Source organism: Vulpes lagopus, chromosome 18 (assembly GCF_018345385.1).
Source record: "Vulpes lagopus strain Blue_001 chromosome 18, ASM1834538v1, whole genome shotgun sequence".
Classification (NCBI taxonomy): domain Eukaryota; kingdom Metazoa; phylum Chordata; class Mammalia; order Carnivora; family Canidae; genus Vulpes; species Vulpes lagopus.
Window position 1 is genome coordinate 42,792,780 of NC_054841.1, and position 71,931 is coordinate 42,864,710.

Genomic DNA, 71,931 nt, shown 5'->3' on the forward strand with positions numbered 1-71,931 from the left:
TGGGGTGGCTCAGCGGTTTAGCACTGCCTTCAGCCCAGGTTGTGATCCTGGAGACCCAGGATCGAGTCCCGTGTCAGGCTCCCTGAATGGAGCCTGCTTTTACCTCTGCCTGTGTCCCTGCCTCTCTCTCTCGTGCTCTGTGTCTCTCATGAATAAATAAATAAAATCTTAAAAAAAAAACTGTTATAAGAGACAAAGAAGGACATAATATATTGATAAAAGGGCCAATTCACCAAAAGAATATAACAATTATAAACATATGTACATCAAACATTAGAACATCAAAATAGAAGGAAACATTGGCAGAATTGCAGGGAGAAATAGACATTTCTATAATAATAGTAGAAGACTTCCACATACTACTTTCAATAGTAATAGACACTCAATAAGGAAATAGAGGACTTTAACAACGCCATTAAACAAACATATATAGAACACTCTTCCCAACAATAGCATATACATTTTTCTCAACTGACTTCCTGAACACTTTCCAGAAAGACCATATGTTAGGCTGAAAAACAAGTCTTAATGAATCTTAAAGGATTAAAATTGAAGTATCTTTTCTGATCATGATGTAATGACTCAAGAAATCAATGACAGAAGGAAAACTGGAAAAGTCAGAAATAATTGCAAATTAATCATCATGCTTTTACATTAAATTCCACACCTGAAACTAACATTACACTGTATGTTAATTAACTGGAATTTAAAGAAAAACTTGAAAAAAGAAAAAATAAACAGCGTGATTTTATATAAACAATGGATCAAAGGAATAATCACAAGGAAAATCAGAAAATACCTTGAGACAAATGAAAACAAAGACACAACATACCAAAATGTATGGGATTCAGTGAAAGCAGTGCTAAGAGGGAAATTTATAGTGGTAAATGCATACATTGAAAAAGAACACATATCTCAGATCAATAACCTAACCTACACTAAAAAGGAGAGCAAACTAAACTCAAATCTAGCAGAAAGAAGAAAATAATAAAGATTAAAGCAGAGATAGAAATGAAATAGAGAATAGAAAAACAATAGAAAGAAACAGGAAAAAAAACCACTAAAACTAAAATTTCTTCAAAAAAATCAATGAAGTAAACAAACTTTAAAAAATATCTAGGGGATCCCTGGGTGGCTCAGCGGTTTGGCGCCTGCCTTTGGCCCAGGGCATGATCCTGGAGCCCCGGGATTGAGTCCCACGTTGGGCTCCCGGCATGGAGCCTGCTTCGCCCTCCTCCTGTGTCTCTGCCTCTCTCTCTATGTCTATCATAAATAAATAAATCTTTTTAAAAAATAAATAAAAAATATCTTTTTTTTTCATTTTTATTTTTATTTTATTTATATATGATAGGCACACAGTGAGAGAGAGAGAGAGAGAGAGAGGCAGAGACATAGGCAGAGGGAGAAGCAGGCTCCATGCACTGGGAGCCCGACGTGGGATTCGATCCTGGGTCTCCAGGATCGCGCCCTGGGCCAAAGGCAGGCGCCAAACCGCTGTGCCACCCAGGGATCCCAAAAAAATATCTATTTTATTTTAAGTAATCTCTACCCTCAATGTGGGGCTTAAACTTACAACCCTGAGTTGAGAGTTGCATGCTCCACCACCTGAGCTGGACAGGAGCCCCTAAACAAACATTTAGTTCAATTGGGAAGAAAGGATATAAAAGACTCAAATCATCAGAATCATAAATGGAAGTGTGGACATTATTACAAATTTTGTGGATATAAAAATGATTGTAAGAGAATATTATGAATGTTTAATGCCAGTAGACAGGATAACCTAGAGGAAATGGACAAATTTCTGGAAACAATCTAACAAAACTAAATCATGAAGAAATAGAAAATCTGAATATATCTATATTATTGAGATTGAACCACTAATCAAAAACTCCCAACAAAGTAATGTCCTGGGTCAGATGACTTCACTGGTGAATTTTACCAGATATTTAAAGAATGAACACCAATCCTTCCCTGACTCTTTTAAAAATTGAAGAAGAGGGAATACTATCTCACTCATTCTATGAGACCAGTGTTACCCTGATACCAAAAGCAAAGACACTATAAGAAAAGAAATTTACAGGCATTAAAAGAAAAAAAAGGAAAGAAAAGAAATTTACAGACCAATATCCCTGATGAAAATTGATGTAAAAATCCCCAATAAAATACTAGCAAACTGAGTACAAATGATACTTAGCCATGCAAATAAAAAGTTGGATATGTTAAAGAAAACATACTAGCAAACCAAATTCAGCAATATATTAAAAAAAGATTATCCATCTTGGCCAAGTAGGATTTATTTCTGGAATGCAAGCCTGGTTCAATACACAAAAATCAATCAGTATAACACATCACATTAATAGAATGGAGGAGGAACCCACATGATTATGTCAGTTGATACAGAAAAAATTTGACAAAATTTAACACACTTTTTTTTTAAAATTTTTTATTATTTATGATAGTCACAGAGAGAGAGAGAGAGAGGCAGAGACACAGGCAGAGGGAGAAGCAGGCTCCATGCACCGGGAGCCCGATGTGGGATTCGATTCCGGGTCTCCAGGATCGCGCCCTGGGCCAAAGGCAGGCGCCAAACCGCTGCGCCACCCAGGGATCCCTAACACACTTTTTAATAAAAAAAGAAAACCACACTTAATAAACTAGGAACGGAAGGAAGCTTCCTCAACAAGATAAAGGCCATGTATGAAAAACCAATAGCTAACATCACCCCCAATGGTAAAAGATGAAAGTTTTCCCCTAAGATCCAGGACAAGACAAGGATGCCTTTTTGCCACTTCTACTCAACATAATACTGAAGTCCTAGCCAGGGCAACGAGGCAAGAACAAGAAAAGTCACCTACATTGGAAAGGAAGAAGTGAAATGATTTCTATTCACATATAACATACTTTTATATGCAGACCCCTACAGAAGTTATACACAATAAAACAGAGCTAATAAATTCTGCAAAGTCACAGATACAAGATCAATGTAAAAAATCATGTGCATTTTTAATAAAGATTTATTTATTTGAGAGAGAGAGAAAGTATGAGTGTGGGGGAGGGGCAGAGGGAGAGGAAGGGAGAGAATCTCAAGCAGACTCCCCACTGAGCACAGAGCCCCATGCAGGGCTTGATCTCAAGATCCCAAGCTCATGACCTGAGCCAAAAGCAGGAGTCGAACGCTTAACTGAATGGGTCACCCGGGCACTGCTCGCTGCAATTCTATACATAAAAAATGAACAATCCAAGAAAGGAATTAAGAAAACAATTCTGTTTAAAACAGCATCAAAAGTAATAAAATACTTAGGAATGAATTTAACAAAGGAGAAGAAAGACTTGTACATTGGAAATGCAAAATATTACCCCCCCCCCCTCAAATTAAAGAGATAAACCAATGGAAAAACATTTCCTGATGAATTGAAAGACTTAGCACTGATAAGGTGATAATATTCCCCTACGTGATTTACAGATCCTATGCAATCCCTACCAAAATCCAACTGGTACTCCTTGCAGAAATAGAAAAGCCAATTCTAATATCCCTATGCAATCTCAAGGGACCACAAATTGCCAAAGCAATCTTGAAAAATATCAAAGTTGGAGGATTCAGATTTGATTTCAAAACTTATAAACCTACAGTAATCAAAACAGTATTGTTCCGTCTGGCATTAAGACAGACATACAGATCAATGGGATGGAATAGAGACCCCAGGAGTAACCCCTCACATGTATGGTCAATTTTTAATAAGGGTGTGAATTTTAATAATAATTCACAACAAATGATGCTGGGTGAAATTGGGGGAAAGGAGAGTCTTTTCAACAAATGATTCTGGAGCATCTTTTTTTTTAAATATTTTATTTATTTATTCATGAGAGACACAGAGAGAGAGAGAGAGAGAGAGAGAGAGACAGAGAGACAGAGACACAGGCAGAGGGAGAAGCAGGCTCCATGCAGGGAGCCCGACGTGGGATTCCATCCCGGGTCTCCAGGATCCCGCCCTGGGCTGAAGGCAGCGCTAAACCCCTGAGCCACCCGGGCTGCCCAATGCTGGAGCATCTTGTGCCAGAAAGTAAGCAAGTGTAAAAAAAAGGAAACCCCACACTGGTAGGGACGTGTCACGAGTACAGGAGCCAGCTGAAGGAGCTCTCAGTGGTCAAAACTGGAACAATTTGAGCCACAAGATAAGGTGATGCTGCGTTATGGCTCAAAGTGTAAAATAAATATGTGTGTGAATCCATACTGATGTAAATAAATGATTGAATATGTTACTAAATGGGAGAGAAGAGACAAATCTCCTACACAGAATTCCTAATAAATTAAACAGCTCCTTTACTGAATTCACAGCAATCAGTTTCAGTGCTAGAGGAAACACTGGGTTGGGCTTATTGAAATGAAGTCTATTGTCTCCAACATACTCCCTCCTAAGGGATTTTCAAGGGCAATTTCAATGGTGATTTTTGCTTTCCATGCTTTCCATGTTGAGGGCTGACTTTAGAAGTTAAATCTGAAGAAGATCGGGCCCTATTATAAACACTGCCTGTTAAAGCCCACTACAGGGCCATACTCGAGGCAGGACTCCACGTTTGCTTTTTAAATAGTCCTAAGGGTGCTTTATGGGGTATCATGTGATGTGATGTTTCCATAGTCATTTGGTGCTGAGACTGGAACATTGACCCCAAGATCAGATGCTGGTACCAGTTCAGCTGACAGCCTCCACCTTCTTCCTAAACAAATCAGCCCCTGGCTGCCTCCTCTCTCTATCAGAGCCCTGCCCCATACAACCTTCTCATTCATTGCCGTAGGTGTCCAGCCTCGCCTGTTACATTTGTGCCCACCCATCTATCCCACTTTATACCTATGTCTTCCTGTGAACACTTCCCACTAGAGGACTGATGATTAATAGTCCCTAAAACAGAAGTGACTTGGAAACCTGGCTTTCCCATAATAGCTGCAAAGACCTGGCCCCGATTCAAGCCCACAAAACACGAGCCAAATTACACACTGAGTGGTGAAGGCATTTTTTTTTTTTTTCAAATCTCGCCCTTGTATGAATTAAGGTGGAACAAGCATTATGTGACCACATTGTTCAAATGTAGGGAGATGATTGTACTCCCCTCCCCAACTTTGTTTGCATTTCTTGGTTCTTCTCCAACCTCCTGATTTGCAACTATACTTCTTTTTGATGCCCTCCCCTTTCTTAGAAGAGGCCAGAGGGGAGGGTAGAAGGCAGTGTGGGGCTTCATCCCCTAGGAATGCAGAGCCAGTGAGAGGTCTTTAAGGAGGTCAGATTTATATTTTTGTGTTAGAAATCAAGCTCACTCTGATGGCAGTTGTTGTGTCTTCCAGTGATCTTACATAGGAAGAATTATCATGCAAGCAATCAATCTCAAAGGGACGTCAAGGGTTGAAAACTCAGCGAGGGTAGAGTATCCTGAAACCCACAGGCTCCAGTACACCTGAGTTTGAGCAGATATACTTCTGAGGCTTCCTGTTTTAATATCATCACTAGCCCCCTTTTTTCAATCAAAACTAACATTGAAGGGACAGGAATTGTGAATGGAGCACCGCTGTCCTTCTATGGTGAGAGGAATAGAGAGCAGTGGTCACTCTGGTCATATCTGGGTCAGTCCAAAGTTGTGAGAGGTGGGAGCTCATGTGAGCTCAGGATACCAGGACACTAGAAGAAAGGCAGAGACATGAGGTTCAGACATTCTGGTCCACGAAACAAACTGTACTAAACTAGCCATGTTTCCAAATCTTTGTCCAATCCTGATATACATAAAAAAGGGATATTTGCATAGCGCACTGGGATCAACTTGAGGGAGCTTGGATAATTCTAAACAGAGCTTCATGGAAGGGAGCCTGGCTAGCTCAGTTTGTAGAGCATGGGACTCTTTTTTTTTTTTTTTTTTTTTGAGCATGGGACTCTTAAATGCAACGTCACAGATAATAATTATTTACATAGTCTTTATATATATTCTTATAAAAATAAAAACAAAAAAAATCTATGGTATTCTATGAGAAGAAACATGAAAACAAAATTTTGGGGCAGATTTAAATATTGAATCCACGTAAAATTTCCTGATAACAACTCTGTGTTGTTGTTGTTGTTTTTATTTTTATTTGTTGTTTTTGTTTTTAAATGAAAAACTATAGCTTGTTTCTCTGTGTCGTTTTTATACCAATTTTTATGTTTAAACCTGCACAGAGGGGTGGCTGGCTGGCTCAGTCAGAAGAGGGTGTGTGACTCTTGATCTCAGGGTCATGAACTCAAGCCCCATGTTGGGTGTAGAGATTACTAAAAAATAAATAAGCCTTAAAAAAATAAAAATAAGGAAATGAAAAAACGTCTGCACATAAATCCTGATCAAGACATTTTAAATGATAATCTTTTCTGTTCTTGATAGTTACAAGAAAAAAAATTTTCTTGGCACAAGAAGCAACGATGATAAGACATAAAGCCATTTTTTTCTATCATTTCGTACTTTTATGTAAGACTTGTATAGAAGTAGGTCATATAGTAAAATCTATGTGCCACTTGATTAATTTTCATGAACTCCCAGTACCACAAGCAGATGAAGAAACAGAATGATACTGGGGCACCTGAGTGGCTCAGTGGTTTGGCGTCTGCCTTCTGCTCAGGTCATGATCCTGGGATTATGGGATTGAGTCCTGCATTGGGCTCCCCGCAGGGAGCCTGCTTCTCCCTCTGCCTGTGTCTATGCCTCTTTCCCTCTGTGTCTCTCATGAATAAATAAATAAAATCTTTTTTTTTTTTTTTTTAAAAAAAGAATGATATCAGCATCCCAGAAGCCCCACACATGCTTCTCACAGCAGATACTCCCTCTGCCCTCCCAGGAGGGTAACCACCATGCAGACTTCTGGAAGTGTAATTTATACAGATATGCTTGCCCCTGTTTTTTGGTGCACATGTGTACGTGGTTCCGTTGAGCCTATATCTGGGGATGAAGATGCTGGGTCATGGCATTCACATCTGTTCAGCTCCAGCAGAGATAGTTGAAGTGCTTCCAACCCACAGGAGTACAGAGCGTTCCAGCCGTTCCAGGTCTTTGCCAACATGTGGTAATGTCAGTTAAAGTCATTTTTTTTAACAACGATTTACAAATTTACAGCAGTCGAAATTATATTTAAAGGCTCTAAAAATAAATAAATAAAGGCTCTAATAGCTCTTTTCTTCCATTAACAACGGTAATGCTGACATTTTTTTTTTCTGATAATGGGACTGGATTTTGAATCCAAAGGAACTCAGTCACACCAAGTATTTGGAAATGATGAAACTAATGCATAGTTTGGGCAAGCTGGGTGGGAGCCCTCCCTGCCACCCCAGCTAAGATGTCACTGAAAGGCCCACTCAGCTACAAACAAAGAGATATTGCCCAAATATATGAGGCAAGGATTCGGGCCACTCTCGGCAGTAGTAGTGACAGGAGCCCGTCCCCTCCCCCCAGGGCCGAGGGGTTCCCATCTTCAGGCTCCCTGGCAGGAATGCCCCAACTTGCATTATGGCCACATGCCTGGCTTTGGTGCAGCCATGATACTAATTCACTCTCTCAGTCAGAAAGCCATGGAGGTAGCAGACATATCATTGTCACCACAGTACAGAGGAGAAAACTGAGGCCCCAAAGGTAAAGGATTGTCCCCGGAGTGAAGCCAGAATCCCTGCTTCCCCCCCCCCGCCCCCACCGTTTATTCCTGCAGAGCCGTGCTCACAGTGTCCATCTTCTGAGAACAATATTCTGTTGGATGCTGCAAGGCTCTCTTATCAAAGGGAGGAGTAGAAGACCCAAAAACAGAACTCCAAGGGGCTACATGAATGGGGCACATTTCTCAGAAGTCCATTTTCCAGTGAACATCCCAGGGAGGCGAATGCTATTGTCCCAGAACCACGGAGAGTTCCTGTCAGTTTCCCTGTTCTCTTCCGTTCTCTCTCTCTCTGCCTCCTCTCCCATCAGGTGCCTAGTCCTGTCTTCCTCTCTCTTTCCTCTCCCCCCTCTCCAGCCTAGCTCTCTCCTCCTATTTTTTAAGTAGCTAAAATACAGGATTGGAAGATTCTAGACACACATGTTCTCCTTGTACCTATTGATAGAAGATATATGTTCTCTGTTTTAAACTTTAAACCAGGCACATTTAATCTTTTTGTCTTCGAAATTAAAATTAAAAACCAATTAGGTTGCTCTGTAACTTTCTGGCTGTGGATTCTGGGTGCTTTATGTACCGCTCTGTGCCTCAGTTTCCTCATCTGTAAAAGAGGAACGCAAACAGCACCTATTTTGTAGAGATGTTGTGAAGATGAAATGAGTTGATACTTATAAACAGCTTTTTTCACTTACTTGAACAGCTTCAGTGAAATAATTAATGTGCCATAAAATTTACTCTTTTAAGGTGCCCAATTCAGGGGTTTTAGTAGAGTCAGAGTTGTGCACCCATCATCACGATCTAATTCTAGAACATAATTATTATCCCCAATAGGAAACTCATTTGCAGTCACTCTCTATCTCCCAAATCCCCCAGCCTTTGGCAAACAGTAATCTGCTTTATGTCTACAGATTTGGACACTTTCCTATAAATGGAATCATACAATACCTGGTCTTTTATGTTTCTTTTACTTAGCATTCTGTTTTCAACGCTTCAAAGTTCATCTATGTTGCAGCATGTACCAATACTTCTTTTCTTTTCATGTATACACAATATATTTTTTCACCTTGGTGCTTAAAAATTTTTAATTCTAAAATTTTCCTACAATTTATTTTCTTCCTAACTTTATTGAGGCATAATTCACAAATAAAAATAGTTTATATTTACAGTGTACAATGTGGTGATTTGATATACCTATACATTATGAAACAATTACTGCAATCAAGCTCTTTAATACACCCATGACTTCACATGGTTATCTTTTTGGTGTGTGGTGAGAACACTTAAGAACTACTCTCTAAGGAAATTTCAAGTATACAACACAGTGTTATTCACTATAGTCAACATGCTGTACTTTAAGGTCCCTAGAACTCATTTGTCTTATAACTGAAACGGCCAATAGGTAGACGAAAAGGTTCTCGACATCACTAATTGTCAGGAAAACACAAATTATAACCACAAAGGGGTATCGCCTCACACCTGTTAGAGTGGCTGTCATCAGAAAGACAAGAAGTAACAAGTATTGGCAATGGTGAGGATGTGGAGTAAAGGGAACCCTTGCACACTGTTGGTAGGAATATAAAGTGGTACAGCCATTATGAAAAACAGTATGCAGATTCCTCGAGAAATTAAAAATAGAACTACCATTTGATTCAGCAGTTGCACTTCTGGGGTATACATCCATAGGAAATAAAATCAGAATTTTGAGGAGCTATCTGTACTCCCATGTTAGTTGCAACATTCCTCAAAATAGCCAAGATATGTTAACACTGTGACCACTGACAGATGAATGGATAAGGAGTATGCCGTTCTCTCTCTCTCACACACACACAGGAATATTATTCTGCCATGAAAAAGAGGGAAATCCATTTTCTTTTTTTCTTTTCTTTTTTTGGGGGGCGGAATCCATTTTCAACAACATGGATGAACCTGGAGGGTCTTATGCTAAGTGAAATAAGCCAGACACAGAAAGACAAATACCATATGATCTCACTTCTATGTGGAACCTACAAAAGTTAAAGTCACAGAAGAGAGAGTAGAATGGGGGGAATGGAGATGCTGAGAAAGGGATAAACAGCTTTGAAATGCACACAGCACATTGATGTCCTAAGTGTCCTTCAACATTACGAAGTGATTTTCTTTAACCCTCCCGGTGGGTCCGTGGGTCTCAATTTTACGCCCTCTCACTTGTCGTAGGAGCTCTGCCCCTCCTTACCTCTGTGATTATTTCAGGAGCACCTCTTGCTGAGATTCTCTGATGGTTAAGCAGGACTCTTCCATCTAGTTTACCACCGAGAAAAAGAAAGCGAGGAATTCAAGACCACTAAGTACCTGGCTCCTGGAGGAGAGTTGCTAGAAGGTTCTGACAGAAAACTGGGTCTTGAATCTTGTGTGTTAGATGATACCGACTCTGGAGCAGGATTCCACACCGATACTTGACTTTGGGGAACAGTTCGTTGCTGTTTTAGCTTGGGTTGCTGTAACAAAAATACCGAAGACTGCATAGCTTAAACAACAGAAAATTGTCATTATGGAGGCTGGGAAGTCTGAGATCAGGGTGCCAGCCTGGGTGGGCTCCAGGGAGGGCCCGTCCTGGTTCACAGATGGCCATCTTCTCGCTATGTCTTCATACGGTGGAGAGCAAGCTCTAGTCTCTTGCTCTTCTTATAAGGACGTTAATCCATTCTGCGGGCTCTACCTTTATGACCTTATCTAAACCTAACTACCTCCCAAAAGCCCCATCTCCTATACCACCCCACTAGGGGGTTAGGATTTCAACCTAAGAGTTTCAGCAGGGGGCACAAACATGTAGTCCATAACTACTGCTACTTGCCTACTTTTCCTGTCTTTTTTTGTTGTTGTGATTTTTGGATATAGGACTCTGCAGTCATTTTCTCACATCCCAGTCATTTGTGTGACAATGATCACACACAATATCCTGCTGAGGTTCATAAATAATTAAACAGATAACCCACGTGTTGACACTGTTAACATTATAAATGATTTTTAAAAGTAGAATAAAACCACACTTCAAGAAGACAAATCGAAAAATTAGTCACACAGAAGGGAAGGCCGTCTAACTCTGACAAATTCTAAGGCCATGCAGGTCTGCTGAAGGCTCACTGGCTTACAGAGAAAAATACCTGGAGTCCATCACAAGTAAAAAGCAGTCCAACGTAGTTTGTTTTGTTTTTCTTCTATTTGGAAGTACACAAATATACTTGGATTAAAGTGCCTCCAAGTCCATGGTCTATTAAGGCAGGAGCCCAGGTTTCCCACTCAATGGCACACCTTTCTCTGGCTGAGAAAAATGACATGGACAAAATGTGATTTGAAAAGAGTATTCACATTTCTTTGTTTCATTACCGCTCTTAAAAGTGATCATCCCCTCGTGCCATTTACGTCGAAGTAACAGAACCTGGAATAGCAAAGCCCCACAGAAATGAAGGACGGAGAAGCCCTCGGGGGAGCCAAGCCAGCCGCGGCCCTCACGGCCCTCACACCGCCGCGGTCGCGCCCAGGGGAGCAGCCTGCCGCGCGTGGATTCCAGAGGGAAGATCCCACTCATCCCAACACTTCATTGGCTGCTCTGCCGGACACTTCAGTTTCTGGAAGGCCACACTTCTTTCTACCACAAGGAAAAGTGAAAATGACGCATCCTATCATTCATTCATTCATTCATTCATTCATTTTCCGGAGAAACGTGGGAACCCGGAACCCCGTCGGGCTGGCGCAGGGGCCGAGGCACCGGAGCTGCTCCGGGGACCCCGAAGACGACACGCGCTCCCGGCGAGAGGCAGAGGCGTCGTGGCCGGTTGTGGCCGGTTCGTATGCTCTCTAGCCGGAAGGCTTTTAAGGAAGGTTTCAAGGAAAATCAGAGACTGATCGGCCAGCCCACAGCACCACGAGGAAATCGGGTGGCCGTTCCTACAGCCTTTTATTATGAATCTTCAAGCAAAAACTACACCCTCCGGTGGCGCCAGCCCCGCCAAAGCGGCGACGAGGCTGCCGTGGAGCTAAGGCCCCGGCGGGTCAGCGTCGCGCCCAGAGGGGGCGGGTCCGCGCGCGCCGGGGGCGGAGGCAGGGGGGAGGGGAAGCGGCTCCCCGTGCCGTCCCAGGGCCGCACCCGCAGGCAGGCTGTCCGCGGAGCAGACGCCGCTCGGCTCTCGATTGCTCGCGCCTGGCACGTCGGCGGCGCCCCGGGCGGCCGGGGCTCTGCGCTCGAGCGGTCGAGCCTGACCCGCACCCGCGGAGACTAGCTCGGCCACGGCCGCGGGCCCCCGGCGGGGAGGAGGACGCCGCAGCGGCGGGCGCGGGGATGTCGAGGAGCTCGAAGGCGGTGCTGGGCCTCTCGGTGGTGCTGACGGCGGCCACCGTGGCCGGCGTGCATCTGAAGCAGCGGCTGGACCGGCAGGTCGGTGTCACGTGACCGCCTCTTCCGGGGCCCGCGCGGTGCGGCGGCGACGGCGGTCTCGGGCCCTCGGGTCTGTCTCCGCGTGCTTCTCCGCCGCTCTTCGTCTCTCCCTCCCGCGCCCGCGACTGCGGCCGGGCCGCCGCGTCCTGGCCCGCGCCCGGAGCCCCGGCGCCCCCCGCCGCCGCCTCCTGGCTCCCGCTGAGGCGCGCGCGCGAGGTGGTCGGCGGCCGCGTCCCCGCCAGCCTGCAGCGGCGCGGATCTCCGGCGTCTCCTCCGGGCCGCTGCGGAGTCGGGGCGGGGAAGGGGTTTGCGTGGGTTCCCTCAGCCGGCGGTCGGCTTCGCCCCAGCCGCAGCCCCGAGGTTGAGGCGCCATCCTAATGTGTTTCCGTGCCAGTGAGATTTTATCCCAGGATTAACGAGGCCTCCCGCATGCACTTTCCGTGCCTTTGCCCAAGGTAATTTGGTGGATTCCCGCCCCCCTCCCCCCCCGCCCTCGGTGTTTTAAGGAGCAGTTTGCTATGGAAATCCTGTTCTGGGAACTAGAGGTGCCAGCCTCCGTATTTTCTTTTTTCCGTACCCTTCCTTCTGGAAATAGCCGTGGCTTCCTGATGGGTAGACTGACCGTCCATCCTGTGTCTCAGTTCATATTTTCTTTACTCTGGCTGGCAGGTGTTTAATGACCGATCTCTGTGTGTCGGGCACCACACTAGGCACGTTGGGAAGCAAAGATAAGGACCGGCCTTCCTGAGTCCGTAAGTGATTCACAGCAGAGCTGAGCGCTGACTGAGCACAGGCACCTAGGCCGGCGCCTAGTCTGTTAGGGTCGAGCCTAGTTTGCCAAGGGTGAAAGTAATGAACCGGGTGAATCACTAGTAAACGGTCTTTTCTTGCACCGAGCTGGGCACTGTGCTTAGTGTACAGAGAGGAAGCAGATGAGGTCTTTGTCCTCCTTCGAAGTCTGGAAATCCGAGAAAGGTGTGATGGTGTAAGAATTTTGGGGAGGGGATATTGAGGTGAATGATGACAGCATGAAAGAGGTTAGAGATTTGGGAATAAAGTATGACTTCTGGGGGGTAGCTTTTGGAGTAGAGGCAGGAGAGTCCTCTTCTAAGAAGTGAAAGGAAATGAGGGTTATCAAAAGAAATTTGAGATGGAGCAGAGAATGGTGTGTCCAATGTAGCGCTGAGGTCAGAGAAGGCAGGAATTTTCAGAGTATGGGTAGCGTGGGTAAGAGCTTGGTTCTGAACTAGCTGTGCCTCTCATGTTCCTGGGAAGTTTTTACGACATAACCTTCTCCAGATCTTTTAAATCAGAATCTCTTGGAGATGGAATGGGGGGAGGCTTAGGTATGTTTTAAAAGCTACCTAGAGAATTCTGACATGCAGCCAGAGCTGAGTATCACTATGCTAGAGAGTGGAAGAACAGAAAGATTAAGATATTTGGAAGTTAGATGAAGAAACGATTGACCAGAATAACCTGTGTTTATTTTACGTCTGGTCATTCGTTCACTGTGGACTTTCTCTCTAGCCTGGGAAGGAGTAAAACAAATGATTGACATGGTGGGTGTGTTGGAAGGTTCAAGGAAACAAGAAATAAAATAATGACCATAGTTTTCTCTCATTTTTTTTTTAAATTTTTATTTATTTATGATAGTCACACACAGAGAGAAGGAGAGAGAGAGGCAGAGACACAGGCAGAGGGAGAAGCAGGCTCCATGCACCGGGAGCCTGACGTGGGATTCAATCCCGGATCTCCAGGATCGCGCCCTGGGCCAAAGGCAGGCGCCAAACCGCTGCGCCACTCAGGGATCCCTCTCTCATTTTTTTTGACTGCCTACTACGTACCAGGCACCGACATTGATCCTTACAGGAACCCTGTGAAACGAGTAGTACATGAGTAATGGTGAAGAGGTCTTCTTGGTGGTTAGTAAGGCGGTTAAGGGGAAGTCACAGGCAATCAGCGTATATTAAAACTTGGAGGAAGATAGCAAATGGTGGCAGGAAAGCAGGTTCCTAAACTATATGCTGGAGTCTGAGAAAGGAAGGGTAGGATCTCAGAGGCAGGTATGGAAAGAATGATTACAGCGGATGGCCTGCGCTTTTGGGGGGCAGGACCCAAGAACTGGAGAGGGAGGAGGCAAATGTCTTTGCACATGTAGCCAAGGAGCGGTGTTCCAAAAAGTTGATTTTTGGTTGTGTTGTCTGTTCCAGCACGCTTAAATTCCCCAACTCCTCCATAATAATGAACGAAACTCTAGGTCTGAAGGACGTCTGGCAAGTAGGTATTCTGTGAGTTTTTTTAAATAGGCCTAATAATTTAAAACAAAAAAACGAAAACCCAGGCCCTGGACCCCACTCTCATTAATTCTACCTCACAAGACCACTGTTAAAGACATTAGTTTGTGACCTAAAAGACTATAAAATGGTAGTTATTAGTAATGACTGGGTTTTTGCTTTGAAAAGTCTCACCTTAGGCGCTAGGTCCATGTTCTGGAATTTTTTTTACCAGTCTTTAGTGCTTATCAAAGTATCACTGATAGGTCTTTATTTTTTCCTCTGCCAGTCGCATTGTATTTTTTTCCATCTCTCTCCGTTATATAATTGGTTAGTAATTCTGTATAATTTTTTACTACTTCTCTTTACACACTAGAAGAAGCCAAGATCTTTCCTTTCTTGTATCCTAAGTTTCTGTAATCTTTTCTTTTTCTTTCTTTGATGTTTTATTATTCAGCTACAATAATTGATGACAGGAAAGTAGTTCATAGAGTTACTATAGTAAATCTCACCAGGTCTTTTAAAACCTAGAATACCAATTAAACTTTTAAAGTTCAACACAGGAGCAGTTTTTTTCTTTTTAAATTAATGTTATTTCCCATTAAATTCTATACTGAATGTCTAGTTCAGGAATTTCTTAAAATGTAAGAAATCATTTCTACTGGTGGAACACACTACCAAATTAATCTGGTGGTTTATTACATTTTATGTTTATACAGAAAGTTGAAATAGTAATTGGGCATTTGGAGTCTGAAAGTTTTCATGGTTTTTGGTAGCACTGTTATTCCGATTGAATGGCACAAGGATGGGAACCACCTGTTTAGGGTGTTACTAAAATCTGTTTCTTATGTTTTTAGAGGCTTCACGATGGAGTGATCAGAGACATTGAGAGACAAAATCGGAAAAAAGAAAACATTCGTCTTTTGGGAGAACAGATTATTTTGACTGAGCAACTTGAAGCAGAAAGAGAGAAGATGTTATTGGCAAAAGGATCTCAAAAAACATGACTTGAAATGAATGTCACATATTAATGGGACAGTGTTGAGTGTGGTTGTGCCGCTGCGGATGGAGAATAGCTTAGTGAGGCCTTCCAAGTTTGCTTTGGTCACAGTCCTTTCAAGCTTGGCCAAAGAAAAGGACAGTGGATCATATATTCTAAATTATTGCTTTAAAAGTCCCTTCTCAGTAAATCAGGCAGACACTCTTCTGAAGAATTTCTGTCAGTTTGTGTGATCCTGATAGAAGCCCCTTTGTAAGCTTGGTGTCTAGAGTTTAGGATTATTAGTGAAAAGTACCTTGGAACCTGTGAGAGGAAGGGATGGATAGTAACATCCACCTGAGTAGTTTGATAAGCCGGCATGATGATGAAGCCACCAGAACATCTACCTCAGAAGGGCTGGAGGAGGGGGAGGTGGAGGGGGAGACTCTCCTGATCGTGGAATCGGAGGACCAGGCTTCAGTGGACTTGTCTCATGATCAGAGTGGGGATTCCCTCAACAGTGATGAAGGAGATGTGTCGTGGATGGAGGAGCAGCTGTCCTACTTCTGTGACAAGTGCCAGAAATGGATACCGGCCAGTAAGGAGCTTCTTAATTCCTATGATTTGTCAATTACTACGTGAAGGTTTGTTTTTTTAACCTGTGAACAAAACATGAATGTAAAATGGACCTAAATAAAAAGATAATTATTATATTTATCATCAGTTTAGTTGGCTAATGACAGATTTATATAAAACGTAGATAACATTTGTATTAATAAAAATTACTATCAACCTCTCATGTTAAATTAACATTTTTGATGGCAATCCAATAAAAATCAGAAAATTGGAAATTCTGCGTTATTTAAAGAATTAGCCACATTGTTCTAACAAGATCATGTTATGGATTTGGGACCAAATAATAGGCCCAGTATAGAATTAAAGTTCAAGTTACTCTGGTAATATTTAACTCCCATGGAAAACTATTGTTATATGCTGAAGTCAGAGTTAGCAGATTAAAAGTATTTTGTGCTCTTTTTTCTGGGACCATTCTTGTTTTCCACTTGCCGGCCTCCTCGATCTGCTGGCAAGAGATACATACACACACATTCCCCTGATAACACTCTTTCAGCTTAATCTTTGCATCTGCCAGCTTCTTGGCTCTCAAGGAGCATGCTTTGCCAGCCATCATGAGTCTTACCAAAACAGGATTTTCCCATTAGGCAGAGACTAGTAAAGACATATGTACCAGAAGAATTCTTTGTGTAATAGAGTTTGTAACTGGTCAGAGAAATTTCTGTGTATGTATGTATATGTATGTACATATACATACACACATATACATATACATATGTATGCACATGCTGATATGAAGGGGGTAATTTTCTGGTACGTGGAAATGTGTCTAACATGAATTTAACTATTCAGATTAAGTTACTAATAATAAATTAACATTGTCATAGGAAACCTTCTAGAACTTGCTATGCATTAGCTAGTGTTTGTTTCTGAGCAGTTTCTGATTATTGATTCATCCACCTGCCTGAAGATCTCAGTGACATTCCCCTTGTCCTCTAAGGATGTATTTTAAACTGTCCTTCACAGTTGTCTCCCTGCTAACTTCTTTAGCTTCTCTCTGTGGTGTCCTATCCCCACACAACCAGAACTTTGTATTAGAGTAAGCTTTTAATTCTCCACAAACAACTCTTTTCTTATCCTAAGATCTTAGCATCTCTTAATGTCTTCTCTGGAATATGTGTCTCTCCAGCCCCTGTGGCCTCCCTGCCATACACACAGGCACCCCTCTTCACCTGGCCAATTCTAGTCATCCTTCAGGTTTCCTGTAGACCCCACTTTTTCTAGCTCTCCCATCTTCCCAGCATGGTTTGGGTCTTCCTTCTGTGTGCCCTCTCGTTTCCCTAAGCCCACACCACATTCTGTTCCAGAGGTTGTCCTGTCTCCCAGAGCATCAACATCACCTGGGGAACAAAAAATGCAGAGACTCAGACTCCGCTTTCAGAGATTGATTCATTCTGTGTGGGATAGGCCCAGGCATTTAAAAACAAAACAAAACAAAAAAACACTCCCTGGGTGATTCTGATGCACAGTGAGGATGGAGAACCATTGTGCTATTCTGATGACCTATTTTCTCATCTGTGGCCCTTAGAATTTATAAAATGCCAAGAGCAGGCTTTCGTATTCCAGTTCCTGCACCAGTGCCTGCCATGCAGTGGGCACATAGATACTGCTTGAAAGAATGTATAAAGACATCCATAGGAGTCAGGAATGTTAACAGTTGGAAAATCCAATGACAGGAATAAAAACTTGCTTTTCCAGTATCTTTCTCCTTAAAATTAGGGAACCACGATCTCAACAGGCATACACTATGTTAGAAAAATAGAAACCTTTTCTTCTGCCTTCCCTGTTCTTATCCTGCTATCATGGGTTGGCTGAAAAAGAAGAAAAACATGGAAAGTGTGGAAAATCTGGTTGATAAACTGATAAATACTGCTGTAGATAAACCTATGATGTGCCTTTTTGTTTTTCTCGTAGGTCAGCTGAGGGAACAGCTCAGTTACCTTAAGGGTGATAATTTTTTTAGGTTCACTTGTTCAGATTGCTCGGAAGATGGCAAGGAGCAGTATGAAAGGCTGAAGCTCACGTGGCAGCAAGTGAGTAAAAAGCTTTTCCCCTCAAATTCATGCATTCGATCCCCCAAAGAATTTAGTGCAATGAATATTCAGAGAATGAGGAGCTTACTTCTAGGCTCTTGAGCTGTTTTGGGGTCGTTGAGCTGTTTATTTCACAATGACAGTGTAATGAAGTTAGACACTTCAGGTACATGGAGAAAGGACTTCTTTGTAAAAATACTCAATGCTAACTTAGTGAATTAGGTTTGAGATTCTTGAAAACCTCAGACACAGAATTTCATTTATATATAATACCAAATGATTTTATTGGAATTGAAAAGGAGGTCCACATGTTTCTGGCAGCCATGTTTAGAACAATAAAACCATTTAAAAAATATAAAATTGCCACATTAGAAATAGTTTTGGGAGGTATAATGTGGCTCAATTGCAGAAACTGACATAAATCCAGATTTTCTGTATTTAAACCCAGACATGTGTGATTTTTTTTTTTTTTTTTTAAGATTTTACTTATTCATGAGAGACAGAGGCAGAGACACAGGCAGAGGGAGAAGCAGGCTTCATGCAGGGAGCCCAACGTGGGACTCGATTCCGGGTTTCCAGGATCAGCCCTTGACCGAAAGCAGTGCTAAACCGCTGAGCCACCCAGGCTGCCCTTGAATATATATATGTATATATTTTTTAATTTATTTTTTATTGGTGTTCAATTTGCCTACATATAGAATAACACCCAGTGCTCATCCCATCAAGTGCCCCCCTCAGTGCCCGTCACCCAGTCACCCCCACCCCCTGCCCACCTCCCCTTCCACCACCCCTAGTTCGTTTCTCAGAGTTAGGAGTCTCTCATGTTCTGTCTCCCTTTCTGATATCCTTGAATATTTTTTGTTTGAGGTATACCTTTGTCCACCTTTTAACCATCTCTAGTACCAGCACCCTAATCCAACCCAACTATAGCCTGAACGATAGCTTTTTTGTGATCCCCAGATTGCCTTAATTTTTTTTTTCCTTAATTACTATGTCTATAACAGGGTACCAATGTCAACAGTAAGTTCTAAAAATGAACGAATTATACGTTACTTTCTCAGTATTTATGTTTATTCACTTTAACAAATAGTGCCTACAACAAACCCGGTGCTGCTTAGGCCTGGAAACTGCTGTGCTGAGTGAAGCAGCTAGGTAGCTGGCCTTCTAAGCATTTATTTTAGACAATAAGCAGACAAATAAACACGTTAATTACCCATAGCACTTTTTTTTGCCATGAAGGAAATAAACAGGGTAATGAGGAAGAGAGATTAGATGAAATGATCTTAGCCACTTAAGATATTCCTTATAAACTGCAGTTGCTGTAGCAGCTTTGACTGTTATCTCAATTATCAGTGCTTCACTGGGAGATGTGCTAATGAAATCTGTCAGGGGTGAATTTAGGGAGGATTTTTTGACTTAGTTGAAAATATGCAAGTAGAAAATGAAGGGAAGTTTGTACTGAGGATATAGTCTCAAATTTTATAAATGTGATGTTTTTACCATCATGTATGTGGGATATTATTTCTAGGCAAGGTCAGATTGATATTAACAGATTATTCTGAGGCATATACCCATGGCACATTTGCTTTTGATCTGCAAGGAGCTTCTCAAAAAGCTGTAAAATGGAAAAATAGCAAATATGTATCGTTCACTTGCAAGAATATGAGTTTTCTGTCTGTGGAAGTTCTTTTGAAAACTGGCTTTTGGTTATATTGCTCAGAAGATGTAATGTTGGTTTAGTTTGTATATTTAATTAGGCCAACATCGCTTGAAAATTATGTTTTCATTACCAGAAGACAGATTGATGGGAGATAATACCCTGGTATGATGAAGTGGTAGATCAGACACATCTGGTTCTTGGTAAACTACTGACCATATTTCTAGTTGCACCTAAAAAAGCCAGCCTCAAGAAAGAGCTGAAAGAAAAATCAGATGCTTTTGGTTAGTCTATTGATGTCAGCAAACGGTGTACTGGGATGTGGGTTTTCTGTCTTTTTAAATCTTAAATTTTGTATTTGTTGATTTATCAAAGTAATAAATGGAAATGCATATTTGATCACAAAATACCATTTGTAAATAGGTCTGGTCTCCTGAACTTTCTTCCATGCCCTTTCTTTGTGTCCTTTCCACCTTAGTGACATGTGAACAACAGTTGGAAATTCAGGAGGAACTCTATCCTGTGTTTGGGAAAGATAGGGTACTTGTTACATTCTCATCTTGGACACTTATTCTTACATGGCAGGTGAAGAATGTACCATGATCTGTACTCCTTTTTCTAGGTGTTTTCCAGTAGGGACTTGTGAAGTAGCTACTGAGGCTGTGTCAGCCCTGGGCTCAGCAGCCCTGGGGATACACTGTTACTGATGGGATTGGGCTGGTAAAAAAACAAAGTATGAGAGCAGAAGACTGAAGTAGAATTCATTTCTTTAAGATTATAGATTCCAGGAGAGGAGGAAAACCAGGTCTTTCATATATTGAGTTTGCAGTTTGCTCATAAATATTAAGTCATTACAGAAAAAGTTATTTTCAAGTAAATATGTGAATTTCCACTTTTTAAAGTCATGAGATATTTCAAACATACAAAATAAAGTAGCAGACAATGTTTCTACCCCTGAGATTAGCTGTGAATACATGTGTCTTCCCGTACTCTAGGGGTCTGGGAGTAGGCAGAAGCAGCTCATTTCAGTCTGTCCTTAAAGTATTTCTTGAATAGTAACTGTTTTAAGTTGTGGTAAAATATAAATAACATGAGTTTACCATTTTATCTATTTTTTTTTTAAGATTTTTTTTATTTATATGACCCAGCACAAGTAGGGGGAGCAGTAGGCAGAGGCAGAGGGAGAAGTAGGCTCCCCATGGAGCAAGGAACCCAACATGGGACTCTATTCCAGGACCCTGCAATCATGACCTGAGCCGAAGGCAGATGCTTAGCTGATTGAGCCACCCAGGCACTCCCATTTTATCTATTTTTAAGCATTTAATTCAGTGGCATTATGTACATTCATGTTGTTTTGCAACCATCACCGCTATCCATTTCCAGAACATTTTTATCTTCCCAAGCTGAAATTCAGTATCTGTTAAGTAGTAAGTCCCTATGGACAATACCTGTTTTAAGGAAGATGTTTGTTGGCTGATACGAACCTGTTACTAAAGTGCATGGAAGAACTTGAAAACTCCGTTGATGGGATTGTTTGGTGGGCCATCTGCAGGATTCCTGAGTCTAAGGAGTGAAATTACTGGAAGTGTTAGCATTACCAGGCCCTCGGAGTCAGAGGTCCATCAGGGTTCTTAAGCTGTGTGTATAGGTACTGGGGAGCCTGAGTTGCAGCTTACTAGCCCCCTTACACTTTCAGAATCCTCCTTCTGGAAAGAGGAATCAAGTTAGATTCTTTTTCATGGATTCTCTGTCCCCTTTGTGATTTCAGGGGCCCCAAATCAATCATTGTTTTTATTCGGTTGAAACGTAGTTTTGAATAGGTGATATAGTTTTGTCCATCTACATGACATAATGTAATTCAAAATTGTGGGCAGCCCCGGTGGCTCAGTGGTTTAGCGCTGCCTTCAGCCTGGGTTGTAATCCTGGGGGCCCGGGATAGAGTCCCGCATCGGGCTCCCTGTGTGGGGCCTGCTACTCCCTCTGCCTGTGTCTCTGCCTCTCTCTCTCTCTCTCTCTCTCTCTCTCTCTGTCTCTCATGAATAAATAAATAAAATCTTAAAAAAAGAATTGCATATAGATGTAAGAAGAAATTCCTGAAAAGATAGTAATTAAATATGTCAGAAGTGATTCATTCTTTCTTTTTTTTTTTTTTTTTTAAGATTTTATTTATTTATTCATGAGAGATACAGAGGCAGAGACACAGGCAGAGGGAGAAGCAGGCTCCATGTGGGGAGCCTGATGGGGTACTCGATCCCGGGTCTCCAGGATCAGGCCCTGGACTGAAGGCGGCACTAAACCGCTGAGCCACCCAGGCTACCCGAAGTGATTGTTTCTTGAAGGTATATCTAAAGTGATTTTTACCTTCTTCTTGGTTCTTCTCTCATTATTGAAGTCTTTTACAGTGAACATGTGTTAACTTATGTTTCTAGAAAACGCTTCCCAATTCGGGGCCATGAATTCATTACCTGTAAACAAGCAAGGCTAAACCAGATGAGAAGTTTTCACATGGAGCTCTTGGAGCCTTTCAGAGTGGGCTGAGCAGCTAGGCCTCTTGCCTCTGGGCCCCTCTCTAATGCTATTACCGTCTGAAGAAAAGTTTCCACATATGAAAATGACTAACCACTGCATAGATGGTGACTACATTATTTTCAGCTTTGAAATTCGAGAGTCTTTTGTTTCTGCTCTCTAAAGAGCTTAGAAAAATACATAGGCTGGGGTGACTTTCAGAATATTTAATAAAGGTCAGCACCATCAGTCAGAAAATGTGGGTCTAGAGGCCTGCAGGCTGGAGGTTATCTAGAGCCACATCGTGTAAGATGGAGAGATTCAGGGACAGAGCTGGGGGGTGGGGGGTGTTGGCCAGGTTGCTTATGATGGTGGTTGTTTATCATCGGTTCAGCCACACCTCAGCTCTGCGTGTGCAGCATGCCAGCAACAACTGCACGTACTTAAGTGGATTAGTGCTATTCATCTAATGAAAGCAAAACAGGAAATAAAATTCTTTACTGAGTCCATTCCAAAATATTCCTTTTCCCCCTGTGTTCCCTGCCATTTCTACTCAGAATAAAAAACAAGGAACTGATTCCCCTGCAGGTGAACATCTCCAATCACGCTTTTCTCTCAGCCCGTTGTGTTTGTGTTCCAGGTTGTCATGTTGGCAATGTACAACTTGTCCCTGGAAGGAAGTGGACGGCAAGGTTACTTCCGATGGAAAGAAGATATCTGTGCTTTTATTGAGAAACATTGGACCTTTTTACTAGGGAATAGGTAATGTGATTTTTTAAAATATTAGACTTGCGTGAACAGGTAAAGAACAAGGTACATGAGATTTGAGACAGCCTGATGAAGCCCTTTAGGAATGAGTACTTGTGGCAATTACAAAGAATGTTTTAATTCCAGAAAATGTTGTTATTTTTTAAATTAAATAACTTGTTTACTATGGAAAACCGAAGTGGAAGTATATACTATAAAAGTATAGGTTTCCAGGGGGACCTGGGTGGCTCAGTCGGTTAAGCGCCTGCCTTCGCTCAGGTCATGATCTTGAGGTCCTGGGAGTGAGCCCCGAATTGGGCTTCCTGCTCAGCTGGGAGTCTGCCTCTCCCTCTCCCTCTCTTCTGCTTGTGCTCTCTCATTCTCAAATAAATAAGATCTTTAAAAAAAAAAAAAGATAGCTTTCTAGACTTTTCTCATCCTACTTTATTATTTTTTTTATTATTTATTCATGAGAGACACACGGGGCGGGGGGGGGGGGGGGCAGAGACACAGGCAGAGGGAGAAGCAGGCTCCATGCAGGGAGCCTGACATGGGACTTGATCCCAGGTCTCCAGAATCACACCCTGGGCCAAAGGCTGCGCTAAACTGCTGAGCCACCCAGGCTGCCCTTCTCATCCTACTTTAGAGGAAACTCTTGGTTTCTACTGAGCATGAAGAGATTTGAAGAGTTTCTTAGAAAGTTAAAAAACAGAAAGTTGGATTGCCCAAGGCTGTTTAATAGTTGGATGAGTAACCATGTAATGTAAGGATATAGGATCATTATGTCCTTTTGAAATCAGTGTCTTACAGAAGGTCAGAGGAAGAAACGCAATGGCAGTGACAGGCTGTATCTATTTAAATTGCTCTTTATTAATAGACTCTTATCAGTATTTGTGTTTATTAACCAGAAGGTAGAACCTGTAGATACGTTTCAGTATCACAGCACTTAGCTAAGTCTAGGCGCATTAATACATATACACCTTGTTCATTCATTCCACTACATGATAGTGCATTGACTTACTGCTGAGCACATCTCCTTGGTGGTGGCTTTGGCTCATCAGACCTATGTATTCCAGTGCACAGATATTGAGACCACATGTTTTAATTAAAGGTCCATGCAGCTCAGCAAGATTTTTATTGCTATTAGGGATCAGTGAGTTTGCAAGTGCATTGGCGAATTGTATGAGATGCTGATTATTAGTTTGCCGTCTGAAGTCCCATGTGAGTTTCATAAACCTTGCCTAATTGGGTCAGTGTAGATGTGCTACAGACTCTGATCACAATCAGAAGAGGGAGTTTGTACCTACTCTGAAGGCATTGTAGCCTGTTTCCTTGGGCCCTGAGAGGTCACAGCTCTGCCAGCATCGTTTGGAGCTCAGGGAGGGCAGACGAGAAGAGAGGCAGCTTTCTGAAGGCTCGCTGTGAGGAGAAAATAGAAGAGATTCAGTACATTTTTACAAAAGGGGTTATTTTTGTTCTTGAGTTATTTAGTGCTACTAAGAAAAGAATTGACAGTATAACTGGTTCTTTTCTTAAAGAAAGGAAATCTGTTGTCTTAGTTTAATGATTTAGCACTATTTATGGAACTTAATATACCCCATTTATAAGGCACAAGAAAGGGAAAAAAAACGATAAAATTAGATCTTGGAATGTTTTCATGATCTCTCAGTGCCATTCTGCTTAGTAGATTGTCTTCTGGAAGAAATTGGATTTAAATTGCCTGTTTTTAAGGATTTTGTCATATTTTAATATAAGTTCAGTTGTTTCATTTGTTCATTTGTAGAGCATGTCTAAGAAGAATCAGCCAAGGCTTTTTTCTTTTTTTTTAATACTTTACTGAAAGGCATTAATTACTTTCCAGTTCCTATGTAGTTTAACCATTAAACTAGTGGATTTTGGCTGTGTTAGTGTATCACTTGAATTACCATTTACTTATTTAAATCAAGTCACTTTTTTTTTCTAATAAATACATTCATTTTAAAAAGGAACTTTATACTACCATAAGTGGAAAACTCATATCATTTGCCATACATAGAATGACACTATAAAAATAGATGTGCTAAAAATAAAACAGTGCTATTAAATTTATAGCTGGATCCCAAGGCCTGTAAAGGCAATCAAGGCCCTCTGTCTTGACCTAAAAGGGCAGCAGTGTGTGTTAGGGAGAATTTAAAGCAACAAACTTACTCCTTGATCTAACGGAGGAAAAGAAGATCATTAAAAATTACTCTGTGAGGGGCACCTAGATGGCTCAGTTGGTTATGCTTCTAACTCTTGGTTTCAGCTCAGATCATGATCTCAGGGTTGTAAGAACTGGCCCTGCCTGCTCCATCCTGGGAGTGGATTCTCTCTTTGCTCCTCCCCTGCCTGCTTGCGCCCGTGTGCTTGTGCCTGCACGCTCACACGTGCACACTTTCTCAAAAAAAATTCCCTGTAATTCCTTGTCAGTTTCCTGCCTCAGTACTGTCCTTCACTTTGGGAACTGCTGTGAACATCAGTGACTGGAAAAGTCACCTGCAACCCCTCACCAGAGGCAGTCACCATGTGCTCATGGTTCTCTGTGAGCATACACAGAATCACTATGCTCCAGGGAAGCAGCCCACAGAGGACATGCACAGTTAGACTTTTTTCATAGCTACTGAAGATTTTAATTCTGCTATCCACAGAACATTCTTTAAATTCTTAAGGATAAGCATTTCTCATTTGCCATAGGATCTAAGAGTATAGGATATACTGAGTAAAGAAGTACAAGATTTGAATACATTTTCTTTCAGATGTTTAGGCTCTTTCAGGCTTTTCTTTTATGCCTTTAAGAAGTTTAAATATGTAAAGATTTATTTTACTATGTACCTATTGTGGAAACAAATTTAAACATATACAAGAGCTTTAATTAATTGGTGCAGTTTAATTGCCTTTGTATGTGTGATCATTTAAGCTGCTTTTATAATCCTGGCCTTGAATTTTTCCAGCAGGTATAACTTTTTTTTTTTTTTTAATTCCAGTGTAGTTAACATACATTGTTCTATTAATTTCTGGTATATAGCATATAGGAGGTATATCTTTGATTAGTGACGAATACTTTGAATATTTTTCTCTATTATCATATTTCATTGATTCTTAAGATGCACACATTTTAAATTTTTGCATCTTTGGCAGCTGGATACAATTTTACAAGAGGTAGTGTGTCATAATTGATGGCTAGTTTTTTGTTGGACATAAAATGATGTATCTTAAAGTCAGTGGGTCTTACAGTTGATGAAATATGATAAAACACATTCATAGTATTTAGAAAATTTTAAATGATACGACAAGGATTTCAGGAGGATGGCAGAGTCAGAAGCACCAGAAGTCTTTCCCCACCTAATTAAGCACATGGTAGAATCTGTCTCATGTAACTATCTTGGATCTCCAGAGCTATATTGGAGGTTTGCAACTGCCAGGGTGATGCTTGGAAGGTAAATTGCAGTTGATTTTGGTGGATTTCATCTCTTAGCACAGTGACATTTCCCCATTCCGCACCTCTCAGCCAGCAGCGGTGCACTTGTTCCCCAGATAACTCATACATAGCTTGTGGGATCAGGGTAGACAGAGGGACCCTGTCCTTCAAATATTAGGAATCTGCTCTGATCACTGATTGCTGCTTCTGATCACAAAATGTAGATAAAGAGGTGGGTTGCACCTCCCCTGAATTGTTGCAAACCTTTTTCCCTCTGGCTGAAATGACCTTGAGGGGACATGAAGGGCTGACACTCTCCTCCCAGCCTTCATTTTTCTCTTTGTCCCGTTTTTGGAGTCAGACATTGAAAACTGAGACGATCAAAAGTAACCACACACACAGAGGGAATTAGAAAGTCACCATGCACGCCCATGGGAAGGCACAGGCTTAGAGATGACCTGAGAAGAACTTAAATTTTTACCTCAGGCTGATCTTTGGTACAGAGACACCCTACAACAATCAGAAACAAAAACCTTTAAACCACAGAGAAGGAAAAGAATCTGATCTCCCAGAGTTACTACACTATTAAATTCAAATATCCAGTTTTCAACAAAAAATTATAAGGAATACAAAAACAGGAAAGTATGGCCCAATCAAAGGAAAAAATAGTAAACAGAAACCATCCCTGAAAGCCACCTGCTGGTGGATCTGTCAGACAAAGACTTTTAAACAACTGTTAAAGATACCCAGAGAAGTTGTGTGGAAAAAGTCAAGAAAATGATGTATAAACAAAATGGAAATAACAACAGAGAGATTGAAAACCTAAAAAGAAACCAGAAAGAAATTCTGAAGCTGAAAAGTACAGTAGCTGAAATGAAAATCTCCCGGGAGGGATTCAGAAGCAGGTTTGAATGGGCAGAAGAAAGAGTAAGAGAATCTGAGGGAAGGACACCGGGAGTTACTAGTGGTCTGAGCCACAGAAAGAAAGTTGGAAGAAAAGCTAGCAGAGCCTGAGGGACCAGGACAGGGACAGGAGGAGGGGGCACAAGCAGCTGGACTACCATACCCACTGTTTGAGGAAGCAAGTGGAACATGCCTCCCCTCCTGGCCCTGCCCCCCCCCCCCAAACCCTTTGGGGAAGAGGGGGCTTGGAAAGGTTAGAAAAAGGTACAAGGACTCCTGGGTGATTCAGTCGTTGAACATTGCCTTTGGCTCAGGGTGTGATCCTGAGATCAAGTTCCACATCGGGCTCCCCACAGGGAGCCCACTTCTCCCTCTGCCTATGTCTCTGCCTCTCTCTGTGTGTCTCAGATGAATAAATAAATTCAATCCTAAAAAAAATAATAATAATAAAGGTACGAATGTGAGACAGGTGCTCTGGGACCAAAACACTGGGGCAGAAGCTAAGGTGTCAAAGAGTGGTCCTGCCTATTAATGTTTATATTTGTGGTTTTTCTTTGTTTTCTAGCACTTCTTTGTCTCTAAGAATGCTTTTTTCTTTTTGCCTCCCTAGCAATATTTTCCAACAGTTAAGTCTGGTCATCTTAGGAAAGACTGGTTCAGGATTTCTGGTAATTATGTTTTCAAGATGGAAATAGAAAAGTTGCCTTTAAAAGAATTTTCAACAGGAATCTGGATAGTTGACATTTTATGTATCATTTAAAATTTTTGTTATATATTTCTTCTTTTTTTTTTTTGTTATATATTCTTTTTTGCCCTCCCCCCCAAAGCTGGTTATTCCCTCAAAGTTCAACTCTATTTGTGGAATATAACATAGTTTTATTCCACTCTCCTACGTACGGGCATATAGGAGCAGACAGAGGTACATCCAACTTCTGAGGTAAACGAACTGTTTACCAGGGCTAAGGATTCTCTTGCTTGCTTTCTTGAGAGCTTAAAAGCAACTCAAGTTCATTTCAGTTAGCCTGTGGAACTCCGTAATCATGATGATTGTGATAAGTGTTTTATGAGCTTTGTTTGAATTATTTCATTTTAATCCCCATGGCAACCTTATGAAGTAAGTTCTGTTATCCTGATTTGAAAGAAGAAACTGAGGCATCCAGAAGGTGGTAGAGCAAGGACTTGAAGCTGGACAAGCTCCAGACCCTCTCTCTCTTTTTTTTTAAGATTTTATTTATGTATTTTGAAAGTGTATGAGTGCATGCATGAGTGAAGGGACCGAGTGGGGGACAGAGGGAGAGGGAGAGAATCTCAGTCAGACTTCCTGCTCAGTGCAGAGTCCCACACAGGGCTGATCTCATGACTCCAAGATCATGACCCAAACTGAAACCAAGAATCAGAGGCTGAATGGACTGAGCCACGCAGGCACCCCCAGAACCTCTCTCTTGACTCTTAGGCCTTGTTTCTTCAAAAAATTTGAGGTTCTGTAGCATATCATAGGCTTTGATTCCTAGAGTATAGGGAGAATGTTATATTCTCCATATATGTTATACATAACGATAGAATGGAAAGGCCAATAATTTTTAAATTCTTGGACTTTTCCAGGAAAAAGACTTCGACCTGGTGGAGCACAGTAGCAGGTTGCCTCAGTGTGGGAAGTCCGATGTTCTTCCGTTCAGGTGCTCAGGAATTTGGAGAACCAGGGTGGTGGAAGCTTGTTCACAACAAGCCTCCAACAATGAAGCCTGAAGGAGAGAAGCTGTCTGCCTCGACTCTGAAAGTAAAAGGTACTCTTGTGAGAGTGGTACAGGATGTGCTGGCTAGGCTGAAGTCAAGCAAGTGTGAGCTTCTGAGACATCCTGCTTGTACTAGGCAAGCCCATCTGCCTCTCTGGAGCTACTCTATTTGGCCATTTCATTATGGCGTGTTTTGTGTATGCTATAAATAAATATTCTAAAAAAAATTTTATCATTTCCTAATCAAGTGGCTAGTTGTATATGTGCTCCTGAGGTGAGCATTCAAGTTACAAGTTCTGTAAATTTCGTTTGGTATCAAAAAGGTTCTCTATTTCCAACCTTATTTTGTTTTACAATTTTTAATATGGAAATGTTTGGTTTTTAATTTTTTTTAAGATTTTATTTTTTTATTCATGAGAGATGCAGAGAGAGGGGCAGAGACATAGGCAGAGGGAGAAGCAGGCTCCCTGCAGGGAACCTGATGCAGAACTTGATCCCAGGACCCTGGGATCACGACCTGAGCCTGAGGCAGATGCTTAACCACTGAGCCACACAGGTACTCTATGGAAATGTTAAACATATACCAATATGAATAGAATAATGTAATGAATCCCTATGTACCTTTTACCTCACTTTGGCAGTTAACTGCTACCAGTCTCATTTCATTTAGACTCTTGGGTACCTTCCCTCAACCCTCCACCCATCCCACCCATTGGATTATTTAGAAGCAGATCCCAGGCATCAACATTTAATTCTTAAACATCTCAATCTGTTATCTTTAGAAGATAAGGAGTCTTGTAGCCTAACCATGATGCCACTCTCACACTTAAAAAAAAAAAAATTAACTCCTTACAATCACACATTGATCTGATTTTTTTTTTTTTAAATCTAAAGAGCAGGATGCCTAGGTGGCTCAGTCTGTTGATCATCTGCTTTGGGCTCAAGTCATGATCCCAGAATCCAGGGATGGAGCCTGGAGCTGTGGGTCTGGCTCCCTCTTGCTCTGCCCCTCCCCCTGCTTGTGTGTACACATGCTCCATTTCTCCTTCTCTCTCAAATAAATGAAAAATAAAATCTTAAAAAAAAAAAAAAAGGTTTTAGTGAGCTTTAAATTTTTTAAAATATAATTGAGAAAAAAATCAAATAGAATTGAAAAGTAGAAAGCCTGACAATGTCCCCCTCCCCCAGAGTAACCACTGCTGTCGCTTGTGAATGCTGTTAAAAATTATCTCTGCATATTTAAGCTTTTTATTTTTATTTTTTTTTTTGAAAAAATAAACTCATACTGTAATATCTGTTCTCTATTGCCTCTTCCCCTCACTTGGATACCCTGGACATCTTTCCAAAGCAGTACATGTAAATCTACCTCCTTTTTTTTTTTTTTTCTCATTGTGTCCCTTTGGGTGGTCTTAATATGGTAATATATAATAGGCCATTCCCCTGTTGATGGATGTTTTGGTTACTTCTTCCTCTTTGCTGTTGTTATTTTAAATAATACTACAATTGTACACATTTGTGTGTAAATTATTTGTGATAAATTCCTGGAAATGGTTGCTGTATCAAAGGGTGTATTTAGGGGATCCCTGGGTGGCGCAGCGGTTTGGCGCCTGCCTTTGGCCCAGGGCGCGATCCTGGAGACCCGGGATCGAATCCCACGTCAGGCTCCCGGTGCATGGAGTCTGCTTCTCCCTCTGCCTGTGTCTCTGCCTCTCTCTCTCTCACTGTGTGCCTATCATAAATAAATAAAAATTTAAAAAAAAAAAAAAAAAAAAAACAAAGGGTGTATTTATTCAGAATTTTAATTGGTATTGCCAAATTATCCTGCAAAAAGTTGTGATAAGGGATCCCTGGGTGGCACAGCGGTTTGGCGCCTGCCTTTGGCCCAGGGCGCTATCCTGGAGACCCGGGATCGAGTCCCACGTCAGGCTCCCGGTGCATGGAGCCTGCTTCTCCCTCTCCCTCTGCCTATGTCTCTGCCTCTCTCTCTCTCTCTCTTTCTCTCTCTATGTGACTATCATAAATAAAAAAAAATTAAAAAAAAAAGTTGTGATAAGACATCTGCCTTACTAGAAATGCATGAAAGTACCCATTTACCCATATTCTTGCCAAACATTACGAATCTTTTTTTTTTTTTTTTTTAAGATTTTATTTATTTATTCACAAGAGACACAGAGAGAGAGGCAGAGACATAGGCAGAGGGAGGGGAAGCAGACTCCATGCAGGGAGCCCGATGTGGGACTTAATCCCGGAACTCTAGGATCACGCCCTGAGCCAAAGGCAGATGCTCAACTGCTGAGCCACCCAGGCATCCCACCAATCTTTTAATATTAACCAGTTTTGATAGGCACAAGATAATATTTATCATTTAAATTTGCATTATCACTTTTTTCTTATGAAAGCTCTAAGACTTAATTTAGGTTCATTCATTGACATTTCTCTATTTTGAACATAGTAGTAAGTTCATAATAATAAATTAGCAAAAGAAACTGAAGTTGAAATATTTATTCTTTAAAATTTAGATATTTATTTTTTCCTGGCAGCCTCAAAGCCAACTTTAGATCCCATCATTACTGTTGAGGGCCTGCGAAAACGGGCAAGTCGAAATCCGGTGGAATCTGCCATGGAATTAAAAGAGAAAAGGTCTCGTACTCAGGAAGCAAAGGACATTAGGAGAGCCCAGAAGGAGGCAGCTGGCTTTCTTGACAGGAGTACTTCTTCAACTCCTGTAAAGTTTATAAGCCGTGGCCGCAGGCCAGATGTGATTCTAGAAAAAGGAGAAGTGATTGACTTCTCATCCTTGAGCTCCTCAGACCGCACCCCACTGACCAGCCCATCTCCGTCTCCATCTCTGGATTTCTCTGCCCCTGGGACCCCTGCCTCTCACTCGGCCACACCCAGCTTGCTTTCAGAAGCGGATCTGATTCCAGACGTGATGCCACCACAAGCCTTGTTTCATGGTAAGACTTGTTCTTGCGTCCTTTGCTTTACATGTGGGCCATGATATCATGCATGCGTTTTCATCTTGTGGGCAGTATGCCCTGCATTCCTTCCTTCCTTAATCTTGATCATACTGTCTTGCCCTCTGTACAGATGATGATGAGATGGAAGGCGATGGGGTCATAGACCCAGGGATGGAGTATGTTCCACCCCCTGCCGGGGCAGCAGCTTCTGGGGCAGTAGTCGGGGGCAGGAAGAAGGTCAGAGCACCAGAACAGATAAAGCAGGAGGTTGAGAGTGAGGAGGAAAAGCCAGACAGGATGGACATTGACAGTGAAGACACAGATTCCAACACATCTTTGCAAACCAGGGCTCGAGAGAAGAGGAAGCCTCAGCTGGAAAAGGAGAGGAAAGCTAAAGGGCCCAAGTTCACCCCGGTGAGCATCTATGAGGAGAAATTGCTCCTGAAGCGGCTGGAAGCTTGCCCCAGTGCTGTGGCCATGACACCAGAAGCTCGCAGACTAAAGCGGAAATTGATTGTCAGACAAGCAAAAAGAGATAGAGGATTACCACTTTTTGACTTGGATCAGGTTGTTAATGCTGCTCTTCTGTTAGTTGATGGGATTTATGGAGCCAAAGAAGGAGGAGTTTCTAGGCTTCCAGCTGGACAAGCCACATACAGAACGACCTGTCAGGACTTCAGAATCCTTGACCGATACCAGGTAAGACTCTTGGGGGCGCAGTGGAGGTGGGGCAGGCAGCACCATGAAGTATGCACAGCTGTGCTGGGACTTAAAATCCTGAGTGATTCTGAGAGGGAGGGAAAACAGCAAGGGAGAAAGATACAAAAATTACTGGGCTTTATTTTTTTAAACTAAATTATTCATTATGAGAACCCCTTAATACATCTGGGTACAATTGTTTCCTTTTGGGTGTTCAAGACAGATCCTTGACATTTTCTTTGCCTCCTCTAGTCCCTGGCGGGGACTGAGTTTACACATGGTTTGTGTCATAGCTCTGAGTGACCTTTTTTTTGAGGACATATGATACACCATTCCATTTACTGAGCAAGATTGGAGGACACAAAAACATCTACGTAGGTAGGAGACAACACATAGAGGTAGATAAGTGCATGTCAGCGCTGCTTGAGAATATCCAGAGGAATCCAAGTCTGTGAGTGCTCCTGGGAATGATTAATTCCACTCAGAACTTCAAGAATATACCTTTCCACAGCACGAACAAGAGGCCTTATTTTCCTGAATCTTTGCTAGCACTTGTTCATAAGCAGCCTTTAACTACTTTGGTTAATCTCATGGCTGTGAAGTGAAATCTTATTTTTTATTTACATGTCTTTATTTACAAATGAGTTTAAACATTTTTCATGTTTCCAAGTTGTTTCTGTGTCAGTGAATTGCCTATTTGGATTATTTGCGCATTTTTCTGTCTCCTTTGGAAACTAGTGGGTTGTTATTGCCAGTGTTCTGATCTTATTCTGTGATGTACCATGTGTGGAGCTTTTTCTTCTATTGTGTTGGGCATGTGGTGTGTGGGCCTTTTCAATTTGAAACTCTTCTGGAGTTTTCATTTCCTGTCTTCTATTTTCTCTCTCCTGTCTTTTTAGAGCACACCTATTATTTGGATATTTGACCCTCTAGACCAGGGGTCAGCAGGCTTTCTGTAAGGGGGCAGACAGTAAATGGTTCTGGCTTTGCAGGCCATTATACTCTGAGTTGTAACTACTCAGCTCTGCTGTTGTGTGAAAGCCAGATAAAATGGATGGGCGTGGCTGCATCTCAGTGACACATTATTTACTACAACAGGCTGGATCTGGCCTATGAGGTATAGTTTGCTGACAACCCCTACTCTAGATGGATCCCTTAATTTTCTTTTTATCTCCTGTTTTGCATCTTTCCTTTCCTGGGAAGTACTTACCTACCTGCCTGCCTGCATGCTACGGGTGGGTATAGAGGGCCAGGAGCCTACCATTCAGCTGGCAGACTTCCCTGAGCCTCCCGGTTTTCACTCCCACCCTTGCCTGTGTCCAGAAGAGATTCTGGACACTGGGGCATCGGGCAGTCTAGTCTTCTGCCCATGGAGGAAAAGGTCGTTTTTGGATGTGGGCAGTGAGCGTGTAATCGGAGGCTTTAACCTCTTAAGTAAAGAGACTCTCACCCACAATCCCTTCACCCACTCTCAGTGTTAGCAGGACCCACTGCCTTGCTGCCTTTCCTGAGGCCCTTCATGTAAATCATGCTGTTCCTGGTCTGTCTTCATTGCTGCCTTAGGCTCTGGTTCTCTGGTTTCAGCTGTTTGCCACTTACTCATAGTCTTTTGTTGCAGTCATCTGTTCATTTTTTCTTTGTTCCTGTGGGTTTGTCTTTTTAATGCCTATAGTTAATTTTATAAATTGTGAAATGTGTCCAATGACAATAGAAGAATACATAGAACATATCTGTATGATTTATAGATTAATAAAATAAGTACTTCTATGTCTATCTCTTGGGTTAAACAGAACATTACAAGCACGTTGGAGGTTCTGTGTACTGCCTACTCCTTCCTCAGAGGAGCCACTCTGAGTTTTTTATGTCACTAAGTAGGAGGCACTGATCTGGCTGTGTAAGGACTTTGCCACTATTAGAGGAAGGCTTTCAGGAGGGGGTAAGCTGAGCAGTGCCTCCAGGTCATTGTTGTAGAGGGAATTGTGCCCTCCCAAAGGACATATTGACATTTCAGCCCCTGGTACCTGTGAGTGTGACCTTGTTTGGAAATCAGGCCTGGGACACCCGGGTGGCTCAGTGGCAGAGTGTCTGCCTTCAGCTCAGAGCATGATCCTGGAGACCCGGGATCCAGTCCCACATCAGGCTCCCTGCATGGAGTCTGCTTCTTCCTCTGCCTGTGTCTCTGCCTCTCTCTGTCTCTCATGAATAAATAATACCTTTAAAAAAACAAACAAACAAAAAAAGGAAAATGGGCCTTTGCAGATACAATTAGCTTTTTTTTTTCGTTTAAAAGATTTTCTTTATTCGTGAGAGACACACAGAGAGAGGCACAATTAGCTAAATTGAGGTCACATCGGAACAGGGTGGACCCTTCATCTAATCTGACTGGTGTCCTTATAAGAAGAGGAGAGACACAGAGACAGACCCAGGGAGGCCACCATGTGATGGTTGAGGCAGAGCAATGAAGCTACAAGCTAAGGGACATCGAGGATTGGTGGCATCACCAGGAGGTAAGAGAAAGCTTGGAACAGATCTCCCTTAGAAATTCAGAGAGAGCACCGCCCTGCTGACACCTTGATTTCTGACTTCTGGCCTCTGGAACTATGGAAGAAGTTTGTTGTTTAAGCTACTGGTTTGTGGGCCATTGACCTAGCAGCCTGGGGAAACTCATAGTCATACTCTGGCTCCAGCTTCCATGACCCCTTTCCAGAGAAGTCAGTATCCCAGGTTATTAGGCAGTCCCAGGAAACATGAGGCTTCTCACAGTCTGACCATCAGGCAGGGCTGCTCTGTGTACCACACAATGTGGCAAAAATCTGGGCAGGGGCAGCAGGGCCCTCTCTTTCTTGCCTCTGGACTGATGTGCTTCCTTCCAGCTTGTAGGAAGCCAACGTGGTTATTTGTGGGGCCCTCTCCTGATCCAGGGAGTGGGCATGGGGGGAATAGAGGAATATTAGAGTACATGGTGAAACCCAGCTGAGCACTGATGATATTCTGAGCTACAAGTCCCTGGGTTTAATAGAGGATCCAGTATACCTTACGATCCAGCAGTCATACTACTGGGTATTTACCCAGAAAGTACAGATACACAAACTCAAAGGGCTACGTGTATCCTGATGTTTATTGCAATATTACTTACAATACCCAAACTATGGAAGCAGCCCAAGTGTCCATTGATAGATGAGTGGGTAAAAAAGATGGGTTTTACAGGTATACACATAGGTGTATATAGATACACACACAGAGTAGAATATTACTCAGCCATAAGAATGCCATCTTGCCATTTGCAACAACATAGAGTTATAATGCTAAGCAAAATAGGTCAGAGAAAGACAAATACCATATGATTTCACTCATGTGGAATTTAAGAAAAATGAAGGAGCAAAAAAGGTAAATCAAGAAACAGACTTTTTTTTTTAATGATTTTATTTATTCATGAGAGACACAGAGAGAGGCAGAGACATAGGTAGAGGAAGAAGTAGGCTCCCTATGGGGAGCCTGATGCCAGACTTGATCCCAGGAGCTTAGGATCATGACCTGAGCTGAAGACAGATGCTCAACGACTGAGCCACCCAGGTGCCCAAGAAACAGATTCTTTTTTTTTTTTTTTTTTTAATTTTTTTAATTTTTATTTATTTATGATAGTCACAGAGAGAGAGAGAGAGAGAGGCAGAGACACAGGCAGAGGGAGAAGCAGGCTCCATGCACCGGGAGCCCGACGTGGGATTCGATCCCGGATCTCCAGGATCGCGCCCTGGGCCAAAGGCAGGCGCCAAACCGCTGCGCCACCCAGGGATCCCATCAAGAAACAGATTCTTAATTACAGAGAACAAACTACTGCTTGCCAGAGGGGAGGGGGAAATAGAGGATGGGGAGAGAGGAAGGCATTTACAGTGAAAAAAAAATAAAATGACAAAACTAAATAAAAGGTGGTGCGCTGCAGCAGGGACTTAAGATGATGGCCTCATTGTGCATGCCCCTCAAGTGACACTTGTCACTCAGTAGTGCTGGTTACACCTTCTCTAGAGAAGGGACCTCCAGACGTCTCTGGGGAGGCAGCCACCTGGCAGTAGGGGGTTGAGGATTTGAGGATGGAACTGCTGTGCACACAGCTTTTACCTGCTCCATATTCTACCGCCCCATTTATCCCTAGCTCCAGAGGAGTCTGGCGCTGCTACAGAGTTTTAGGAGGATGCTGCAGTACAGATTGGTCTGGTTCTCACCTTACCCAAAGCCAACTTGGAATTTTGGCTTTAAAGTAGTATTTGTCCATCTGCTTCCCAGATGTTTCTTCCCATGATCTTTCTATTTTTGTATGCTACTCTTTTTTTTTTTTTTTTTTTTTAAGTCTGATTCTGTAGTTTTAGTGGGTTTTTGGGAGGGAATAAAATTGTGTGATTAATCCCCCATCCTGACCTGTGATTTTCATATCATTTTAATGTGGTGACACATGAGAACAGCTATAAATGCATTTGCTCAACCCATACCCTTTCTTGTTTTCAGATAAATACAATCATAGCTATAAATGGACCTATAATACTGATTTAGCTGTGACTTATGACTTTAGGTATACAGAATTTTTAAACTATCTTTTAGTAATTGATTTAATTTCTAATTAAATTATGTTGTGGTCAGAGAAAATAGTATATATGATGTTGATTCTTTGCTATAAAGAAAGTTACGTGCTCTATTTTTATTCTTCTTATAGGCCCTAACTCAGGACATATTTTTCTCTATTGATTTTTTAATAGTATCATGTAGTCTTCCCTCCAAATAGGATATTTTTGCATGCTTTTATCTGTTTTTTTTCTTTTGTATTTATTTAAATAACAGTAAACCTCACTTACTTGTTTATTACTCTTATGTGAGTACAACGATCATGAGTAGGAACTTGCCTTCTAATATGTCAAAATACATTATAAAATATATTAATTAAAATAATGTGTTATTGGCATAGAAAGTACAATATACATCAATGAAATAAAAATAACCCAAATATGTGTATATGTACACACAGTATAAATGAATATAAGCCTAGATTAATTTCTTGCTATACTTTCTTTAACAAATTTTAAAAATATGGTTGTTTTGAGGTTAATTTTGAATATCTATATGCCTAAAAATACCTTTATTTCACTCTTGTATTTAAATGATAGTGTAGCTGGATATAAAATTATCATTTTGGTTTTTCCTTCAACATTTTGAAATTATTACTCTATTATATATATAGTGTTGCTGAGAGCGGGCCCCTCTGTTGGTCTTATTCTTGTTTCTTTGTAGGTGGTCTCCTATTTTATTCTCCCATACCCTGGAAGCTTTCAGAATTTTGTCTTCGTTTCTAATCTTTAATTCTTTTTGTGCATTTAAAGTAGTATTTTCGGTCTCCTTTATTTTGTTTGACACCACTTCGCCTTCAGTCACAAGTGTCTTATATGCTGATTTGTTGATGAAAACCACTAACCTCTATGCTTCAGAGCCAAGTACAGCATGAAGATGGAGTTTGGGATAAAAAAGGAACAATAGTTTTGTTGCTTTACTAGGCAAAGGAGGTTGCAGCAGGCCAAGGCCTTTAAAACTGCGAGCCCGTCCAGAGAAAAGATCTAGCTGATTTTGACAGGATTTGTGTATGTCCTGCCAGCCTTGTTGGACATGTCTTCAGGATCGTACTGGGTCCCTAAAACAAAAGGCTGAGAAGGGAGGCGGAGAGGTGTGTGGAAGAGAGGGAGAAGGTTACTTTAAAATCGAGGTTCACTGAAGCATTAGTGCAACCATTTTGATTTTTGTTCAACTTTATGCTTTTAAGCAGTTTCATCTTGACATTTTTTTTACATTGCTTTTATTTAAGTTCGATTTGCCAACATACAGTGTAACACCCAGTGCTCCTCTCATCAACTGCCCATCACCCAGTTTCCCCAACCCCCTTCCCACCTCCCCTTCCACAACCCTTTGTTCATTTCCCAGAGTTAGGAGTCTCTCAGGGTTTGTCTCCCTCTCTAATTTTTCCCACTCAGTTTCCTTCCTTTCACTATTTCTTATATTCCACGTACTCATCTTGACATTTATCCTACTTTTGTTTTTTGAACTTTCCGGATTTGTGATTTTGGTGTGGTGTCTGATTAATTTGGTGAAATTCTTCATCGTTACTACTTCAGTTATTTCTTCTGTTCCTTTCTCTTCTTTTTCTGGTATTCCTCTTAAGTATTTTACACCTTTTGTGGTTGTAACACAGTTTTCGATATTCTGTTCTGCTTTTTTTTTTTTTTTTTAATTTTTATTTATTTATGATAGTCACAGAGAGAGAGAGAGAGAGAGGCAGAGACACAGGCAGAGGGAGAAGCAGGCTCCATGCACCGGGAGCCCAACGTGGGACTCGATCCCGGCTCTCCAGGATCGCGCCCTGGGCCAAAGGCAGGCGCTAAACCGCTGTGCCACCCAGGGATCCCCCTGTTCTGTTTTTTTTAGTCTTTTTTTTCTCTTTGCTTTTCAATTTTGTAAGTTCCTTTTGACATATTCTCAAGCTCAGAGGTTCTTTCTTCAGCCCTCTCTAGTCTACCGATGAGCCCACCAAAGACGGTTCTTCATTTCTGTTACAATGTTTTTGCTCCCTAGCATTTCTTCTTGATTCTTTCTTAGAATTTCCATAAATTGCCCATCTATTCTTGGGTATTGTCTGCTTTATCCGTTAGAGCCCTTAATGTTTTAATCATAATTGTTTTATATTCCCAGTCTGATAATTCCAACATCTCTGCGATGTCTGAGTCTGGTTCTGTCTCTTCAGGTGGTGTTTTTTGCCTTTTAGTGTACCTTGTAATTTTTTATTGAACTCCCAAATATGATATCTTGGGTAAAAGGAACTGAAAAGTAAGCCTTGAGTGGTACAGTGGTGAGGTATAGGGTGAGAAGGGTTCTGTGATCCTATGATTAGTTCTCAGTCTTTTAGTGAACACATGCCCCTGGGCTGTGACTATCACAGTGATTCTCAGATTTGCCTCCTCAGTTAGGTGACATGGAAGGTCTGGCGGGAGCTGGAGGTGGCTAATTCCCTTTCCACAATTGGGTTAGGCTCTGGTAAAATAGTTTCTCTTGTGGGCAGACCTTGTTAAGAATAAGGGACTCTGACATATTTTCAAAACAGCTACCTTTTCTCTGCCAGAAGCCCGAGGGGATTTTTCTTTGATCCTTACAATGAGAACCTGGTAGAGCTCCTGGAGGTAAAAGTCACAAAGATGTGCCTCCTTCCCCAAGTTTTTTCTTTCTGCATTATCCACACTGTGCCTCCAGCAATTTGTCCATTGCTGGGTAGGTTTTTCTACCCCAGCACTGGTTCCTGGAGGTTTCTACTCTGCTAAGTTATGATTCCCTGTATTCACCTGTTTGTCTTTCTCTGAGATCCCAATTCTCTGATGGGTCTACGAAGAGTGATTTTCAGTTTGTTCAACTTTTTACTTGTTAGGATACAGTGACGACTTCCATTCTCCTTATATGCTGGATGGGAAACCAGAAGGCCTTTTACATGTTCTTTAATCTGGAAAATTCTTCATCATTGCTTCTTTAAATATATTCCTCTTTTACTTTTTCCCTCTTTTTCTGGACTTCATATATGGATGTTGACACCATTAATTCTTTCATTTATCTCTTCCTTTGCCTCTTTGAAGAGTTCCTCAATCTATCCCTAACTCAATCACTCAGTGCTTTATTTCAGTGATCATGTATTTAATATCCAGTAATGAATAAGAGATTCTTCATAACTATACTCATTCCTGTTCCCAGGTTCCTTTATTATCTTGGAGTCTACTTATGCTTTTTTTTTTTAACAGCCTTTTTGAGATACAACTCCCATACCATACAATTCCCCCCATTCAAAGTGTACAATTTGGTGGTTTCTGCTATATTCACAGAATTGTATAACTATCATCATAATCAATTTTAGAACATTTTCATCACCCTGAATGGTGTAGCTATTACTGGCCAACCCCCCATACCCAGCCCCCATTAATCTATTTTCTACCTCTATGGATTTACCTATTGTGGACATTTTGCATAAGTAAAATCACATAATAAATTATCTTTTCTGACTGTATTCTTTCACTTAGCATGTTTTCAAGATTCATCCATGTTGTGGTATATATTAGCACTCCATTCCTTTTTATGGCTGCATAATACCCCATTGTATGGATGCACTACATTTTGTCTATCCACACATCAGTTGATGGGCACTTGAGTTGTTTCCAGTTTTTGACCCTTGTGAATAGTGCTGCTTGAACATTGGTGTAAACGTCTTCTTGTGGACATAAGTTTTTATTTCTCTTGGGTATATACCTAGGAATGGGATTCCTCAGTTAAATAGTAACATATTTAACATTTTGAAGAACTGCCAGACTTTTCCAAATTAGCTGCACCATCTTATATTTGCTCCAGCACTTTATGAAGACCTTGACTTCTCCACATGTCATTACCAGGACTTGATACATCTTTTTGATATAGCCATCTTAGCAGGTGTCAAGTGTATCTCATTGTTGTCTTAGTTTGCACTTCCCTGATCACTGTTTATTTGCTTTTTAAAAATGCTTAGTTGACTTGTAAATTAATTCTGCCCTTTTCCAGTATAGTTTGTTTACTTTCTTTTGCACTGCTTGTTGACATATCTTGATTTTTTTTCCCTTGTGAATGAATATTCCCTTAGTATAACCAGGTACCTTTGCTGGTATATACACCTGAGGAAAGGGCAAAAGTCTGGTTCTTAGCTTGTTACCCTCTTGGCAGTTTTAAGGCTCTAGCACTATCCTGTTGTGACCCTCCAGCTGACACTTGCTGGCAAAGTTGATTGGCAGAGATTCATTCAGAGCAGAGCTTGCAAGAGGAAATGGCCTAACTAGGAAGTGCCCCCATCCCTACCTGTGATGGAGAGCCTTTCTCTGCACCAGGCTGCCCTTTGCTGCCTCACCTACCCGGCCATCTTCGGTTGCTCCTGGGGTTTCTCACAGCCTTTTTGTTCCATCTTCCCTCACTCTTGTGGCATCTTTCAGGATGGGTTTGGGAAAGGGACCCAGCAGCCCACCTACTGCTCCATTTTGTTTAGAAGTTTGAAGAAACCCATGTAACATTTTCAAAACTGTTTAGCTTTGGGATGCTTCCCTCCTCCTCGCCCCACACCATTTCATCATTCAGCAAACATAAGTTGAGTACTTGATGTGTGCCACACACTCCTCTAGTTGGGGACACTGCAGTGAATAAGGGCAGAAGGTGCCTGCTAGATGGAGCAGGGAGATACTCCCATGAACAGGAGATGACAGGACTAACTAAATGGGATCATTTCCTGCAAGGTGGATGCGGCAACGGGTGGGAGAGCATAAGGCAGTAGTACCACTTGGGACAGGGTGCTTGAGGACAGCCTTTCAGTGGAGGTCTCACTCGACCCCATCCTGGTCCACAAGGAGACCCAGATTGAGGAAGGTTCAAGGCAGAAGGCCCAGGTGCATACTGGAAAGCACCAGATAGTTTGGTGTCTGGAGCTGGAGCATGGTGACTGCAGAGGAAGTGGGTGGGAGATGAAGCCACAGAGGTTAACAGGCAGATCCTGCAGTCGTGGGTAAGGACTATGAATTGTAAGGAAGCCATGTAGGAATTTTGACGAAGGGAAGAGAATTTATTTATTTTTAAAAGAAACATCTAGCTCTGTGTGGAGAATGGTCAATAAGGGGTGAAAGTGGGAGCAGGGAGACTGATGGGAAGCAGTGGTAGTGATCTAAGCTGAAGTCGAGGAGGGGCTAGATGGAAAGAAGTTAGGGTACTAGATAACGTCTATGGAGTTCCACACAACTCCCCTTGAGACATGAACCAAATTGTCTATTATGGGAAAGTGGTTTGTTGGCTGGTGTTTCAGTTATCTTTTGCTGCATTATAAGCCACTCTACAACTGAGAGGCTTAATATTTAAACTTTCTTCTGATTCTGTGGGTTGACTAAGGCTCAACTGGGGGATGGTTCTATCCCATATGCTGAAGGCTGAGGTCATTCACATGGCTGCCTTGAGCAGGTAGCTGAGTCAGGATTGGAATGACCAGGATGGCTTCCCTTCCTCCAGAGCCCATCTCTGTAGCCTGTAGACATTCATTGCTCCAGCCTGGACACCATGGCAGCTGGACTCAAAGAGACAGAAGGTGGAAGCTGCTGGTCCTCTTAGGGCCTCGGCTCAAGGTCCCAGAGTGTCGCTTCTGACGCCTTATGATTGGTCAGGCCCACCCAGATTCAAGGGGTGGAAACAGATTCTGCCACTTGACATGACGAGCCATACAAACCCATAGGCACAGGAAGAAGTGTCGAGGCTGTGTTTGGAAATTATATGCCTGGCTCTGAATTTCCCTCTGAAACTTACTGGAAAGTCTTAGAAGAATTTCAGAATCATCCTTTGAAAGTTTTGGTGTCCAGTTGGGGAAAGTAATGAGAGCAAATTATAAAAGAAGGAATTTTTGCTCTCCTGACAACAAAGTTATTTTCTAGGGTAAAGAGCAAACTGACTCTCCCACAACAACTCAAGTTTCTAAACTTCATCCAGGCGTTGGCAAACCACTTTATAAATGTGCCTTTTAATCTTCCATCTGGGCTCTTTGCTATAAAACCTTAATTGCACATGTTCTGTTACTACATGGTGAGGGCCCTGGAGCAGCACTCCCAGAAGCAGGCATCTCTAGTCAGGCTTCCAGGGTGAAGCCCACCTGTTCTATCAGGACACCCACCTAAAGAACACAGAGCCACCTCCTCATTCAACCCTATGACAAATCATGAGAGCAGGGCCTCTCTGCTCTCATGATTTGTCATGGGAATGATAGTCCTACGCCTGTTAAATTTACTCATCGAATAGAGGCATTTTTTAATAAATCTGTATACAGGGGCAGCTGTAATTGGTCCCTGCTGCTCTGTGGATAACAGAATACTCCTGCAGGAGAACCCACGTTTTTAGTGTGTTAATATCTGATGACTGTGGATTGGAGATGTTATTAGGCAGAATGAAACTTATGGAAACCGTAAATCCAGTGCTCGGTCTTGAATTTCACTCACTTAAATGACTTAAAATCTTTAACTTAAAAATTTTTTTAATTATTTCAGTTTTAAACTGTTAGAACCAAGATTGGTTTTTCATATCTAATTTTATGTGGTACCTGTGAGGTTTGTATTGAAATCTGAGCGCTCCGAATAAGTAACACAAAAAGGCCTACTTTCTGACACATTAGAATATGTACATACTAATTATCTGAAATCAAACCAATCCTTTCAGTGACTTTATCTTGACATAACCAGCGTTTCTTTCTCCTAGACTGCCTTGCCATCCAGGAAAGGATTTCGGCACCAGACCACTAGGTTTCTATATCGTTTGGTGGGATCGGAAGATATGGCTGTGGACCAGAGTATTGTCAGCCCTTACACCTCTCGGATCTTGAAACCTTATATCAGGTATGTGGAAAAGAGCTGTGATGTTGAGTGTGTTGTGAGGAATGGTATTTGTGGCTTCTGCGCCCTGGTTTCCCATTGGAGCAAGTCTAGACCAACCCCTGTGAGCAGGCATTGACACAGACTGAGTCTGTGCTCTGTGTTCAGTCTTTTCTTTTGTTTGCTTCAACTATACGTTTTTTGCAGAAATGATGGTCCTTTGAAAGAAATATAAAAAGCAGGGTGCCTGGGTGGCTTAGTCGGTTAAGCATCTGCCTTTGGTTCAGGTCAAGATCCCAGAGTCCTGGGATCAAGCCCCATATCAGGCACCACACTCAGCAGGGAGTCTGTTTGGGATTCTCTCCCTCTGCCCCTCCCCCTGGCTGTGCTCTCTCCCTCACTCACTCTCTCTCAAATAAAATCTTTTCTTTTTTTTTTTTTTTTTAAGATCTTATTTATTTATTTATGAGTGAGACATGGAGAGAGGCAGAGACATAGGTGGAGGGAGAAGCAGGCTCTCTGCTGGGAGCCTGATGTGGGACTCAATTCCAGGACCCCAGGATCATGCCCTGAGCTGAAGGCAGATGCTCAACCACTGAGCCACCAAGGTGTCCCTCAAATAAAATCTTTAAAAATAAAAATAAAAATAGAAGAAATTAAAAATCAAGGATAAGTTAATTCCATTAGACTTCATTATGAGTATTATACTCATTATTGAGTTTCTTTAAATTTTAAAGTTATATATATTTAGTAGTCTGTGAAATGAAAAAAAAATGGGAGAGACATCTTAGTTGGGCTCATATTTGAGGGTGATGATGAGTCTCATTGTCTAGGCAGTGCTGTGGAAGCTAAGCTAACTAGAGAGGCCCCTAGTGCTGTCTTGAGAAAGTTGTGTTGTCTTGTTGACCATGCTTTCTCCAGATCACCTGATCCTCTTTGCCCAGCACCGCCATCCCTGGCAGAGCCTGTGAGAGGCCGCATGCAAGCCTGCCCCAGCAGCCCCGTTGGACCTGCACCCTCCCTCCTCAGGCTCTTTCCTGGGCCAGAGCACACAGGCTGGAATCAGGCTGCTGTGTGTTCCCTCATTCTGTCCATTAAGGCTCACCAGCACAAGTAGGGTTCCAGAGTACAGGTACAGAATGCTTTGGTCTGATGCATGTTAATAGAGAGAATTTTATTTTTAAGGTTTTATTTATTTGAGATAGAAAAGAGTGAGAACATAAGCAGGGAGCAGGGGGAAGGAGAAGCAGAGTCCCTACTGAGCAGGAAGCTGGATGCAGAGCTCTATCTCAGGACCCTGGAATTATGACTTGGGCCGAAGGCAGATTGTGTAATTGACTGAACAAGCCAGGCACCCCTAACAGAGCGAATTTTAAATTTCATTCCAGAAAACTGTCAGGCTATCAAGTTACCAAGCTGTCTGCCATAGGAAGTAGCACAAGTTAGCTTAAAATTTTCAGGCAGAATAGTTTATGTGAATGACTTGGCTAGGAATAATAATGGATATTTTTCTTAACTTGAATTTGTTGTTTTCTGTGATCCTGGAGGCGTGACTATGAAACAAAGCCACCCAAACTGCAGCTCCTGTCACAGATTCGTTCCCACCTGCACAGGAGTGACCCTCACTGGATGCCAGAAGCCGAGGCACCTCTTGATTACTGTTATGTCCGGCCAAATCACATCCCAACGATAAACTCTATGTGTCAGGAGTTTTTTTGGCCTGGTATGTTCCCCTTCGAAACTAAGCAAATCAGTGTTTTGTGTAGTTCACTTTATTAATTTTTTTTTAATTAATGTATGTCGTGTGATTCTAAAACCTTTACTCATGATTTCATTTAGTTTGTCTCTACTAAGATAGAAATAATAAAATATAAACACGTTTTTTTTTTTCTGAGATCAAAAAGAAGCCAGCAATTAAAGTAATAAATAGTGTTTTTGTATGTTTCTCCTCCCTGTCTCTGCTTCCAGAATAAAAGTTTCAACCTGTTTTGCTTCTACATAAGTTTAGATACCAAATAATGTCTACCAGTGATACACTGACTGGTAGCTTGGGCATGTCTGGACACTTTTGATTTTTTGCTTAATAATTCTGTGATTTTGTTTATTTAGCTATTCCTTGGGGAGAGTGTTAGTACAGCCAAAAGGCGTTTTTAAATAGCCAAATACTCCAATTGCAGACTTTGAAAATAAGAGTAAACCCAGTGTGATTTGTCATTTTATCAGCCTCAATATGTTGTCTCTCTGAAGACCCAAGCCACCAAGTAAAGGAATGAATGCATTTTCGTCACTAAATATAAACATGTTCTTTGTGGATCTGCCTTACTGCGCTGCTTTGAAACACAAGAGAAATATTACATGTCTTCTAGATGTTAGATAAGATATCATCGGGATTAGTGCTGTGTCATCTTTCTTGTCTGATAGTCAGGTAATAGTGCACGTGGTGGTAGAGTTGTGCTCATTCTTTTAGGAGTGGTATGGGGGCCAAAAGGAACATTCCAGAAGCATCTGCTACTTCTGACCTTACTCTGGGTGCCTCCAACATTATGCATACAATTATTTTGTGTTTATCCCCTTTATTGTAAAATGTAGCATTTGTACAAAAGAGCTTGTCAGCTGTATATGTATAAGGTGAAGAACAGGACAGTATGGGCTCTCGGGGTCTTTGCTCCCACCCTGGGAAGTCTAGATGTGCAGACACTGAGGCCCACGTTTAGAAAAGTGCCGGCTGACACATGTTGTAGAGGAGGCTAGGTTCACAGCCAGGTATGTCCAGTTCTAGACCTGTGTGCTCTGTGCTACTCACCGTACCCTGCCTCTCTTCTTTTAAAATGTGGACTTAGAAAAAATGGTGTTAGTTTTGATATTTTCTAAAATTCATTTTTATTTTTATGATCTGAAGGTATGTCTATGCATATATCTTCGTTTTCAGTTTTGTTTTTGTTTTTTTGTTTTGGTTTAGTTTTTAGCATGCAGGTGTAGTTGTAAGTACAGACTGAACAGCTTGATGTTCCTTAATTCCAGAAGGCACACAAGTTTGACTCTCCAAATATCTCTTTTCCTTAGGCATTGACCTGTCTGAGTGCCTACAGTATCCAGACTTCAGTGTTGTTGTCCTTTATAAAAAAGTCATCATTGCCTTTGGCTTCATGGTACCTGATGTGAAGTACAATGAAGCTTACATTTCATTTCTGTTTGTCCATCCTGAATGGAGAAGAGCAGGGATTGCAACTTTCATGATTTATCATCTGATTCAGGTACGGCATCTGTGCTACTAGCTTACCTCTGGGCTCCCCTGGAAGACTTGGAGGAAGGATGAAGGGATGACGCCAGCTGAGCCTTCCCAGCACAGCCCGACTGAATGGGCGGGCTCGGAAACCCAGTGAGAAAACACCAGTCACCTTCCCTCCTGAGGGTGTTAACACACACACCAAAAAAATCTTTGCCCCTTTAAAATAAGATCACTGTTCAGGCCCAGGTTTCAAAGAAACCAGTTTGTAAACATGTATAGTAAAAATGAGAAAGTATCAAAAGTGAGACCCCAAAGCACTTGTATGACCCATATTGGTAACTGTTTCTGCTTTTAGAAACACTACTGCCATGGCTATGAGAAGTAGAAGTGGAACTGTGATCTCTAGAGGTCTTTTCTTACTGAGGTATAACTGACCTACAAAACATGCTCATTTCAGCTGTACAGTGTAATGATTTGATATTTGACTATTTTGCAAAGTGATCACCAAGGTGAGTCTAGTTACCATCCATCACCACACATGGTTACAGACACAGTTACAAACTTAGTTACAAACATTTTTTTTCTTGGGATGAGAACTCTTAAGATCTACTCTCAGCAACTTTCAAATATACAGTACAGTATTGTGAGCTGCAGTCTGCATGCTGTACGTGACATCCCCAGGATTGACTGCTTTTATAAACTAGAAATCTGTACCTTTTGACCCCCGTTCAGCCAGTTCACCCACCCCCCAGCCCTGCCTCTGGCAACCGCACCAGTCTGTTCTCTGTATCTGTCTGTTCAGCCTTTCATTGTTTGTTTTTTAGATTCCACATATAAGTGAGATCATACAGTATCTTGTCTGACTTCTTTCACTGAGCATGATACCACCTATGCTGTTGCAAAAGTTTTGGTATTTTTAAACATCTTAGCAAAACTGTATCAACCAGGACTACATATTCTATCACTGCTGATTATTATTAACTTTACTGTCATTGTATAAGCTGTGTAAGCCTTTGAGACTTGATTTTAATATTGAATTATAATTCATCCTTTGATATATCTGTATGACTGTTGAAGAAAATTTGTATACTAATATCAAAAAACATGTAAGGAATTTATTTCTTTAATTAACTTTAATTTAGAAACCATTTGGCATGGAGGATTGTGTATTATGTGGGCAAGATTCTTTTTAAATAGAGGAAGGAGAAGATAAAATACCATTTTTCCAATTATTAACGAAACTTGCTCAACACTTCCCAGTGCCGTCAAGAACCTAGAACCGTTTTCTAGAAATTGCTTTCTTCTCTCTCCACACAGCAGTTAGCATGTACTCCCTTGTGTTGTGTTGAGAGTCTCAGTTATCTGTACCTCACCCCATTCCCCACCCCACTCACAGGCTCGACCGCCCCCTGTTCAGCCTGCCGTCCTCACCAGCAGCACTGCCACCTTTCCCTTCATCAGCAGGGGCGATACTCCCAGGTTGTGTCTCATAGAAGGTCTGGTGCAGGGTCAGTGCTTACTGATGGCTCAGCAGGTGGGTGCAGAAGTGTTCATCCTGTGTGTGGGACCCAGCCCTCAGCCAGACCATAAGCCCCAGGCCCCGACGGTACTGCTCAGTCAGGCAGTAGTCCTTGATGGTGCCATGGTTAGACCATGCATCGGAACATGAGCGTCACTCCATGAAATTCATTTAATGCACTCATAGCAGTCCCACTGGGCGCACAACGTGAGAGAAGCAGAGAAAAGAGTGCAGTTGTCTACCTGAGAGGCCCTTACTTAAATCTATGCCTGGGGGAACTGTGGGTTACCAAATCTCAAGGACCCTGTCAACCTCAGTACTTCAGTGCCTTCCTCATTAGAAAGCTAGGTCTTAGTTTATATTTATATGACTTTGAGTTCTTTCTTCTGTGTAGCTAATTAAAGAATCTTAAGAACTTGCCTCATATTAATAGAATGAAGATTACTCCAGTAATGTTAGTTTGGGATGGATGGGAGGGGTCCTGTGGGATTCCAAAGGTCCATACCAAGTCTTCAGGTTTCATAACTAATTAAAAGTCCTAATACCTTATATCCAGCCTCATACTTAGCATCTTTTCTGGTGGGTCTAGGAAGGGCATTTTTACAAGTTTGAGTACAAGCTAACATCGGTTTTAGAAAGCAGAACTTCTCGTCTTGTTCTCTCCTTCAGGATTGTCAGTGCTAGGTATTGGTATTTGGAAGTGTAATTGAATTATAAATAAAATAATCTGTTGACAATAAACTATCCCTCTGGGTCCTTTGTCCCAGAGAGCAAAAACACCCAGCACACTATCCTTTCCTTAGTCTCGAATGCTTCAGTGAGTGTGTGGCTGGGCCACAGACTGGGGCTCCCAGCTGCCGTCCTGGCTGTCCCCGGTTGTCATAACTACCTATCTACACTTCACAGACTCCCTCACATACTCATCTCCCTCAGGCTCTTTCCTTCTCACCGGGTACTTTTCCACTCTTTTGGCAGACCTGCATGGGCAAGGATGTGACCCTTCACGTCTCAGCAAGCAACCCCGCTATGCTGCTCTACCAGAAGTTTGGATTCAAGACTGAAGAATACGTCTTAGATTTCTATGATAAATATTACCCGTTGGAGAGTACAGAGTGTAAACACGCATTCTTCCTGAGGCTCCGGCGCTGAGGTGAATGCAGCGCTCCACAGAGACGCAGGTGCTGTTCCAGGTGGCTCCTCATTCCGGCCCACGGGCAGGTGCTCCTGTCTCCCAGGGCCCTAATCTCTGCCATCAGACGGCCATTCAGATCTCTCACCCAAGGCTAGATGGGTGGTGGGGCAGTGGAATCAAGAAGCGAGCAGCCCTTCAGCAAACCTGTCCCTTCTGCACATTGGCCCCTGTCTCAGGACTCCACAGTTCACTGGAACTGAACAATGCTGTCTATCCGACAGCTTGCAAGAACAAAGGAGTATCTAAGCTGATACCATCCTCGAGAGAATCTCTTCATTGAAAGGATGAGGAAGTGTGGTAGCCATGAACGATTGATGCTCTAGCTGGTCAGGGCCGATGGAAGAGTTAGCGCACGAGGGGAGGCCAGCACTCTCCCAGCCATGAGTGAGCTGTTGTTGAACCCAGGAGGACTTCTCTAGGGCACTGAGATTCTGCTGTCTTTCACTGACTTTGGCCACAGTCCAAATAAACAGAGTATGTGTGTCCACATGTGTGTCACCTGTTCTGTTACATCTCCTGTCAGGAGCTTTGGCCGGAGGGTGGAGACCCCTCCTTCCCATGTCTGGGAAGTTGGTTTGGGCTTGAAGTGTCTGAGCTGCCTGCCAGTGAGACTGTGCTCCTGGCTGGAGGTGTGGGTGGTGGAAGTAGAGCCAGTTGGGACAGAGCCTGTGTGGTCTGCAGGACCAGGCTCTTTGGTTTGTGGAGAGTGTTAGAGATGGACTGTCAGGTGGGGTTTTTTGGATCGAGCAGGAGCTTTTCCAAAAGTATCAGATGTTCTCAAAAATCTTTCCTTGTGACTATCTATGGCCAGAGCTTCAATCTAATTAAGAGCAATGATTCTTAACTTGTGGGGATGCGGATCCCTGTGAGAATCCAAAGGAAGCTGAATACTCTCTAGAAGACTGTGCGTGCACAGTTAGAATCTGCATCAGAGATCTGTGGACCACAGTCAGATCCTTTGTTGTAGGGGCTGCACTCAGAGCCAGCTCAAATCCCTCTGTTCAGGAGGTAGGCACTACTCTTCTGCCTGAGGGCTGCCTGGGAGTTCTGCCCTTGGAAAGCAGCCCAGGCTCTGCCACCCGTGAAGGTGACAGCCAGGAGCAGCATTACTTCCTTCCTTTTCTTCCTTCCCTCCTTCCCTTCTTCCTGAGAGCTTTTGTACCTTTTAGAGATTTGGGGATTATGACCCCAAGAAGTAAAACTGAGGAAGTGATATTTTCCAAACTTGGAAACTAGCTTGTGATTGTTGTACATGAACATCAAGCATTTGCTGCAAAACCTGGCTGAAGCAACTGTCTCCATAACTTCAAGTAGCTGAGGAGTTCTGTGATTGCCTTAATTGACTTTTTGTCTTAGGTTTTTGCTTTTATTTATTTAAGGATTTGATTTTTAAATGATCTCTACATAGACCCAATGTGGGAGTCGAACTTCAACCCCGAGACCAAGAGTCACTTGCTCTACCAACAGAGCCAGCCATGTGCCTCACATTTTTAAATTATGGTGCAACACTCGCCCACTACTCATATTCAGTGACTATCAAGATTTTTGCCAATTGCTTCCTCTGTCCTTTGCTAAGTATTTAAGGTAAATCTCAGATATCATATAATTTCACACCTACTTTGGAGCTATTTCTAAAAAATTAGGGATATTTTCTCAGATAAACTTTTTTTTTTTTAAAGATTTATTTATTTATTTATGAGAGAGAGAGAGAGAGAGAGAGAGAGAGAGGCAGAGACACAGGAGGAGGGAGAAGCAGGCTCCACGCCGGGAGCCCGACGTGGGACTCAATCCCGGGACTCCAGGATCGCGCCCTGGGCTAAAGGCAGGCGCCAAACCGCTGAGCCACCCAGGGATCCCCTTCTCGGATAACCTTAATGCTTATTACCCCTCACAAGAATGTGAGCCCATTTTCAGAATTAGCTAGTAGTCAGTATGTAGTCATACTTATGGATTGTCTCAAAAATGCCTTTATAGTTGGTTGGTTTAGATCAGCGTCCAAGTGGGGGTCACACAGGTGACGAGTGAGAGATGGCCCTGTCTCCACACTGTATTCATGAAGATGTGTCCTGCCCCGCTGTAGTCCTGCTCTGGCATCAGGGCTGAGCTACTTCCAGAGATGGGCCTAGTGGCCCCAGTCCAGCAAGCAGCTGCTGGTTTTTGATCTGCCATTGGCCTTCCCCCAGGCTAACGCTATGGGAAACCTCTAACCACCCTCCAAATGAACTACTTCACAATGCATGGGGTAGGGGTGAAGGTGTGGAAGAGTGTTCTCAAATTACTGTGTTTTGGTGGACTTTCAGTTATAATGTATTTTGAAATTTCAAAATTCCCAAGTAAGATGAAGGGCCTATTTTTCTCCAGAAGCGGGTGTGAGTTTTAAAAACTAAAAAGCCTAGGAACCCCACTTCAGCTGTGTGTTCCTGAGGAGTCTGGATTGTCCTTGACCTGTAGCCAGGCCTCCCTGCCCCTGGGGAGGTGGCCTGTGGTAGCCGAGTGGGCCTTCAGGGCCCCCATGCAGGTAGGAGTGAGACCAGAATTAACCATATCCTTATCTACCCAGAGTCTTTCTAGGGAGGTTGAGCTCTTTGCAGCAGGATATTTGAGAACAAAAGCCATAATTTTGAATTTTGTAAAATTTAGTTAACATGCTTTATACAAAATGCTCATCACCTAAAAGCCATATTTCTTGGGACCGTCCCTGGAACTGTCTCCTGCTAGTGGGCTCGGTGTCTCCACTAAGCCCTAGCAGGAAGCATCCCAGGTCCACTCCACAAGCGTCAGTTTACATAGAACACTTTTTGGCTAAGGATGTGCTTCTGGTATCTGCTAGCAGGAGACTGGGATAAAAAAGTATATCTCAGTACTGAAGTTGGCCATGGAGTGGTTGTAAGACTCTAAACTGGTACACACTTAACTTACATTCTTGAGCTTCATAGCATATACTGGACTGAGAAACATGCTAAGTTAACTCATACAATGTCGAACTTCAGCTTGCTCCATTGTAAGACCCACCTGGCAGGTTTGCAGCACTAGGCAACAACAGGCCAAGAAAATCACTAATGGAGGACCCTGAACTCAAAGTCAGGTGGTCTTGTGTCAGCCTGCAGCCTTCCCTGCTTGGGCCCCGCCCAGGGATGAGGGGTGATAGCTGAGTTCCAGGAGGGGTCAGCATGTGCTCTGTTCACAGCCATCCCCAGTGCCTGGTACCCCCTGAGGCTTGGGTGAGTGAGGAGAAAATGAGGTGTGCTTCTGTGTGCATCTGGGCTTACTTCAATAATGGGGTGTTTTATTTTTTCTTTCTTTTTTTTTTTTTTAATTTTTTTTTTTTAATTTATTTATGATAGTCACAGAGAGAGAGAGAGAGAGGCAGAGACACAGGCTGAGGAAGAAGCAGGCTCCATGCACCGGGAGCCTGATGTGGGATTCGATCCCGGGTCTCCAGGATCGCGCCCTGGGCCAAAGGCAGGCGCCAAACCGTTGCGCCACCCAGGGATCCCTAATGGGGTGTTTTAAAAAAATATTTTATTTATTTGACAGAGAGCAAGCACAAGCAGGGGGAGCAGCAGAGGCAGAGGGAGAAGCATGCTCCCCACCAAGCAGGGAGCCTGACACAAGGCTCTATCCCAGGACCCTGGGATCCTGACCCTGAGCTGAAAGCAGGCATTTAACTGACTGAGCCACCCAAGCATCCCTCTTTTTTTTTCTTTTTCCACTTTCCAAGTCTCACATATACAGAATCTGTTTATCACAAAATAAAATTTTCTGACTTCTTAGAGTCTGTGAGCCACAGGCCCCTTCTCTCTGCCTGGATGGGTAAAGGCAGCTCCTACTTCTTAGAACCTCACAATACTCTACACAGTTTCCACCAGGCTAGGGGAGTCCTATTAGAGTAAGGAGAGACCATAACCAGATTTGGATTTGATGAGCTAAAGGAGAAGACTGAGGTTGCTCAGGTGAGAGCTGGCAGGGGCTCATGGTTGTACTGCCATGGGTGGTATGGCTTTGGACAAGCCCACGTATGAGGAGGGCAGCTCAGCCTTCTCGTCTGGCTTCACTAGATGATTTCTTACTGTGGGTGACATTACAGCATGTGCCAGTGTTCTAGTGGTTCCAGTGGAATGCCCTCAGCCCTAGGGTAGCTGGAGCCCCTAGGTGTTTGTCTCCGGTGGCATGCAGCCAAGGGTGTGCTGATAAACGTTTGACCACTGATGGGGTGAGGTTCAGGGAGAGAGGGGCAGTAAGTCAAGGACTGATTTGCAGCATTTGCTGACTTCCATGGCATAACCACTACCAGTGTGGTATGGCCGATCCAAAGCTAGCAGTGTGATGTCACTGAACCCAGAGTTGGAAAGATGCCACGTCACACAGCATCGTATAGCATTGCTGTCATATAGATAGAATGGATGAAAATCACCTTGACAGCAGAGGGAACAGCAAATCAGCCTGTGGTGAGTTTTGAGAATTTATTAGCTTTATTTTTAACATGATTTATGTAATTTTAAGTTCATGTAATTCCACATTTAATAATGGCTCACACAATCCCTGGAAATCTAACCATCAGCTCCTGCACGCAGCTGCCCTGGGCCCTGGAAGAGCAGGGCTGGCAGTTCACCCTGTGGTCCCTTGAGCAGCAGACTCAAGAGACATGCAGACACGGCAGCATGAGCCCAGGTGAGGAAGGAGCTGTCTGGAGGCTCCCAGGGCCCTCGGTGCCAGCCTTACATGTTGATACATCTGTGCGCGCAGCTGCTCTGGCCTCTGAGCTGCTGCAAGGAGACCCCTCTGGAGCTTCTCCGGCACTTAAAAAGACTTGAAAAAAATTCTCTTGGATTCAAATTCCATTCACATTTTCATGATTATCAACATTATGTGTGACTAGGAAAAAAAACATAACAGGCTGCTCGACTATCGTTTCAATTATTAGGAATTTTTGAATTAAAAAAAGAGAAGGTGGGGATCCCTGGGTGGCGCAGCGTTTAGCGCCTGCCTTTGGCCCAGGGCGCGATCCTGGAGACCTGGGATCAAATCCCATGTCGGGCTCTTGGTACATGGAGCCTGCTTCTCCCTCTGCATAGGCAGAGTTTCTGCCTCTCTCTCTCTCTCTCTCTGTGTGTGACTATCATAAATAAATAATTTAAAAAATTAAAAAAAATAAGTATATCTGTTTTAACGTTGAAGTAACAAGTTTTTTTCCCCCAAAGCTTCAGGTCGAGTTGGCAGTCTAGGCAGATGGGCAGTTTGGAGGTGTGTGCACAACCTGCCGGGGTGTGTGCCTGTGCACCACAGGTCTACAATCTTGTTCTTTTCTCCATGGCAAATACTCTAGGGGTCAAGACAGACGTGTCTTCACTTTGATGACACCTTAGTATTCATATCATTCTGAGAGAGAGTTTCAAGGTGAAGATGAGCAGCAGTTGAAAAGCAAATATGCCAGGGGCACCTGGGTGGCACAGTCGGTTAAGGGTCTGCCTTGGCTCAGGTCATGATCTCAGAGTCCTAGAATTAAGCCCCACAGCAGGCTCCCTGCTCAGCGGGAAGCCTGCTTCTTCTCCCTCTGCCACTCCCCTTGCTTGTGCTCACGCTCCCTCTCAAATAAATAAAAAAATCTTAAAAAAAAAAAAAAAAGAATAAAGCAACCATGCTGCTAATATGTTTACATTTGACCAAAATGTGTAGTGCTCTAGTTAAATTGAATATGGATAAAGGCTAAATTAAATGCAAAAGGGTGTCCAAAAAAAGGCATTGGGCTCCAGGTGGAATGAAAAGCAAGAGCTGTAGGCAACTACAGCCTTTGGGGCCTGGGCCTTAGGGGCTCATGTCTGAGTAGTTTGTCACTGAGCAGCCGTATGGCATTGCCAGGGCAACTAGGTACAAGTAGCAAGGTCCATATGGCATTGATCAGACACACAATAGGTGCTAAAGTAGGAAAACAATGACACCTCCCATTTCTGAGCTCTTAATTCTTCCAGTGACTCCATAATGGTGGGGCTGTGATTCCCCTGTTCCATGGCAAACTGAGTCTTGAGGGTTGAGTAACTCTGTACCAATGGCATGCCACTAGGAAGCAGAGGACAGCAACCCAGGTCCAAGTTGGAACTGTGTCTGCACCTGCCCTCAGAGGGGAGGGAAATGGAAGAAGAGCTCTTGCTCGGACCAAAGGCTCCTTGGACCTAGAATGCAGCCTGTGGTTCAGAGCCACACCATTCACTTCCACCCTCACTCTGCTGCTTGTGCCTGCTTAGGCTTCCATGTGTGTGGATACTCCTTTTCTGGTCTCCTATCCTAGACCAGGGAGAATAACCAGGTGGTGGTTTGCAAAGGCAGGTGAGCGTGTGAGAATGAATGTTTTTCTCGAGAGGGGCCTGAAGCTTCATCAGGTGTTCACAGAGGGGTGTGGGCCAAAAAAAAAGTCACAAGCCCTGTTCAGACTGGAGGAAGGAACTTTCTAGAGCCTGCTTAGGTGGTTGGGACAAAAGTTCAAAAGAAATGACTCATCAAAATTCCTTTAGTGTTTTATTTTTACATTTGACATAATTCTAGGCTTGACATAAAGCTGCAAAATAGTACAAGTGTTAATATTTTACACACTCCCCACACACATGCATACACATGTGCACATACACTTTTTTTCTGAACCATTTAAAGGTAAGTTGCAGGGATACGTGGCTGGCTCAGTCACTCTGACTCTGAGCCCCACATTGGATGTAGAGTTTACTTAAAAATAAAATCTCTAAAAAATAAAATAAAATAAGTTGCAGATATCACACCCCTTTTAATATTACAGTATGTGTTTCTACAAGCAAGGAATATTCTTACCTAATTGCAGTGTAATAACCAAAATCAGGGAAGCTAACATTGACAGCATGCTGTAAAGACCTAACTCAGATTTCTCTAGTTGTCCTAACACTGCCCTTTTATAGCAGAACAAAATCCAGGCCAAGAGCGCATTCAGTTGTTGTGCTGCTTTGGTCTCCTTCAGTCAGGAACTGCCCCCAAGTCTTTGTTAATGTGGACACTTCTGCTGGACAACTGGTTAGTTGATTTGCAGAATGTCCCTGAGTCTGAGGGCAGCTGCTGTTTCCTCCTATTAAGAATCCTATGGCACTTTGGCAGGAACATCCTGAATGCAATGCTGAGTTCCTCTTAATGCACTACTGAGGAAACCCTTGCTGTTTGCTAATCCCATTTCTGGCAAAGTTAATTCTGATCTTTTATTCTTTTTGCAAATAAGTGTTGTATGAGGAGATTGAGAAGGTATAAATATCTTGCTAATCCTCAAACTTTGTGCCACTAATTTTAGAATCCAGTGTCCTTTCAGCCTTCTAGATTCACAACCCCATGAGGAAGCAGCTTTTAGAGCTGAGTCACCACTGCCCGGCACTTTCATGTTGCTGTTCAGTAAGCACTGGTCCTGAATAAGAGCCCGAGTGCACCAAGTAGCTCTTTGACACCCTTCAGTAAAATGGCAGCCACCACTACAGGAACAAACAGCAGAGTGTCATGAGGAGGCAGAGGTACCATAGTCTGGGATTACCTACTCAGTGCATTAGAAGTTGTACATCTCAGCATTTATCAGAATTTTTCTGGTGACAAAGGATGTCTTAGTTACTTAATGCTACATAAGAAACCACCACAAAATCAAGTGGCTCAAAACCCAAGCCATGTAGCAGTGGGTTTTCTGGGTGGTTCTCTTCACATGGTGCTAACCTGGACACTGGGGTAGCTATTGTCATCTGGGAGCTCAGTTGGGGCTGCTGGCCAGGGGTCTCAGTTCTTGAGTCCACGTGGGCCTCTCCACATATTTGCTTGGACTATGTCATGCCATGGTGGCAGGGTTCCAAGAAGGAACATTCTTCCAGCAGTCCAGGAGGACAAAACCTAGCTGGAAATGCTTACTATGCCTCTTCCTGCAAACATGCTTACTGCTGTCCCATTGGCTGGAGCAAGTCTCATGGCCAAGTACCTAGACCATGTGGGAGGGCTTCATAGGACAAATACCAGGTTATGTGGTTCACAAGGGGGGGGCCACCAAAGTGTAAAACCAAAAAGTACAGGGATGCCTGGGTGGCTCAGTCAGTTAAGTGTCGGACTCTTGATCTCAGCTCAGGGCTTGATCTCAAGGGTCATGAGTGTCAACCCCCATGTTGGGCTCCATACTGGGTGTGGAGCTTACTTTTAAAAAAGTACAAATAGGGGATCCCTGGGTGGCTCAGCGGTTTAGCACCTGCCTTTGGCTCAGGGCACGATCCTGGAGTCCCGGGATCGAGTCCCACATTGGGCTCCCGGCATGGAGCCTGCTTCTCCCTCTGCCTGTGTCTCTGCCCCTCTCTCTCTCTCTCTCTCTCTATGTCTATCATAAATAAATAAATAAATAAATCTTTAAAAAAAATTAAAAAGTACAAATAATAAAAGAAAGAATTGATAAATTTGACTTAATCAAAATTAAAAACATTTACACTTCAAAAGACACTATCTAGAAAGTGACAAGACAACCCACAGACTGGGAAAAAAAATACTTGGAAAAAATATATCAATAAGGTACTTCTATAGAGAATATATAGAGAACTCTTACTACTCAACTATAAAAGGATAAACAACTGCCCACATGGGGTCACTGGTGAATTCTACAAAACATTTAAGAGAGAAATGATACCAGTTTTCTACAATTGGTAGATTGTAGAACATCTACAATTGGAACATCTTTTCCAGAAGATAGAAGCAAAAGGAATACTTCCTAACTCTTCCATGAAGCCAGCACTTCCCTAACAAACACTAAAACCAGACAAAGACATTTACAAGACAACTATAGACCAATTTGATCTTTCTTGAACATAGATGCAAAATCCTCAACAAAAAACTTATAAATTAAACAATTTGTAAAAAGAATTATATACCATGACTAAGTGGGATTTTTCCTAGGTATGCTAGATTGGTTCAACATTAGAATAACAATGTAATCCATAATATGAATAGGCTAAAGAATTAAAAAATCACATGTCCATATCAATGATACAGAAAAAAACTGTTGACAAAATCCAACAGGCAATCACTATAAAAACTCTCAGCAAAATAGGAATAGAGGGGAACATCTTCAACTTGATAAATTAATTCTACAAAAAAAACTACACCTAAGCATCACACTTAATGGGGAGAAACTAGCAGCTGTCCAGCTAAGATCAGGAATAAGGCAAGTATGTCTTCTTACCATTCCTTTTAACATTGTACAGAAAGTCCTAGCTAAAGCAATAAGACAAGAAAGTGAAATAAAAAGTATACAGATTGGGAAGGAAGATTTAAACCTCTGCAGGTTACATGATTGTGTAGAAAATCTGAAAGAACTGAACCCCAAATTTAGAACTAATAAGTGAATGGCTGAGGTGCCTGGGTGGCTCTGTTGTTTAAGCGTCTGCCTTTGGCTAAGGTCATAATCTCAGGGTCCTGAGATCAAGCCCTAGTTCAGGCCCTCTGCTCAGTGGGGAGTCTGCTTCTCCCTCTCTGTCTGCTCCTCCCCCCACTTGTGCTCTTTCTCTCTCAAATAAATAAATTAAATCTTAAAAAAATAATAAAACTGGAGAAAATCAGGACACCACACCTAAGAAGATATGCAAAGAGCAAATAAACATATGAAAAGATGCTCCACATCATGACATCCAGGAAATGCAAATTAAAACAACAAAATACCAACACACATCTATTAAAAAGGCTCAAATCCAGAACACTGACAACATCCGATGCTGGTGTGGATGTGGAGCAAGAGGAACTCTCACTGCTGGTGAGAATGCAAAATGGTACAGCCACTTTGGAAGACGCTGGCAGTTTCTTACAAAACTAGACATAGTCTTAATCATATAATCCAGCAGTCATACTCCTTCATATTTACCCAAGTGAGGTGACAGTTTATTTCCACACCAACATTATTCACAATTGCCAAAATTTGGAAGCAACCAAGATGTCCTTCAGTAGGTAAATGGAGAAAATACTCTGGTACATTCAGACAATGGAGGATTTTTCAGCACTAGAAAGACACGAGCCATCAAGCATGAAAAGGACATGGAGGAAAACATAAATACATATTAATAAGTGAAATAAGTCAATCTGAAAAGCCAGATACTATATGATTCCAACAATATGATGTTCTGGAAAAGACAAAACTGTGGAAACAGTAAATGGATCAGTGTTTTCTGGAGGCTAGGGATGAATTAGTAAGCAGAACACAGAGGATTTTCAGGATAGAAAAAATACTCTGAAAAAACAGCAAATAGATCCTACACCCAGCTGAAGAAGAGAGTTAATAAAGATTCGAGCAGAACTCAATGAAATAGAGACCAGAAGAACTGTGGAACAGATCAACAAAACCAGGAGTTGGTTCTTTGAAAGAATTAATAAGATAGATAAACCATTAGACAGCCTTATTAAAAATAAAAAGAAGAGAGAGAAGACTCAAATTAATAAAATCATGAATGAGGAAGGAGGGATCACTACCAACACCAAGGAAATACAAATGATTTTAAAAATATATTATGAGCAGCTATACACCAATAAATTAGGCAATCTAGAAGAAATGGACACATTCCTGGAAAGCCACAAACTGCCAACACTGGAACAGGAAGAAATAGAAAACCTGAACAGGCCAATAACCAGGGAGGAAATTGAAGCAGTCATCAAAAACCTCCCAAGACACAAAAGTCCAGGGCCAGATGGCTTCCCAGGAGAATTCTATCAAACGTTTAAAGAAGAAACCATACCTATTCTACTAAAGCTGTTTGGAAAGATAGAAAGAGATGGAGTACTTCCAAACTCGTTCGATGAGGCCAGCATCACCTTAATTCCAAAACCAGACAAAGACCCACCAAAAAGGAGAATTATAGACCAATATGCCTGATGAACATGGATGCAAAAATTCTCACTAAGATACTAGCCAATAGGATACAATAATACGTTAGGAAGATTATTTACCATGACCAAGTAGGATTTATCCCTGGGATGCAAGGCTGGTTCAATACTCGTAAAACAATCAATGTGATTCATCATATCAGCAAGAAAAAATAACCATATGATCCTCTCAATAGATGCAGAGAAAGCATTTGACAAAATACAGCATCCATTTCTGATCAAAACTCTCCAGAGTGTAGGGATAGAGGGAACATTCCTCAACTTTTTTTTTTTTTTTTTTAATTTATGATAGGAACACAGTGAGAGAGAGAGGCAGTGACACAGGCAGAGGGAGAAGCAGGCTCCATGCACCGGGAGCCTGACGTGGGATTCGATCCCGGATCTCCAGGATCGAGCCCTGGGCCAAAGGCAGGCGCCAAACCGCTGCGCCACCCAGGGATCCCCATTCCTCAACATCTTAAAAGCCATCTATGAAAAGCCCACAGCAAATATAATTCTCAATGAGGAAGCACTGGGAGCCTTTCCCCTAAGATCAGGAACAAGACAGGGATGTCCACTCTCACCACTGCTGTTCAACATAGCACTGGAAGTCCTCGCCTCAGCAATCAGACAACAAGAAGACATTAAAGGCATTCAAATTGGCAAAGAAGTCAAACTCTCCCTCTTCGCAGATGACATGATACTCTACATAGAAAACCCAAAAGACTCCACCCCAAGATTGCTAGAACTCATACAGCAATTTGGCAGTGTGGCAGGATACAAAATCAATGCCCAGAAGTCAGTGGCATTTCTATACACTAACAGTGAGACTGAAGAAAGAGAAATTAAGGAGTCAATCCCATTTACAATTGCACCCAAAAGCATAAGATACCTAGGAATAAACCTAACCAAAGAGGTAAAGGATCTATACTCTAAAAACTACAGAACGCTTCTGAAAGAAATCAAGGAAGACACAAAGAGATGGAAAAATATTCCATGCTCGTGGATTGGAAGAATTAATATTGTGAAAATGTCAATATTACCCAGGGCAATTTACACGTTTAATGCAATCCCTATCAAAATACCATGGACTTTCTTCAGAGAGTTGGAACAAATTATTTTAAGATTTGTGTGGAATCAGAAAAGACCCCGAATAGCCAGGGGAATTTTAAAAAAGAAAACCATAGCTTGGGGGCATCACAATGCCAGATTTCAGGTTGTACTACAGAGCTGTGGTGATCAAGACAGTGTGGTACTGGCACAAAAACAGACACATAGATCAATGGAACAGAATAGAGAACCCAGAAGTGGACTCTGAACTTTATGGTCAACTAATATTCGACAAAGGAAGAAAGACTATCCCCTGGAAAAAAGACAGTCTCTTCAATAAATGGCGCTGGGAAAATTGGACATCCACATGCAGAAGAATGAAACTAGACCACTCTCTTGCACCATACACAAAGATAAACTCAAAATGGATGAAAGATCTAAATGTGAGACAAGATTCCATCAAAATCCTAGAGGAGAACACAGCCAACACCCTTTTTGAACTTGGCCACAGTAACTTCTTGCAAGATACATCCATGAAGGCAAGAGAAACAAAAGCAAAAATGAACTATTGGGACTTCATCAAGATAAGAAGCTTTTGCACAGCAAAGGATACAGTCAACAAAACTAAAAGACAACCTGCAGAATGGGAGAAGATATTTGCAAATGACATATCAGATAAAGGGCTAGTTTCCAAAATCTATAAAGAACTTATTAAACTCAACAGCCAAGAAACAAACAATCCAATCATGAAATGGGCAAAACACATGAACAGAAATCCCACAGAGGAAGACATCGACATGGCCAACAAGCACATGAGAAAACGCTCCGCATCACTTGCCATCAGGGAAATACAAATCAAAACCGCAATGAGATACCACCTCACACCAGTGAGAATGGGGAACATTAACAAGACAGGAAACCACAAATGTTGGAGAGGATGCGGAGAAAAGGGAACCCTCTTACACTGTTGGGGGGAATGTGAACTGGTGCAGCCACTCTGGAAAACTGTGTGGAGGTTCCTCAAAGAGTTAAAAATAGACCTGCCCTACGACCCAGCAATTGCACTGCTGGGGATTTACCCCAAAGATACAGATGCAATGAAATGCCGGGACACCTGCACCCCGATGTTTATAGCAGCAACGTCCACAATAGCCAAACTGTGGAAGGAGCCTCGGTGTCCATCGAAAGATGAATGGATAAAGAAGATGTGGCATATATATACAATGGAATATTACTCAGCCATTAGAAACAACAAATACCCACCATTTGCTTCGATGTGGATGGAACTGGAGGGTATTATGCTGAGAGAAATAAGTCAATCGGAGAAGGACAAACATTATATGGTCTCATTCATTTGGGGAATATAAAAAATAGTGAAAGGGAATAAAGGGGAAAGGAGAAAAAATGAGTGGGAAATATCATAGAGGGAGACAGAACATGAAAGACTCCTACCTCTGGGAAACAAACTAGGGGTGGTGGAGGGGAGTTGGGCGGGGTGTGGGGGTGACTGGGTGACGGGCACTAAGGTGGGCATTTGACGGGATGAGCACTGGGTGTTATTCTATATGTTGGCAAATTGAACACCAATAAAAAATAAATTTATAATAAAAAATACTCTGTATGGTAGCATAATGATGGACATAAGTCATACATTTGTCCAAACCCATGGAATGCACAACATCAAAAGTGAACCCTAATGTAAACTATAGACTTTGGATGATAATGATGTGTTGGTATAGGTAATCCTGTAACATACATAACACTGTGATGTGGGATGTTTTTTTTTTTTTTTTTTTATGATAGTCACAGAGAGAGAGAGAGAGAGGCAGAGACACAGGCAGAGGGAGAAGCAGGCTCCATGCACCGGGAGCCCGACGTGGGATTGGATCCCGGGTCTCCAGGATCGCGCCCTGGGCCAAAGGCAGGCGCCAAACCGCTGCGCCACCCAGGGGTCCCTGATGTGGGATGTTGATAATGAGGGGAAGCTGTGTGTATATGGGGACAGGGGTATATGGGAAATCTCTGTACCTTCTGGTTAATTTTGTATAAACCTAGAACTGCTCTGAAAAATTCAAATCCAGAGGCACTTGGGTGGCTCAGTTGCCTAAGCATCTGCCTCAGTTCAGATCATGATCCCTGGGTCCTAGGATTGGTGTTGGGCTCTCTGCTCAGCAGGAAGTCTGCTTATCCCTCTCCCTCTGCCCCCATCCCCTGCCCCTGCTGGAGCTCTCACATGCTCTCTCTTAAATAAATAAATGCATTCTTTAAAATAAAAATAAAAATGGACAAATGATTTGAAGAGACAGTTCTCTGAAGAAGATAAACAAATGGCCAATAAGCTCATGAAAAGATGTTCATCATCATTAGTCATTAGGGAAATTCAAATGGTACTCACTAGCATGACTTTAATCAAAGAGACATAATCCGTGTTGGCAAGGCTGTGCAGAAATTGGAGCCTCATATGTTGCTGGTGAGAATGTAAAATGATGCAGTCACGTTGGAAAATAGTTTGGCAGTTTTTCAAAATGTTAAACATGGGATTGCCATATGACTCAGCAGTCTTCGCCAGAGAAATGAAAACATATGTTCACACAAAGACTTGTATATGAATGTTAATTGCAGCATTATTCAGAATAGCCCCCAAATGGAAACAACTCCAGTGTCCATCAACCGATAAATGGATAAACAAATATGGTGTATGCATACAATGGAACACTACACAACAATAAAAAGAAGCAAACCACTGATAAATGTTTCAACATGGATGAAACCGCCTGCATGAAAGCATTTCAAAACATTATGTTCACTGAAAGAAGCCACACACAAAAGAATACTTATTGCATGACTCCTTTTATATGAAATATCCAGAAAAGGCGAGTCTATAGAGACAGAAAGATTAGGGGTTACTTGGTGTGGATGTAGGAATGGAAGTAGTTGTAAATGACTACATTTCTTTTTGAAATGTTCTAGAATGGGATTGTGGTCGTGTCACACAACTTTGTAAATAGGCTACAAAATCGACCCCCCCCAAAACAAAAAACAAAAACAAAAAAAACAAGAAACAAAATCAACTCCTATACTTAATAATGGGTCAATGTTATGGTATGGAAATTATAGCACAATAAAGGTGTCATTTTTAAAAAGATTTTATCTATTTAAGAGAGAGAGCACAAGCAGAAGGAGTGGCAGGCTGAGGGAGAGGGAGAAGCTATGCAGGGAGCCCGATGCTGGGCTCCATCCCAGGACCTGAGCCCAAGTCAGACACTTAACTGACTGAGCCACCCAGGCACCCCTGCATTTTTTTTCTTAAAGAAGAAGAGAAAGAAGAGGAGGAGCAGAAGGAAGAAGAAACGTCAGTTCTCTTTACTTGTTGTCTGTTCCCCTTGCTGTGTTTCCCACCAAGAGCAGCTCTGCTACTCAGTGCATTGCCTAGACTCAAACCCCAAGCCTCAGTTTATCCCGTCCCACTCCCTCCTGGCCAATCAGACCGAGTTCTGCCATTCTGTTTTCTAAATGTCTCTCCACTCTGACCCGCCCTCCTTCCCCCCAACCCCCCACCTTTCTATCACCTTCTCTCAGCATCTCTTGCCCGAGTTGCTGTGTGAGCCTTCTCCATGTCCCACTACTCCCATCTGCCTTCCATCTTGCCACAGAGTGGTTGGACTTCTTTAAAAAAAAAAATGGATGTTTTGTATGTAAATTATTAAAACACAATAGAGAATATTTTTTCAAGAAAGCAAAAAACGATTTTGTGTTCTAAAATTGCCTTCATTTGGGGGGAGTCCATTTCTTTGATTTTTTAAAAAAATATTTTATTTATTTATTCATGAGAGACACGGAGAGAGGAGACAGGCAGAGGGAGAAGCAGGCTCCCTGCAGGGAGCCCAATGTGGGACTCCATCCCAAGAGCCCGGGATCACGACCTGAGCGAAAGGCAGTGACAGACACTCAATCGCTGAGCCACCTAGGTGCCCCTCCATTTCTTTTTTAAGCACAGTGTAATCATGATACACATGAAGTTTCGTGTCCTGAGAGCATCATTTAACGTTTTATAGCCTCACCATTTTTTCCAGTTGCTAAATGGTTTTCATGACCAATTTTCCTAGGCCCTATTTTCCTAGGCCCTCTTGTTCCTCATGAAGATGTGTGCTTTTGTCAATAACCCTGCAGGGACGTATTTGTGCTTAAGGAGTTTTTCCATGGATTGGATTAGTTTAACTTCCAGATAGATTCCCAGACGTGGAATTTCAGGTCAAAGCATGTGAGCATCTTACTGCCACTGTCTCCTCATCAATGCAGTTCTTGATGTACTAAGGTGGCAGTCTCAGCACCCAAACTCCCAGGATTGGATATAATCACTCAAAGTGTTTGGGGCTAATTTTTAAATAGGCCATAATGTGCTCGCTTAGGCAGCACATATATTAAATAGGCCATAATTTGTCACTTAAATGGAACATTTTCACATTGTGTGTTTCCTAGTAGCACTTCTTTTAGAAACTCTTTGTGGTTTTTGTTAATCTCAAGGAAATAGGGGAATCTTGGTGCTTCTCCTTATTTATATATATATATGCTCTTTCTACAACTGAAGTAGTGACTTACTGAGTATGACCAGGCTGATCCCATCTCAGGAATTGGTGGGGAGGGTCCCCGGAAATTTTCTTTCATATTAAAGAGGTAGGTGGTGAAAGGAGGGAGGTCAAGGGCAGGGAGGGACCAAAGCAAAAACAAAACAACCCTGAGGGAGGTCTTGGAGCATTTTTTCCAGGCCCTAAGTTGGTCCTCAACCAACCACACTACTTATTTCTGAGTCCAGGGAACAAGGACAGACTGGGCTGCTTAGCCTGATTCCCTTTACATCTGCTCCCTTTAGGCTTTGAAGGCCACCCCCAGGAATCCAGCTTCTTTCTCTGGGTCCCCTCCAGCCAGCCATAGCAGACTGCTCTTTCTGCCCAACCAGGCCGGGCCCTGTTTTGAACCTTGTGGAAATTTCTGCCTGATGTCCTAATTCTCAAGTCATTTGAATCACAGAGGCATGTGGCAGGGCTGTAAAAAGCTTGGTCTCTGGGGCACCTGGCCATCTCTGTTGGTACAGCGTGAGTCTCAATCTCAGAGTCCTGAGTTCAAGCCCCACATTGGGTGTGGAGCCTACCTTAAAAAAATTAAAAATAAATAAAAATTTAAAAATAAAGTTCTTCGCCTCTGGACTGTTTGGGCTTGACTCCTGCACCTGCCACTTCTTGCTACCCGTGCCTCAGTTTCCCTATTTGTTAAAAACATGTCATTTGTTGGGGAACACCTGTGATACCATTTAGAGTATCTGGCATGCCGCCTGCTAGCTAGTGGGCACGTGATACTGGTGGCTGCTCTCAGGGCAGAGGAGGAATCCCTAGTTAAAACAGGGCTGGTAAGTCCCAGGGCCGGGGTTCGTCCACAGAGGACTTGATGTAGTGGATTGGGGGTATGGCCAAGGCACAGGGATTGTTAAATGCTTCCCAGCTCTAGTGATTCTAATGGATGGCCAAGGTTGAGAACCACAGGCCAGAGGGACTAACCAAGGTTGGCAATCTGTGTACCTCATCTCACACCCTCTGCACCCTCAATACAGCCCCTGGCTCTTGCTCTCAGCGCAGCCCTTGAAGAGCTTCCGGATATGAGCTTCGTCATCGCTCTTTCTGAAATGCGGAACTTCTCGAGCCCTGAAGGCCTGGCGGAGCATTTGGTAACTGACCTACTCTGACAGAAGCCAGAGAAGGACCTGCTTTCTCTTCTTTGGGGCGAAGCTGACTGTTCAGTTTTATCTTATGCTCACAACCCCCTTCCCTTTAGTCTCATAGCCTGTTCTCATCCTCCCTGCCCACCTGCAGACAGGAAATCAAACTCATTGGCTCCTGTGCTCCAAAAGTGTAAACCCTGGGAGCACCTTGGAGGATCCCAGGTGTAAACTAATGTTTGAGGAAAGCAAAGCTTTCTCCCCAAGGTTATCCGAGATTCCCTGGGGCCGGAGAAGATGAGGTCAGGAGGTGAGGTGAGGGGAAGGCTGTGCAGGTGGATCCGGCAGGATGCTTAGGCTGCAGGTAAGATAAGACCCAGCTCACAGTGGCTCAAACAACCACCACCACCAATTATTGTCATTCTAGCACAAATCCAGAGGCAACAGATCCCATGATCACATAACTTATTAGCTTATTAACTAGGTGACACTGAGCAAGTACCTTAAACTCAGTTTCTTCATCTGTGAAAAAGGACTGTGGCATGTATAGTGACTTAGCAAAACTAAAGGTCTCACCACGATCCCTGAATTGTTTAATAACCATTAGCTACTGTATTTGTCAGTCATTGCTATATAACAAATGCAAAAACCTCAGTGATCTGCAGCAAGAAGTGTTTATTTTGTATGTGTTTTCAGGTTGCTAGGGATTGGCTGGGCCACTCTAGATCTGTGTGTGCAGCTGGGTTATGCTCTGGTCAGCCCCACATATGTTCCTTCTGGGCTCCATGGCAACAGCATCAGGTGCTGGGGCAAGCGCTTCTTGTGATAATGACAGAGGCACAAGACACTGGAAAAATACAAGGCCTTGGTCAGGAACGAGCACATTCTCAGTCTGGCCCCTTTGCTTTGGCCAAAGCTGGTTACATGTTCCAGCCCAATGTCAGCAGCGAAAGGAACTAACCCTAACCCATTCCAGTGGGCAGGTGTAGACAGGTGTAGACAAAAGCATCCGATTCTCAATTTCAGCTCAGTTCATGATCTCAGGGTCAGGAGATCCAGCCCTGCATTGGGCTCTCCACTGGGCGTGGAGCCTGCTTAAGATTCTCTCTCTCCCTCTGCCTCTCCCCTTCTTCATGCAGTTGCAATCTCTCTCAAAAAAAGGTCACCTGGTAAAGGACATGAATTATTAACAGTGTACAAAGGAAACATGAATCTGTAGCTTAGATGGAAGTATTATTCTTTAACATTGTTATATTCAAAATATATTCTCATCTCCCCGACTTCTTCTTTGACCCATGGATTATTTAGAAGTAAGTCATTTAATTTCCATATCTTGTGGGAAATTTCCATATACCTTTCTGTTATTGATTTCTAGTTGATTCTCTTGTGATCAGAGAACATGCTTAGTATCAGTGTTAAACATCTGAAGCTGATGACTGCACTGTGGTCCTATTCTTAGGACCACAAATACACATCTAGGTATTTACTTAGGGGTAAATTTCCATGGCATATGTAACTTACTCTCTAATGGTTCAGGAAAAAACTGTGTGTGGGGTGTGTGTGTGTGTGTGTGTGTGTGTGTATGTGTTTGTATATAGAGATCCCAAGCAAGAGAGAGGGCTGGGGGGGACAAAGTGAGGGATGGGGGTGGGAACATACGTGAATCATTCAGCAAATAAAAAACAAAATGAAAAGAAAAGATAAAGTAACGAGCTTCTCCCACTCCACTCCTCTAGGTGTATATCCTTCCATACCCTCTCCATGCGCTACACAAACTTATACTAATATTTATTCACTTAGATGGAATTTTGTTTTTTATAAAAATAGGATCACTCTCTGTGTATTAATTATCATGCAGCTTGATTTTCTCCCTTAATAATATATCATAGAGAGTCCCTCCAGGTCAAAAGAGCTAGGTTTAAACACAGCTGCATAATATTCCATAGGTGTATGGAATATTTCTCCAACTGCCTCCTTAAAGATGGCTACTCCAGCTATTTCCAGTTTTTTGCTGCTACACACAAGGCAGTGAAAACCATCCTTGTACACAGAACCCATTGTGCTGGTGCCGAAGCTGTGACTCACTTCTAAAACTAGAATTAGAGTCAGCACCACAAATTCTTCGTGATCCACTAAAGCTCAAAGCTGTTCAGCAGTGGGAGGAGGGCTGGTCTCCAAGGGCCATCTGCTCTCTCGTCCTGGTGCGTGCAGTCCCAGCCTCTCCCAGAGGAGAGCCAGCACGTCCTCCAGGAAGCTGGGCCCCGGAGAGACTGTAGAAACCTGCCTGCTGGCTGGTGGCAGGTGCCCCATATTTGCATGGCAGGTGAGTCTCACATTACCACATGCTCACCACACTTCACACATCATTTCTCAGCTGGTCCATGGGTGCCTGTTAATTATGTAACTGTAAAAAGTTTTGTCTAGAAATGTTAGACAGAGCCCAGGCTACTGTAGGTGGGGCTACATATGGTCCATAAGGAGCCTTTTGGATGCTCAGTGGCATCAACCTCTAGCACCATTAGTTTGGTGGGAAATGTAGTTTCCACATGAGATACGAGGCCCCACACTGAGAGTAACAGTTAACATGCATGGAATGTATGTTAGCAAATTGAATTTAAATAAAAACTATTTTAAAATGAAAAATTTAAAAAAATTCATGGAATGTTGCCTTGTGCCATTCACTGAACAAAATGCTTTTACACAGACCATCTCATTTCATTTTCTCCAAAGCTCTGTGAGGTTCAAGAGGCCTAGAATCCTGTTACCTGGCTTTTCCTCCTGCTGCAATAGTTCTGCTTAAACCCACCCCAAAACATGGCATTTTAAAACAACCACTAATCATTTGCTTGTGGTTTCTGTGAGTGAATAGGTTAGGTTGGGCCGTCCTCCTGGTTTTGCCTGCCCTTGTCACATGTCAGCTATGGGTCAGCCTCTGGGACTTGATTAGCTGCTGTTATCTGCAGCGATGGGGGATTTGGAGCCACGTGGCCCCCCCATCCTCTACCCGCCAGCCTGGGCTTGTTTACATAGTTTGGCAGGAGTAAGAGGGGACATGAGGAAGAAGAGAAAGATGAAGAGGTGCCAAGGCTTGTTAGGTCAGTTCCGAATTGATACAACATCCCTTTCGCCACATTCTGTTGTCCAAAGCAAGTCACAAAGTTGGCCCATTTTGGAGGGGTGGCAAACAGGCTCCACCGCTCCATGAGAAAAGCTGCAAAGTCACATGGCAAAGGGTCTGGATACAGGTGGAGTGGAGGTTGGTGGGTAGTTAGGTAATTAACCTCAGTGGCTTTTGCAGGTCAGAAGAGTGAGGAACCTAGAAGTTTCTTAAATTGCCAAGCTCGCAAAGCCAGCAAGTGGTGGATGTGAGCCTCGGCAGTCAGACACCAGTGACCACATTTTCAACCTGCCTCCCTTCTCGGCACTTGGGAAGACTTCCTGACTATGAAGACAGGCCTCAAGGATGTCATCCTATCAGGAAACACCCAGCACACGTGGTTAACCTCAAGATGAAAATCATCTCAAAAAGACCCTTTGCTCTCTGCAGGAGGGACAGAGGTTGGAGGTGATGTGCTGGTGGGCTTGTGGATGGGTGACTCTGTAGATGGTCGGGGGCCAGAGTGTGTGCGCGATTGGAGGCTGGGTGGATAGCTGGTCGGCAGGTACATCATGTGGTGGGTTCAGGACCATGCAACCTCATCTCCACTTGGGTTCTACTAAAGTTGAGGGGCAGGAAAGAAAGAAATCAGAGCCTCCAGGTGGCCTTTCCTGGGGGTTCCAGCTGAGGGCCTGAGGTCTGAGATCTACACTGGGGTGAGATAGCCTTTACAATCAAAGACACATGAGAAACTGGTCGTCTGAGCTGGAGCCAGCGAGTACAGAGCCTGCCTTCCTTTGGAGGAGGAAGTGCCTAGCCAATTTTTGAAGGTATTTGTTCAGTCCCAAGGCTTGGGCTGATCATTTTCCATGTCTTTTTTTTTTTTTTTTTTTTTTAGGATTTATTTATTTTTGAGAGAGAGAGAGAGAGTCAGAGAGATCCTGAGTGAGCAGTGGGAGGGGTTAGAGAGAGAGAGAGAAAATCTTAAGCAGACTCCCCACTGAGCGCAGAGCCTATCTAGGGGCTTGGTCCCACGACCCTGAGGTCATGACCTGAGCCAAAATCAAGAGCCAGCTCTTCAACTAACTGAACCATCCAGGCATGCCTCCATGTCTCTTTTAAATTTTTCTTTTAAATGTGTATTTTTTTTTCAAGAGAATCACTAGAATGTAACTCCAATCAAGAATGACAGGATTTCCCTTTTTTATTTTATGATAGT

The 71,931-nt window shown here is 42.7% G+C and overlaps 2 protein-coding genes across 3 annotated transcripts; both read left to right on the forward strand.

Moving 5' to 3' along the window:
- Positions 1-11,828: 11,828 nt before the first annotated feature.
- Positions 11,829-15,342, forward strand: LOC121478096 (protein PET117 homolog, mitochondrial). The gene is made up of 2 exons (XM_041732925.1): positions 11,829-12,062; positions 15,193-15,342. Exons 1-2 carry the CDS (start codon positions 11,967-11,969, stop codon positions 15,340-15,342), a joined length of 246 nt encoding a protein of 81 aa, XP_041588859.1. The 5' UTR covers positions 11,829-11,966.
- Positions 15,343-15,653: 311 nt separating this feature from the next.
- On the forward strand, positions 15,654-50,470 carry KAT14 (lysine acetyltransferase 14). Of its 2 annotated transcripts, XM_041732923.1 has the most exons (11): positions 15,654-15,912; positions 17,862-17,980; positions 22,783-22,904; positions 28,831-29,012; positions 31,502-31,918; positions 32,052-32,620; positions 43,931-44,067; positions 45,591-45,766; positions 47,107-47,297; positions 48,669-48,806; positions 49,767-50,470. In XM_041732923.1, exons 1-11 carry the CDS (start codon positions 15,654-15,656, stop codon positions 49,938-49,940), a joined length of 2,484 nt encoding a protein of 827 aa, XP_041588857.1. In that variant the 3' UTR covers positions 49,941-50,470. The 2 variants fall into 2 exon arrangements, with proteins under 2 accessions (XP_041588857.1, XP_041588858.1); XM_041732924.1 differs by lacking the exon at positions 48,669-48,806.
- The last annotated feature ends 21,461 nt before the right edge of the window (positions 50,471-71,931 follow it).

Coding starts and splice junctions, on each gene's coding strand:
- KAT14 (XM_041732923.1), top strand. CDS start 15,654: ATGGATAGTAACATCCACCTGAGTAGTTTGATAAGCCGGCATGATGAT. Junction 47,298..48,668: donor TGATTTATCATCTGATTCAG/GTACGGCATCTG, acceptor CCCCACTCACAG/GCTCGACCGCCCCCTGTTCA. Junction 48,807..49,766: donor GCTTACTGATGGCTCAGCAG/GTGGGTGCAGAA, acceptor CTCTTTTGGCAG/ACCTGCATGGGCAAGGATGT.
- LOC121478096 (XM_041732925.1), top strand. CDS start 11,967: ATGTCGAGGAGCTCGAAGGCGGTGCTGGGCCTCTCGGTGGTGCTGACG. Junction 12,063..15,192: donor AGCAGCGGCTGGACCGGCAG/GTCGGTGTCACG, acceptor TTATGTTTTTAG/AGGCTTCACGATGGAGTGAT.